Source organism: Vulpes vulpes, chromosome 13 (assembly GCF_048418805.1).
Source record: "Vulpes vulpes isolate BD-2025 chromosome 13, VulVul3, whole genome shotgun sequence".
NCBI classification, from domain to species: Eukaryota; Metazoa; Chordata; class Mammalia; order Carnivora; family Canidae; genus Vulpes; species Vulpes vulpes.
Genome location: NC_132792.1, coordinates 132654927 through 132727015, shown reverse-complemented (window position 1 = coordinate 132727015; position 72089 = coordinate 132654927). Strand labels below are relative to the sequence as shown.

Sequence of the window (72089 nt, the reverse complement as noted above, 5' to 3'; positions counted from 1 at the left end):
TATGTTTACTTTGCCAGTAGAATGATTGATATGCAATATGCTTGCTTTACTCATTTATTTATGAGTCTACTCCCTGAAGGCATCAAGGTTGGGATGCTTAAGGATTTCTGTAATACATTAAGGTAGGTTTGCAATATGAGTCAGCCCCTTAATAACTGCAAAACTCATCAGATGATTAGCAGTGTGGGTTAGTGAAGGCCCTGTGATAGATTAATGCTTCAAATGCCTTAAGATGACATTTTTTTTTTTTCCTGTAGGGAGGAGTGATTAACAAGCATAGACATTAAGGCTCTGGTTATAATTAATTTATATAAGGTGAGAAAAGGTAGTCAGTGCAGCTAAACTCTATTAAATTTAAGCAGAGGACAGTTGAATGAGCTTATAATATAATATGTAAACTTTAAATTGCACAGGAATTTCAGCTATCACTTCCTTGTGACTTTAAAAAACTTTCCCCCTAGTATTCATTTTGCCTTCAACTATTTTTTTTTACTAAACATCATATTAAGACACTGCATCTACATACATCTTTGAAGATTACTGAGTATTATATTACCAGGTTGTGGTCTTATCTCTTTAAAGAAATTAGTAGACATAGGCCCAGGGTGTTACATCCAAGGGGCTGCCTTTGGTCCAGGTCCCAGCCTGGAACTTGATCTCTTCATTCCAGATCTTCTACTCAAAGTCCACATACTAGCTAGGTCTTCAGAAAGAAGATCTCCCTTTCACTGCAGGGTCCTGCTTTTTCTCCAGACTCATCCCTTGTCTTTTCCACCATTTCTTCAAATGTGCCCTGCTTGTTTGTATCTCCAGAAATTTACAGACGGGGGTCTCTCAGTAGGGATGGTTCCTTTTATTTTCTCCTGCAACACTTTTTTGTTCACTTCCTTTACTATTTTTCTTCTGAGGACTGCATGTTTTCCTGGACTATTTCTTCTGATCCATTAATCTGTTCATTCTTACTAGTAATATACCTTCACAACATTTTATCTTTATACTAAGATGCTTGGTAAAGTAATTTTTCCTCTACTTTGTTTTCATCAAAATTTTCTAGACTCCTTTTCCTTATGAATTCTTACAGATCGATTTTGTAATTGTCCTGTTAATGAGCAATTTGTTGGGTTTACTAATTCATTGAAACTCCTTTCCTGTATATTAGCATATTACAGTCTCTAGGTTTTCTCTTCCATTGTTCCAGTTATTCTTTTTTAGTCTCCTTTTACTTTCCCAGCTAGGATTCTCTCCTTATTTTCTTTTGATTGTCCTACATTTTCTCCTTAGCTGATTTCGTCCATATCCATGGCTGACCTTGAAAGTAAAACAGACAGTTAGTTTACCAGCAAAATGGGTTTATTCAGGAACAGCAGAACTGCAGTTTGGAACATGCAAGCTATAGCAAAAGCCATAGGCAAGTCTGCAGAACAAAGCAGAGGAACATTCTTTCTTAGAGTAAGGGGTGGGGGGGATTGGGATGAGCTGTTGCAATCTAAAAGTCCATTGGAATAAACTGGGAGTTCCAAGTGTAGTGGATTTTCACTGGCTGAGTTGTGAGAATCTCTCATTGTCTGGGCTGTTGCTGAGGGAGGGGGAAAGTCTTTCCTCCTCCTATGGCTCTGTGAAGGGAAGCAATGAGTGGTAGGATATGGGAAGTCCCTATTCTGACCTCTTTGACTCCATTTTACTTTTTTTTTTTTTTTTTTAAAGTAGACTCCATGCCCAATGTGAGGCTTGAACTCATGACCCTGAGATCTAGAGTCCGTGCAATTTACGGACTGAACCAACCCCTTCCTGACTCCATTTTAAAGGAAGTTTCCAAAAATAAAATAAGATAAAATAAAATAAAATAAATAAAATAAAGGAGGTTTCCTTTATTATGTATCACCCCAACAACTATTTTTACTCATGCTAATCTGAGATCTTTCTCTTCTATCTTCCAAATCCATATTTCCAATTGCCTTTGGGTCATCTCCACAAAGATCTCAAATTTAGCTTGTCCTAACTTGTCCACACTATTCTCCTCCAGACCTGGTCCTTTGAGATTACTTTATTCAGGTTGAAGAGTTACCATTGACCCAGGTTCCCAGAGAATTTCTAATGTCATCTACCCTCCACATTCAGGTAGACACTAATTCCTATCAGTTCTACTTTTCATCTCCAATATCACTACCACTGCATCTGTTTTGGTTAGAGTATCACAATTTCTTGCTTGGACAATAAAACATTCTCTTACCCGTGAGCCTTCCTACTGACCCTTTCTTTTGCTAGTTCAGTTTCTACACATCTGCTAGAGTTGCTAGTGAGCAGGGGAAGGAGCACAGGGAGACAGACCAGCAGAGTCTGATGCTGGGATCAGCCTCACAACCCTGAGATCATGATCTGAGCTGAAATCAAGAGTCAGATACTTACCGACTGAGCCAACCAGGCACCCCTAGAATTTTTTTTATTGAAGTTAGATTTGCCAACATATAACACCCAGTGCTCATCCCATCAAGTGCCCTCTTCAGTGCCTGTCATCCAGTTACCCCATCCCCCTGCCCGCCTCCCCTTCTATTACCCTTTGTTACCTAGAATTGTTTTCCTAAAAGAATTCTGGTCATATCATCAATTGTTTCCTCTACTGAATCTCCATAGGAGGCATTTTTGGGGGTCAGAGGTTGAGTATATTTCCCTCTACCCTTTTGAATTCTTGGCTGAGACTTTGGTAGTAAAGGACATAGAAAATTATTAACCTATAAACTCCTGTATACATGGGAAATACTGAGAGAAAAATAACTCCTCAAGGTGGCTTAGAATTCCAGTTTTTTAAAAAAGATTTTATTTATTTATTCATGAGAGACACAGAAAGAGAGAGGCAGAGACATAGGCAGAGGGAGAAGCAAAGTCCATGAAGGGAGCCTGATGTGGGACCCGATCCTGGAACTCCAGGATCATGCCCTGAGTCGAAGGCAGATGCTCAACCGCTGAGCCACCCAGGTGTCCCAGAATTCCAGTTTATATAGCATCTTCAACAAAGAACAACAAATTTGTGCAGAAATGACAGGACAAAAGAAAGCAGTTTTAGGTTTCTGAGAGTAGAGATAAAAGCTAGTTAGTAAAACTAGTTATATAGATATTTCTGGTGACTTCTTTAGGCTGATAGGGTCTAAAGTAGTCTCTAGAAATTAACTTTTGTCCTTCCTTGTAGAGCGAAGAGGAGGGACATCTTTATAAATTTATGTCCTGATTTTAGGCAAATGAGGGAGACAGGGAAGAGAGCATTTCTTACATCTACTTCTTCTCAGTTGGCTTCAGCTCAAAATAATCCATATGCCAAAATGGTCTATTTTGGGACGGCATAATCTGCTACTCTTCAAGGTCATAAATTCCAAACTCCTTAGCATAACATGTAAAACTCTGTGTAATCTGGCCCAGGCTTCCTGTCCTCTTTATTTTCTACATCTTTCCTTTTTACTCCCATTACTGAGCTTGTTTTAGCTATACCTTTGCAGACCCTATTACTTCTGTTCAGAACACTCTTTCCCATTTTCTACTGCATATTCTTCATAGTCTTTGTCAAATGACACTTCCTCAGAGAAACCTTCCTAAAAATGCCCAGGAAAAATTTCTCTTCCCCATACTCTATTCCCTTCATACCTCCTTCCTTTATATTTTGATCATATCTTACTGTTTATTATATATGTAGACATATATGCACACCCCCTACTTGGGTGTAACATTCTTCGTATATGAAGTAGGTAGTACTCTTCACACTTTTGACTAAATGCACTGTGACTATTATACACACATATGTATATGCATATATGTGTATATTGTATATATGCATGTATACATATGTATTTATGTGTATTTACATGCATTACACACACATACAAAGTGAACAATGCATTTAATCATGTTTCTGAGGAGTATTCCTATATATGAAGACTATTACATGGCTGGTGATATAAATATATTCTTTTTGTTCTTGATGGCCTCATGTGCTATTTAGAAGAAATGAGAGGAACTGGTCAAATAGCTTGTGGAAAGAACTCTGGATCGGGGAGTAAGAGGCTTAGTTATGCCCTTAATCTCCATGTTACCTCAAAGTTTCTATTTCCTTATTGTAAAATAGGGCAAGGTGATGTTAATAATTAGAGGAAATGTCATAAATATTAATGAAGTTTGTAAAAGATTCAGATATAACACAATATATAAACATGAGAGAAGAGAATCAATGTTAATGAGTTCTTGTAATCACAGTGCTAAATATATTACTTCATTTAGTTTATTACTGTATGCTAGAATTTTAGAAACTAAGTAGAATGTTAAATACTATACTATACTATACTATAATATAATATAATATAATATAATATAATATATAGCTTCTTTTGTGTCTGATGACATGAAACAGAGCTGTCTCTTCCTACCAATCTGGTTTAAAAATCAGTGATTATCATTGATAATGAGTTGGCGAAAAAAAGGTTTTACTTATTCAATTTGTTAATAAGTTTGCCTTAGATTCAATCACAAACATACATATACACGCTAATGAACACACACAGATATTTTAAGGATGATCTGGCTAAGTCCCATTCAGAAAAATCAAGTGCCATTTAAGTCACCATGCTCTCTAGTCCTTTGCTACTCATTTTGAAAAAGAAGATTTATTTATTTATTTTTGAGAGAGAGAGAATCCTCAAGCAGACTCTCTGCTGAGCATGGAGCCTGACATAGGGCTTAATCTCAGGACCTGAAGATCATGACCTGAGCCAAAATCAAGAGTCAGATACTTAATGGACTGAGTCAACCAGGCATCCCGCCCATTTTATTTTGCATTATAAGTGAAGATGATGGGAGGGGACATACGTATGTCTATTTATTACATAAGACTATGTACACAGAAATTGTAAGTAACATTCTATCAAATTTAGTTAATGAAAATTAATATAGTCTATTTAATCTGTTAACAATCTAATTGGTTTTATTTAATGACTCACGAATTGGGCAGCATTCCATTTAGCAAATAGAAAAGAGCTCTGAGGAGCTGTACAAAATGATTTTATAGAAGGGGATGGGAAAAGGGTTTCTAGCAGACAGTCAATTGTTTCAGACGAGGTCAACTTCCTATGGGGGAGGGAAGGGGTCTATAAAGTGGATTACTAGTGTTGACTAGGTAATTCCAGATTGAATGATTAAAAGTTACACTCTATCATTCCTATTGTTTCCATTTACATCCTAGTATCATACTGAACAAAATACACAAACATGTTTGCATGCACATATGCACACGCACACAGAGGATATTACTTTGGAGTCATATGCAGTTTGAACCTCTTTTGGCTACTAGAATCAATTTTATATATCCTGAAAACAAATTGAGATAGATTGGTTATATTTTTCTCCTCAAACCACTGGTATTTCACTCATTCATGTCTAATCTTCTTTTTTTTTTATCATCACTCCAGTTTATTTTTTATTTTTTTTCATGTCTAATCTTCTTTACAGTGTTCTCTTTCTCCAATTATACAAATTGAGTTAGAATATTTATCTTCCTTTTATTAGATACAAACTTAGTATAAATATCATAGGTGTCAATATATTTACTATTTTCTTTCCTAAAGGAATATTGAAACTGTTGAGACTCTTCAGGATTTATTTTTAGCTCAATGATGAAATTCTGACATTTTATTGGTAGACAGTCAAGAAATATAAGCAGTATTGCATAATTCTCTGCTTATGTTTTCCAAAGTAAGTATCCATTATATTTTTAAAATAGCTTTTTTGAGGTACAATTGACATGTAGTAAGCTATATAAATTTAAGTGTACAATTAGGCAAGTTTTGGAATATGCAAACCTCTGTGAAATCATCACCACAATTCACATAACAAATGTATGCATCACCCCTCAGAATTTCCTCTACAATTGCTAATTCCTCCCACCTACATTTCCCTAGCTCCCAGCTTCTCACCATCCCTAGAAAAGCACTGATTTGATGTCTTGCACTCTAGATTGATTTGAATCTTCCAAAATCTTATATAATTAGAATCATACAGTATGTATTTTTGTATGGCCTTTTTCACTTAGTATGATTATTCTGACATTGATTTACATTGCTATGGGTAACAATAGGTCATTCATTTTTATTGCTGAGTAGTATCACATTGTGTGAATGTTCCATGCTTTATCCATTAACATTTTTTAAAAGGTTTATTTATTTGTTTTAAAGAGAGAGAGAGAAAGAGAGAGAGAGAGAGAGAGAGAATGCAAGCAAGGGGAGGGGCAGAGGGAGAGGGACACAAGCAGATTCCCCACTGAGAGGGGACCCCAATATAGAGGCTTGATCCCAGGATCCTGAGATCATGATCTGAGCCAAATTCAAGTAATTTGCTAAAAAAACTGAGCCACCCAGGTGCCCCTATTCTTTAACATTTTGATTGCATTAAGCTTGTGTATAGTTTTTGGGTATTACAAATAGATTGCTGTTAATATTTCTGTACTAGGTTTTGCATAGACATATATTTTTATTTTTTATCGGTTAATGAATATCTGAGAGTTGAATGATTAGGTCATATGGCAGGTATATGTTTAACTTCTAAAAGACTGCTACACTATTTTCTAAAGTAGTTATACACCATTTCACATTTCCATTAGCAGCATGTGAACTCTAATAACTTTCTTGGTAAAACTTGTTATGGTCAGGGTAGCTATGTATTAACATTTCATTTTGCATTTTCTTAATGACCTGATGTTTAATATCTTTTCATATTATTATTTACCATCTGTACATATTCTTTGGTTAAGCATCTGTTTAAGTCCTACCATTTTGAAGTTGGATTGTGTATCTTATTACTGAATTTTGGGCTTTCTTTATATATTCGGAATACACATCTTCTATGAAATGTATTACTTGCAGATGTTTTCTCCCTATCTGTAGTTTGTCTTTTCATTCTCTTAACATTGTCTTTTCAAGAGTGGAAGTTCTTAATTTCTATAAAGTCTAATTCATAAAAATTTTTTTTGGTTTGTGCATTTGATATTATATCTAAGACATCTTTGCCTAGCTGAAAGACTTTCATTTATGTTTTATTCTAGAAGTTTTATACTTTTTGGTTTCACATTTAGTTCTATAATCCATTTTGAGTTAACTCTTATATATGGTGCAAAGTATTAATTGAATTTTTAAAATATCATATAAGTATCCAATTGTTCTAGTATGGTTTGTCAAAAAGACTATTATATCTCCACTGAATTCCCTTAGGAAAGTGAATGAATTGCTTAAAAAATGCATACTGCCAAAAGTCTCTTAAGAAGTACATAACCTGAGTAGTCTACATCTATTAAAAAACTTGAATTTGTAGTTTAAAATCTTTTCCACAAAGAACTTCAGGCCAAGATGGTTTCACTGGTGAATTCCACCAAACATTTAAGAAAACAATAATGCTAATTATAGACAAACTCTTCCAGAAAATTTAAGAGGACAGAATACTCTCTGACTCATTCTACAGGACGATTGTTACACTGATACCAAAAACCAAGCCAAAATATAACAAAAAATAAAATACAGATCAATATCCATCATAAACATACATGTAAAAATCCTTAACAAATGTTAAATATAATCCTACCATGTATAAAATGGATAATATATCACGAACAAGTGGAGTTTATTTCAGCAATGCAAGTTTGGGTTAATAGTCAATGTAGTTCACCGTATTTTAAACAAAACCATATGATCATCTCAATAGATGCAAAAAACACATCTGACAAAAGCCAACCTACATTACTGATAAAAACTGTTAGTTAACTAGAAATGGAAGGAAACTTCCTCAATTGAATAAGGGTATTTATGAAATATCTATAGCTAACATCATACTTACTGGTAGAAGACTCAATGCTTTATTCCTAAGATCAGGAACAATGCAAGGATGTTTGATATCACCACTTCTTTTTTTTTTTTCTTTCCTTTCTTTTTTTCTATATATTTTTTGTTGAAGTTTGATTTGCCAACATATAGTATAACACCCAGTGCTCATCCCATCAAGTGCCCCCCTCAGTGCCCATCACCCAGTCACCCCTACCCCTGCCTGCCTCCCCTTCCACTACCCCTTGTTCATTTCCCAGAGTTAGGAGTGTCTCATGTTTTGTCACCCTCTCTAATTTTTCCCACTCATTTCCCATCCTTTCCCCTATAATCCCTTTCACTATTTCTTATATTCTCTGTATGAGTGAAACCATATAATGTTTGTCCTTCTCTGATTGACATACTTCTTACTCAGCATAATACCCTCCAGTTCCATCCATGTTGAAGCAAATGGAGGGTATTCATCCTCTCTAATGGCACATTTATATTCCGTTGTATATATATACTACATCTTCTTTATCCATGCATCTTTTGATGGACATTGGGGCTCCTTCCACAGTTTGGCTATTGTGGACATTGCTGCTATAAACATCGGGGTGCAGGTGTTCCGGCATTTCACTGCATTTGTATCTTTGGGGTAAATCCCCAGCGGTGCAATTGCTGGGTCATAGGGTAGCTCTATTTTTAATTCTTTGAGGAACCTCCACACAGTTTTTCAGAGTGGCTGTACCCACCAACAGTGCAAGAGGGTTCCCCTTTCTCCACATCCTCTCCAACATTTGTTGTTTCCTATCTTGTTAATTTTCAACATTCTCACTGGGGTGAGGTGGTATCTCATTGTGGTTTTGATTTGTATTTCCCTGGTGGCAAGTAATGCGGAGCATTTTCTCATGTGTTTGTTGGCCATGTGTATATTTTCTTTGGTGAAATATCTGCTCATGTCTTTGCCTATTTCATGATTGGATTGTTTGTTTCTTGAGTGTTGAGTTTAAGAAGTTCTTTATAGATCTTGGATACTAGCCCTTTATCTGATAGGTCATTTGCAAATATCTTCTCCCATTCTGTAGGTTGTCTTTTAGTTTTGTTGACTGTTTCTTTTGCTGTGCAGAGGCTTTTTATCTTGATTAAGTTCCAATAGTTCATTTTTGCTTTTGTTTCCCTTGCCTTCAAAGATGTATCTTGCAAGAAGTTGCTGTGGACAAGTTCAAAAAGGGTGTTGCTTATGTTCTCCTCTAGGATTTTGATGTATTCTTGTCTCACATTTAGATCTTTCATACATTTTGAGTTTATCTTTGTGTATAGTATAAGAGAATGGTCTAGTTTCATTCTTCTGCACGTGGCTGTCCAATTTTCCCAGCACCACTTATTGAAGAGACCGTCCTTTTTCCAGTGGATAGTCTTTCCTGCTTTGTCTAATATTAGTTGACCATAGAGTTGAGGGCCCATTTCCGGATTCTCTGTTCTGTTTCATTGATCTATGTGTCTGTTTTTGTGCCAGTACCACACTGTCTTGATGATCACAGCTTTGTAGTACAACTTGAAATCTGCCATTGTGATACCCCCGGCATTGGTTTTCTTTTTCAATATTCCCTTGGCTATTTGGGATCTGATGTCACCACTTCTATCCAACATTATACTGGAATTTAAATGCAATAAGATAAGAAAAAGAGATAAAAGAAATCCAGATAGAAATTGGAGAAGTAAAGCTATCTTTATTTTTAGACCACATGATTATTTATGTAGAAAGTATTGTGGAATCTACAAAAAAGTTACTAGGATAAATAATTGAACTTCCTTGTATAAGCAGTAAACAATAGGAAATTTAATAATGTTATATACCATTTATAATAACATCCAAAAATATGAAATAGGATAAATCTGACATAAGATGGATAAGAACTATACACACAAAAAAGCTATAAAACATTGCTGAGATCTAAATAAAAGAAGAGATAAACCACGTCATGGGTAGGAAGATTCATTGTTGTGACATCATTTCTCCCCATGATAAAATATCCTTAAGAAATTTATTAAATTTTGCTCATTCTGAAAATCTATACTCGCTCCCCTTCACCTGCCTTCTTCCTTATCTCAAGTATCTCCAAACTTGACAATTCAGCATATGATTAAATCTCTAGGCTAAACTTTGAGACCTGAAGGACATTCTCATTAATAAAATGTAAGCCAAATAACAAGCAAAAGCACTGGGAATGAAAGCATTTTGAGCAAAGTATAAAAGTGTTGGGGTCTCTGAGCTTCACTGACAGCTCTCGTCCTGGTTGGCTTTACTGTCCTGTCCCATTGGGTCAGGATGGCATTTCTGGCCCCATCCCACTTTCCTGGTCCCATCAGTCGAAACTGGTAAGGGCTGCAAGGACCAAAGAACACCTCCAGGGCCAGCTGGGGATCAGTCAGGAAGAGCCATGGTATGTTAGGCTTGGCTCCTATGAAGGAGCTCAGCTCATCCATGTATGTGATATAATCTGTCTGCAAAGTCTGGCTCTGGCCAAACCTGAGGGAAGAAAAGAACACATTGGAATGAGTATCACAGTCGTAAACCAAGCACTGATTGGTTACTTTCTACCTCAGAAAAGTCGTATGTTAGTCAGCAACTCCAAGATTATCCCACTTCTCTTTTTCCACAACATTGACTTTACCGTTTGTTCTTTGGCTATAGATGAGTTGTTGTTGTTTTTTTTTTCTCCTTCTTAATCTCCAAGTTTGATGTTATTTTGGCCTTTTGTCTCTGACCTGGAGTGAACTGCCCCTAGTGTGTCAAGGTGACTGATTAACTGAAATTAACTATTTAACATATGTTTATTCTTTATATGACATTGCTTAGGATCTGCCCCAGTGTTAGATTTTGGAGCATAGTCTCATTTAATTTTAGGAACCCTGAAGAGCAGGCTACCATTTAAGAAATGAGGTAGACTTTGGGGCTTCTCTTTCTTCTTCTCCTTATTCTTACTGGCCTGTAATATAAAGAGCAGTAAGTAGAGTGAGCTGTGTGAATTGCTGGAACATTGGAGTACCCACTGCACAGAGTTGTCCTGTGAACTGGATGAAACGCAGGGGAGGTTTTGTTGAATCTGAAGGTTCCAAGTCTTCTCTTCTCTAGACCCTTCACCAGCAATTACCTGGCAGCACTCAATGAATGATGTGTTAAGAGGAAGAAACTTCTTATACAGCCACCTATTCATCTGAGTGGGATTCGTTATCTAGTTATTCTTTCAATAGATTTTAATATATAACTTGAAAAGGATTTACTTATATAGAAGTAATTAAGATAAAAAGTTACATTTACATATCTGGTGTCTAGCCACTTAAATGACTTCCTAAAAATCTTATCTATGGTGTACTTGAGAACACATGTTTGAATGAGTCAGAAATGAACATGCTTTTAGGAGAAAATACTAGGGAAAGTGAAATCAGTTTAGTTCTTCATTTGGTTTTCTTGTAACAGTGTTGCCACTGCTCAATTCCTGGCTAGTTGACTTGCTGGCAGACATATGGCTGATGGAAAGGACTTCTTAGAGACATTTGAGCTGGATAATTCTTTGTTTAGGCCTGTCCTCTGCATTGTAGTATGTTTAGCAATATCTTTAGTTTCTACATATTAGATGTCAATAGTATCCCCTCTACACTTGGGACAATCAAAAATATCTCTGGGCTTTGCTAAATGTCCTCTAGGGGACAAAATCACTCCCATTTGGGAAACTGTACCCTAGAGTGTAATGTGCTCTGTACTACAAGTGATGTGTTATGACTGTTATTTTCAATATACTGCTTGATCATAGCAAGTGTTCCAAAACTGTGAACTTTGACTACTAAAAATATTTTAAAATATATAAATGTTTTCTTACATATAAGGGAAAACTTAGGTTTTGTTTCATTAGTAAGTACAATCTCTTACCATTTGAGTTTCTTTCCCATTTTCTCATCAATATCATCCATCATTTCACTTGTAGTTGGCAAGGTACATGAGTCTAGAAAAGGAATGAAGGCAAGAAATATTAAAAAAAATTAAAGTCAGAAATATAATGATAAATGATGAATTTTTCTTAGTATTTATGAACCATGTCCCTGAAAGATTTTTTTTTTTTTTGGTCAAGAAGAGCTGCCTTTTATATCTTTAGTATAACCATTTACAGAAATAAGGACTTGAGAAGTCAGTGAACTCTCCTCTATGAATGGCAAAGCTGGCTTGCAATGAGATAGTGACAGCAGAGAAGTTTGTAGCTTCAGATCCCCCAATCTCATATTTCTGTGACATCATGGAGAGCCTAATCCTCAACGTGTCTTAGATACACCTCATAAATATAGTAGCTTAACAGTTTATTCATATTTCTTATTTGCATCCCCTTATTAAGAATTCTTTCAAGAATTAATATGGTAAAATAGTTCATTTTAAGGTACATGGAAATTAAAATGGAACAATGGAAGAGAACATGGGTTTTCCAGCATCAGCCAGCAGCTAGAGGGGATATCAAAGGGAATCAGAAAATTTTTAGTGTTTTACAATACCTTATCAGTGGAGGGGGCACCTGATTGCTAATTGTAGCCCTTTTGCCTTTGTAGCAGTGGCAGAAAGCTATTATGACCTTCACAGTGCCAAACACTTCCTAGTTATTGGTAGCATCTTAACCTGCCCTTGTAGTACCCTGTGGTCAGTTGTTTGCTAGAATTTTTGTTTACTTTGTTTGATGTTGTGTCCCAAGTGTCAAGATAGAGTGTGGTACGTAGTAGTGCTCAGTAAGTATTTGCTGAGTGACTAAATGATACCTTTTGTTCCCTGTCAATTTCTTGGGTTTATGAACTGTAGCCAATTTTTTTTGTAAAACCTCAGGTGCTTGGCACTGTTGTGCCTTTAAGGGAAAAACACAATAGAAGTATTTTACAGAAAGCACCCTTATAAAAGTTTTCACAGCAGGATTTATTTAAATAATGATCTTTTGTGGTACATTTGAAATACCTTATTTATCCAAGACATTTTTAGAAAACATATAGTCTATGATTATAACATTTTCTTCATTACCTACAGTCTAAGTTTTTATGGGCAGTATGTTAGATGAGGTATACCTATGTTGGCCAAAGTTTTTGAACCCTTGAATACAAAGGCCCTGTAAGTAATAATGATGATCAATATGATTGATGTAAATTAAATCAATATATTTGAGACACTGCCTTTCTTCATGTAATCCTCATAGTCTAGATTTCCTCACAAAAGCACATTTGCAGTCCCTGGAGACCATGGGGTCTGGAGTGGAGGTAGGAGGAGAAGATTTTGAATAGAGTAGGAGCAGCCTGACATTGCTATTCTACAGTTTGACACCAGTAATGTCTCTAGCATTGCCCGCAACATCCACCACCGCCCTTCTAACCTTCACAATGTACTTGACAGTGCCTTTGCCTACTTCTGTCTTTTTCTTTGTTTAAAGCCTTGCAAAGTCCGTCCAATTTCCCTATGAGAAGTCTAAGCTCTTTCACATAGCTCTTAAGGCCCTCCATGCTGTAGTCCCTTTCTTTATTTCTTGCCACCCCCTGCCTCTGTCTTATATTCCCTTACAGAACACCCTAAGACTTCTTCTATTATAACAATTCCTCTGGCTCTATTTTAAACTGTGTAAAGTCAAGGAGTGTGTCCCTTTATATTCCTAGCACCTCGCACAGTACTTGGTATACAGTAGATGCTCAATAAATGTTCATTGACTAAATAGATGAAAGACAGAATGGCCCACCTACTTGCAAACACTTTAGCAGCCCAACGAGCCTGCAGATCAGCTGTGGGGATGGCAGCCCCAAGGGATTGGACAAGGCCAATCACAGCCAAGGTTGGCTTCTCTATTAGTGGGGGGAAGATGCCTTTAAACAAGGTGACTTCACTGTTTCTGCTTTTGATGATGGAGTCATCAAGGAAGGGGTAGGCGTAATCATAGCCCGTTGCAAAGATGATGGAGTCGATGGCCTCAAACATGGTACCATCCTCAAATACAGCTGAGGTCTCTGTAAACTCCTTCACACTGGGCTTGATGGACACAGTGCCACACAGGATGCGGGATGGGAGCTCATCATTGAACACAGGCTCTTTCCTCAGGGGACTGTTCAGAAACAAGAGACAAAGGCTCTTGTAACATACCTCAATTTCAAGAAATATCTGCAATTGTTCATAACACTGGAATCAAATTTGAGGAGTTAAACATTAGCATGAGGACCACTGAACTCTTCTTTTGTGGCAGTTTTTCTTTTTTTTTTCATATTGCTTGCCACCATCCTTTGGAATTTATATTTGGCCTTTGAAGCTTGAATATTCCCTTAGGGGTACTTAAACTATTTGGAAATTCACCAAATAGATGAAAATAAAACTAATTCCTAGACATAATCAGTAGTTCAGAGAGCAGAATCTGGAACCAGATGTCCCAAGTTGATAATCTACCTCTGTCTCTCACTAGTGGATGCTTCTCTGTATTTGGCTCTTTGTGTGTAAAATGGGAATAGCAATAGACTCTACCTCACACGGTTGTTGTGGGAATTAAATGAACATTATCTGTAAAGCACTTAAAACAGTGCTTGCCACATGCAAGCATCATCATTAAAAGTGAACTATTATTATAAACGAGGTCTTCTACGAGAAAAATCTAATTTGGTGAGTTGTTTTATTACCATATTTGGTTTCCTTTTTTTTGGTGGCCAAAATTCTAGGAATGATGTGTTTTGTGATGACATTCTTCATTTTGACTTGTTTCCTTTCAGGGATTTTGGAATGTGCTCCATGCATCTCAAATACTCAGGAAGTTTATGATTCTTAGAATCTGTCTATATCTTCCACATCATTCTCTATGTCTATAATTCTGCCACATCTTTCATTTTCTAAGGTGACAAAAAGTAAGTTACAGTAAAACTTATTTTTCTCTCCCTGACCCCCACTAAAGGGAGGAGTAAGAAGGTGTTATCAATATCTTGGGTAGTTGGAACCTTTTCTAAGAGGGAGCTTCATTCTTGGAATGAATGGATTTCCAAATCTATTCAATTGTCTAAAGGGTAAAACCAGAATATGATTTGCAGTTACTCTTATGAGGCAAAAAGTCTTAATCAGCTCAGGCTTTAGAGCTTCTGTTACATTAAACATAATTTTAAATGCATGAAATCAACATTTTTTTTTCTTTAGGGATGTAGTAGTCTGCCCAACTAGGTAAGATAAATGCTGTGGAATGAGGGTCTGGCTCCTAAATCTGGGATTTGATATTCTAATTTACAGCTTCTTCTTACTTTTCCTTACATGATTCTCTAAACACAATGAAACATTTTTTTTAAAGATTTTATTTTTAAGTAACCTCTAACCAACATGGGGCTTGAACTCAAACACTGAGATCAAGAGTCACATGCTGCTCCCACAATGAAACATTTTTGTTAGCATGGGCCAAGATGAAATTTCTTAGTGAATCCTTCCTTGTCTTACCCACTTTTTCTATTAATATACTGATTCTTCCTCCTAGAATGCCTTTCTTCCCCCTCCCCCTCCCTTTTTTAAGAGAGAGCGAGAGAGCACTTGAGTAGCATGGCATACAGAAGGAGAGAGAGAGAGAGAGAAAGAGAGAGAATCCATGCCTAGCATGGAGCCTGAGACAGGGCTTGATCTCACCACCCTAAGACCATGACCTAAGCTGAAATCAAGAGTCAGGTGCTTAACTGGCTAAACCACCCAGGCACCCCTAGAATGCCTTTCTACTTTGTAGGTATCGCTACTTAGTAGGTATTGGGTTCTGTCTCTATAGAGAAGTGTAGTAACAAATTTTAATTTTACAGGCTCCATCAGTTTTTTTTTTTTTTGAGATTTTATTTATTCTTGAGAGAGAGAGAGAGAGAGAGAGAGAGAGAGGCAGAGACACAGGCAGACGGAGAAGCAGGCTCCATGCACGGAGCCTGACTCGATCCCGGGGTCTCCAGGATTACGCCCTGGGCTAAAGGAGGCGCAAAACCGCTGAACCACCTGGGCTGCCCCAGGCTACATCAGTTTTGTGAATCTTCATTGTTTTATACATCCCATGTGTCCCCAGACTCTATGATTGAGGAGGTGTGCACTTTCATTTTGAGATTTTCTACTTTCTGAGGCATGTTAATTAATACTATTTTGTTAATTGCTCCTTAGAAGCCTATTAGAGGGATGCCTGGGTGGCTCAGCGTTAAACATCTGCCTTCGGCTCAGGGAGTGACCCTGAAGTCCCAGGTTTGAGTCCCAAATCGGGCTCCCTGCATGGAGCCTGCGCCTTCCTCTGCCTATGTCTCTGCCTCTCTCTCTCTTTCTCTGTCTCTGTGTCTCTCATGCATAAATAAATAAAATCTTTAAAAAAAAGAAGCCTATTAAAAAATTTGAGTAATCTCAAATTTTATATCTTATTAATAATTTAATAATTATCTTAATATAAGAACTGATATTTGTAAAGCTTTATAGTTTACAAAATGCCTTATATATTTTTTATATTACTGGATATCACAGTAGTCTTAAAGAATAGATATTATTATTGCTATCCCCATTCACCCATAGCATGGATGAGATATTCCTCAAAAAGACAATTCATGAATTGGCTCAGCTCTCAAAATTCTATGCTATAGCTTATAGCTACCATAAATGAGTCTTGCATAGCAGGGGGATCTAGCTGCTTGCTTCTTTACCACTTTGTATTTTCTCATACATCTTTGCCCACTAGAGTCATTTCAGTAAGATTTTCACACATACATGATCTCCAGGTATACTGTGTCGTTTTTTTTAAAAAGTAGATTCTGATTCTATACTGTATCATCTATGCAGTCCCCTGTTTATTCTCAATAACCTCAGGGAGATGACTAAAGTTAGACCTAGAGAGAAAAATTTCAACTTAAACTAGTGCCCCACTTTTCTGGATGACAGGAGTTACTTGTCGTACCCATTTAAAGGCATCAGGCCGTAGTTCTCATGCTTAAACCATGTGTTCATTTTCTTGACATATAACCAGTCAGAGACAAATGAAGGAAGGGTATTTTGGAGAAAGGATGCAAAGCGGGTCACATATACCATGTCCCAAGGATAACCATCATTCCAAACCCGGCTCATGACCCAGGAACCACTTCTGCTGCTGATAATGACCTGGTGGGGAAGGCAACATGGATTTCAATATCACTCTGTAAGAAAGAAGCAGATATAACAAAAATGGACATTTTCTGTGGACATCTCCATACATTTCCCTCAATATCCAGGAAGAAGCATTTTTAATGAGTTGGGTCAAGATGGAAAGTTCATGATTGGAACTAGGTAGAGGCAGAACTACTCTGTTTCTCTACCCCAGAGGGCTAGTGCATAGCTGTTGAAATAATGAGGACCTGACATCTTGGAACAAGAAGGCTGTGTATTCAATTGTGGTAGGTTCAGTCTTCACAGAGTCATAGACATAGATGGTAGGACTGGTAGGGACCAGCCAGTCCAGAGCCTCAGTGGTGGTGGGTGGTGGTAGTTGCTGGGTTAAGTGGGGATATTTAGCTAAATTTCTCCTGGAAATTAGATTGAGGAGATGCCAAAGAGTTAATTCTGTTCTCTGCCTGAAGTTTCCTCTTCCAGTCCTTCTTACACCACCACTCCATCACCTCTGCTAGGCATCCAAACCATGGCAGCTGTCTCAGTCCTGAGAGAAGCCCAGGTACTTATCTATTTTTTATTGCCACTTTTGTGATAACCTAGGGGAGTTTGACTTCAAAAAATTCATTAGGTTTTATTTACATCCATTTAAGAATTTGTTTATTGAGCACATATTTCCTTGGGAGTAAGTTGAGTTTTTCAAGGATTATTGGTCATGGATGATTAAGCTTGGAGTCCTTTGGGCAGTCTTCCTTGACTTTATTCAGGCTAAGTTAGGTTCTTTTCTCATGGTGCTGCCACTGCTACACCTAATGTCATTGAAGTTTTATTACCTCCTTTCATGAAGGTGTGTACCTGTCATCTCACCTCCACCCACTGACTGCTCCTGGAAGTCTAGAAGTAGTCTGAGTTATTTCTGTGTTTACTTTTAGTCTGACATCGTTCTGGCATATAACATGTGCCCAGTGGTTATTGAGCACTGGCTACTGAATAGATAAATGATAGCAAGAACCAAATCTTACATGTCTTCAGACCTTCAGAATGATAAGCACTATACCTTTTACAGGGTAGGTGATAAGAAATAGTGTTAAATAAATAAAGGTGGATCCCGACTAACAACAGTTTGTTTAGAGGTGATCAGAAAATAAAATTAAAACAAAAAAGGCACTCATATATACATATATACACATGTACACTTATCTCTGATTCTAGCAGAACATACTTCCTTACTAGCCTGAGCCACATTACCTTCACATGCAGAATGTCTCAAATCCTTCTTGATTCAAAGGGCATATGCGACAGGTGGAACCCTTGTAGTATGACATGGCAAACGTGAGCCTCAGTGCCTAAGCTGTTGATTTAATAACACAGCTCTATCCTAGGTTTGTTTCACAAGGTGTACCTGTGTAGCCAGACGACTGAGCTCAACAGCGATGTCAGATCCTGAATTCCCCAGGCCGATCACAAGGACCCTCTTCCCCCTGAAGGCTTCTGGGTCTTTATAGTCCCTGCTATGGAGGTACTGGCCTTGAAACTGGTGTAGGCCTATGGAACATGAGGAGCGGTTTGAGTTGATTTTCAGAAGAAATGATGAAGATTCACTGTTTTCATTTATTTGAAAATTCCTACTATCAGTCTTAATTTTTTAAAAAAAGTTTCCTAGTTGAAATGCATTTATCCTTTTAGTGTTTTTTGACTCTAAACACCCAAATAAGAACTTACAATGCCTTAGAAAATCTATAGTATGGGAACTTATATTTTGATAGTAATAATAGCTAATATTTATTGAGTACTTAATGTGGGCTAGGACCTCTGCTAAAGAATTTACATGTTTAACCATTTAATCTTGGTAACATCTCTGAACGGCAGATACTAGTATCTCTATTTTAAAAGACAAGGAAATTGAGACAAAGAAATTAAGTGACTTGTCTAAGGTTACATGATAAGGAATGAGTGGAATAAGAGGTTGAATCCAAGTGTTCTAAGGCTACATTCAGAATAAATATACTGCCTCTTAACCTTTATGCTTTCAATCATCTATTCTTCCTGAATCTTCTTACTCTTTTAATTATCATGGCCTATGAACAACATGCATGGAGATGAGAACTCTAATATTTTTGCATGGAGATGAGAACTCTAATATTTTACAGTGAACATGTGTTCTGGTTGCAAGGAAAGAAGGAAGGAAGGAAAAAGGAAGGTTGCTTATCGTATTTATTTGATATTTAGCGCTTTAGTATAGTAATGGAGTATGCCACTATACACACACAGACACACACACATATACACACACAGAAATTTCTAAAGTTAATTTGCAAAATGTGGCTATAGATGGCATTTAAAACCCTTCCTCTCTATCCTCTACCTGTCTTCATCTGATCTCTGACTTGCAGGTCTTCCATTCTTTTAGCATAAGGGTTCAGAAGGTCAGTTATTACTATATTTCATATATCAGACTCCAATATTTTGTTTTGAAATCTTTGGAATCTTAAGAATAACTATTATGCACAAACTATGGAAAGACCTAGTTCAACTGTTGATATTTGTGTATAAGGCCCCAGACTATTATATGTTTTCCAAACTTACCAGGAAAGGAATCAGTTGGTAGATTGGGGTATACGTGATGTCCTGAACAAATCATTACAGCATCAAAAATAGCAGATTCCTGTTTCCCATCCTTTTCTGAAACAACTTCCCATTGTCCAGTGACTAAGAAGCTGGGACATTTCTTTATACTAGAAACCAGGGTCTTAAAGAAAACCAGAAAGAAATTCTTTCTATTTACAATTCTATTGGTTTTAATTCTCTCTCAGTGTTTTCATAGAGAAAATAATTGTCATGAGATCACCTGATCATTGAGAAATATATGGGAAGACAGTGATTCTTCAAATCTCCCAAGGAAAATTACTCAGTGGGGCATATTTACTTTTTTGACATCTAGTTAGTAGATTTGGGATAAACTGAATATTCTTGTGAAAGATGCCATGTCATTTGCTTATTGCCACCCTCAACTGACATTCATAGCTTCTTTCTGACTTCATTTTCTATCATTTCCATAAATATGAAAATGTCTCAGGGTTCAATCCTTATTTCTCCTTTGTGATGTACAGATACTCTCCCTTGGAAATATTAGCCACTTTCATAGTATGATTATTATGTAAATATATATTAAATTAAATTAAATATAATAAATAAAAAATAAATGAAAATTTATTAAATATAATCACAATTCATAATTTTATTATCTTTCTTTATATATATGCTTTGCATTTAACAGTAATGAATTGAGGTTAAGAATTCTAAACAAATAGAAATTATTGTTATTTACAGAGCCAATGTATCTCTGTTATAACTGCTAAGTCTCCTAATCTAAGGAACTAAGTAGTTGAAAGATGAGATCAATGACTACTAATCATCCATTTAAATTTTTACTCTCCTCATAATGGCAGAACATCTAAAGAACTTCTTGGCATTGAATCCAAGAAGTCTAAATATGGACTAGAGAATTTAGTATTGTTTTGAAAACATGACAATATGAGGGTGGAATGTACACTATGATGGTATAGGCTTCTCTTGTATTTTCTATTGTATTCTAAAAGCTCTCAAAAATTAGTGGAGAACATATTTAGGGGAAAAAATAATTCACAAATACTTTATAATTCAAACCAACATTTGATTGGCAAGCTAACCAAACATTTGGCTCTTATTTCTATACCAGAATACTACACTCTTGCCTCCTCCTCAACCGATAAACATACTGATATCAACAGCACCAGTTATAGGGCCTTTACCTCAAACTGTATATATCTTAAAAGATTCTTCTTTTGAGCAAATATTCTTATGTATTCCTGGAGTTTGCTGTGGTGCATATAGTTGGGATAATCATCGGGATAAGGGAAGTCTGGAAAGCACATCATCTCTTTGGAAGAGTTGGTGAATACAGACCGGTAAATGCTGGCTCTGCCTTCTTCTGCACGGTCCTAGAAAGAATAATAAAGCTTAAAGAGGAAGCCAAGAATGATGTTCCTTTAAGTGAATATTCAATTTTAGGTTGACTGAAACCTTTTTAATGTGTAAAAAAAGAAGATATGAAAACAATTCATAGCTCTCTGTAAGATGTGGAAAAGAAAGTCCTTCGTATAGCACCTGGCACAGAGCTGGGGCCCTATCCGTTAGTTCTCTTACTCGAATTCCCCTTGTGCGTTAGCTCTGTGTTGGTAGTCCATAGAGTTTTCTTTCTTTTTCCAATCACAGCAACTGGTCCTGATGTCATGTTCATGTTAAAAAAACACGACTAGATGGTCTAAAGGAGGTGGCAGGTTTTACTCTACTTGGCTATATGGAATTCAGTGAACAGTTCACTAGCAACAGAACCTTCTCTTGAAGTGGCGGGTATATTTATTTGGCATAATCAGACTCAGCTGAGGGCCCTTTTAGATCACAGATTCCTTAGTCCCACAGCCAGAGTTTCTGATTCAGTGTGTCTTGGGTGGGGCCCGAGAATCTGCATTTCCCACGGTTCCAGGCAGTGCTGATGCTGCTGGTACAGGAACCAAGCCTTGAGAGCCACTGCTCTATTATAAATGAACTCTGTGCTTGAGGAGTTCTCTATTCACCAGTTAGGGTGCTCACCCCTCACCAGAGACACACGGGAAAGCAGAAACCTCAGAACTTGTATGAAATCTTGTCACTTGATTATGAAGCCACTGTGTCATTGAAAAGTGTCTTCTTTTTGAGAAGTAGTTGAAGGCTAAGTGAAAAACAAACATTTCCTCTCTGCTGTAAGGACAGGATAAAAGTTCACACGATGTGCTGCCTTGAAAATACATTAAAAAAAACTGGCTGCCCCTGCTTCCCTCAAACTCAAAGGAACTTCCATGAAATGTGGGAAAGGGATGGAATGACATGTTCCTGCTGGATTCAAGGCATCTCCCTCCCTCCAGCCCCATACCAACCTCTGGAAAGGAATGAAAGGCTTGTGTCTGGGGTCGGGGCATGGGCTGCCTGAGGCCTCAGTGTCTGGCGTCAGATTAAAACTAAAAAACTTCCTCTACTCATGGTTGCTGTATTTCTCATAAATAGCCAGGCTCAGAGATTTTTTAACTTTCTTAAGCCTCACTTTGAGATTTCTGCTAAGATCAGAAAAAAAAATTTCTGACAGCTCGTGGCTGGCAGATTTTCAGGCTTGAGTCTTTCCCATTCACCCACAGTTGTACCTTTTGTTGCTGGGTGAGAATAAGTGGGGAGGAGGTTTCTCGGTGGTTCACTGAAGGGAGGGAGGGCTGAGATTCAGGCAGGGGACTGGTTAAAAGAATGTAAGACTGCTCTGGGGAACAGAAAGGATAAGACCTTGGATTACTTCCATTATGACTGAATCTCTGCTCTTTCGCCTCTTGACCCCAGCCAATCATAACAGGAGGAGGAAGAGTATGTACCCTACGGCTCCTTGGAATTTTTCCTAAAGGACTGTTCTATAAACAAAGGAAAACAGATGTATTATATAACCACGGACAATTGTTCCCGAGAGCTCATATTTTCAATATCAGCATGTGGTGTGGTTTGAGTGGGAAGGAGGAAGTTAAGCCTCTGGCTGACGGAGCTTGCCCTAGACCCAGAGATCCAAGCAGCCATGGTCACATTATCATGGCCTGTCTTGGGTTATAACCATGTCCATGTCTCATCTTCCCCACTAGAACATAAGCAACCGGAGGGGGAGGTCAGAGGCTAATCCAAGAATGCTGTGCATGCATGCCAGCAGTCTGCCTTGATCTTCTTTCAGATTCTATCTCTGCTTTTCAATCCCATTTCTACTTGCCCAAATATACCCCCAAGGGCCAGCTCAAAAGTTGCCCTCTATGTCATGCCTTTCCTTGCCTCTTTCTTACCAACCGGAAGTCACCCCTAACTCTACCAAGCTCTGATCATCTCTGCTGCCCTAATCTCATATTCATTTATAGTTATTCCAAGACTTGTTTTATCTGATTTTAAAATGCTGGCTGCCTGCCGTACCTCTTGTCTTCAGTTATACCTAACATTGTACCCTATACATAGTGTACTCCGAATGTATTTGTTGAATGAATATATGAATGAGTGAGTGGAACAAAAGTCCAGATAGTTCTGGTTCCATTGTATCCCCTTTTGTATTGCAGCAGCATCAAAGTCTTTTGAGGACATGAGGACTTAATATTAGAGTATATAAAAGTTAAAACATGCTCACATTCAGCCTGCTGGTGTTTAAACCTCATTTGGTTTCTATTTTGCAGAAAAAGCACACGGTGAAAAGTTCAGAATTATCAGGTTTCTCTCTTTCAGAATACCTTCTGCCTAACAGGACTTGCAAGATTAAAACTTATGTAACACATTTTTCAAAAATCCATTTCTGAGAAGGGTTTGTATATACCAAGCAACTTTTCCTGGAAAAGAAGAAAGGGGTACAGTGTATGGAGGGGACTGAAATTTAGACTATTTTTATGTGTTTACATACTCATGGGGCCGTGAAGTATGGGGCTTTAACAGTGACCTTCTAGGAGTGAGATACCCTGTCTTGTGGATAACCCAGAGTCTGACTTTGCATTTTGCTGATCTGTCATCTGTTGCTTCCTTAAATAAAATTTGTGATCTGGCTGCATTGGTTACCTTACAGATCCCTGGATATACTATATTCACTGCCTCTTCTGTGTGTTTCATGCTGGTCACTCTTACCTAGAAACCTCTCCCTCCTGGTACTGGCACATTGTTAGTGACTGCCCGTCTATGGGATACCATTCAAGACTACAGTGGGAATGGCACTCTCTGGAGTTGTGTCGTGTAATGTCCTATACTTTCCTTGTCTGAGAACATCTTTCGAGTCTCAGCTAAGTGCTCTCCTTGCAGGAAATTTCCCTTGACCTGCTAATATTTCAGTAGTGACCCACCCCACTCCCGCTCTCCCTCTTTTAAATCTCAAGACACTTGTTCCTTAAGTTGACAATCACCAAGCACTATCTCATTGTTGCAGTTTTATAACCTCTTATTTGAAATTCTTAGGGCCAGAGATATTTTGGAATTTGTAGATTTTTGAATATTTCTCCATAACTTCCAGTGAGATATGGGACAGCACCTTATAATTAAATGCAAGAAAATTTCTGCAGTGAAACACAAAATGGGACAAATAAAGATTATAACTAGCCTAATGTCAAATTCAACTCATGTTTCCTGATCATATGACTTCAGGAAAGATTTTGCCATCAAACGAATTTTTGCCTATTTTCCATCAAAAGATCGTGGACCTATGTTATAGTTTACTTCACCAAATGGATTGGAAACTATTTACATAGAGTAATTATGTCACGTGTTTTTCATCTCAGTACCTGGCACAAAACTCTGCCAAAATAGATGTTTAAGAAGCATTTAATTGTTGCTGATGAGTCATAGAGAGCCAATTCATGATTTAGGCTAAGGTGGCTACATCTCCCTTAAAATTGAAACCTTAAAAAAAAAACAACCTCCCCCAAAACTCTTGATTATTTCCTAATGGAAATGATCTTATATCTCATATGATACATTCAGGATTATAGGACCTCTCACTTAAAAAAAAAGTCTTGAGATGAATACAAATATTCCTAAGTTAGCACTGATATATTCTATTAGAGCAATGTGTTGTTGTGGGTTGGGCAAGCACTGAGACCAAGACAGAATTTGGTTACAAGGCAAATGGTGTGGATATAATGTCTTCGTGTCAAATATGTATCATCTACATCCAATCACAATGGTTGGGAAAGTCAAGACAGAAAGAATAGAAGTTTCCCCAACCTGGCTTTCTAAATTTAAAAATTGTTTTTATGATGAATATTTCCTAATTATATAATTTATCCAACAATAAGGCTGAATGGCAAAGACAGTCATTTTTTCTCTCTGGTTTTGGAACTTGCAGAGTATTTGATAACCACACACACAACACACATGATCATTATTTATCATAACTTTGCAGTGTCTTTGCAATACACATCAGTTAATTATAACATCATATCCCATTACAACTGGAAGGTATATTAGAGGAAACCTAATCTCCAACCTTGACATTTGACAAATGAGTATTCAAGATCCAGAAGGAAAAAAGTGACTTGCTTAAAATTAATCTTTCCAGAAAACCAAAGGTTAGACTATACTCACACCTTCTGACCTTGGTCTAATCTTTTTCTTTCTTTCTTTCTTTCTTTCTTTCTTTCTTTCTTTCTTTCTTTCTTTCTTTCTTTCTTTCTTTCTTCTTTCTTTCTTTTTTTTTCTTTCTTCCCCCACCCCCCTTCTATGTTCCTAGGTTTTCTGCACAATGGAGAATAGGGATAGAATCTTTTTAGTTACATGGAAGAGGCAGTGGTATGTTTTTGTTTTTATTATAAATTACTGACATTGGGATACTTTACAGCCTCGAGATCTGGGCTCTGTTACACAAGTAACAATGTTTTATGAGCTAGCATGAAATAGTTTTGAGTGAATGGACATTAGCATGATGAGAGAAGTAAATTTTTACTTTCTAGATCTGGAGCTTTTGTGACCTACCTCTGAAGTCTGAATAGAACTGATCAGGTTTGATTTACAGAGGACCCATTTCCCTTCTATTGGTATCCCAGGGATATCCCACTCACCGAGAATTTCCACAGGCCTCCGACATCATTGCTTCTCTCAAAGCAGATGGGCTCCAGCCCCTCTTCCAGGCAGCACCGGATGGAAGCCAATCCACTGACGCCAGCCCCAACAATGGCCACTCTCTTCCCCATGGTTCCCAGGATGGAGGGTCTGGAGAGAGCTTCTTCAGAAAAATGTCCCTGAATACTTGGAATTTTTCAGTAGGAAGAACCAGCCAAGGTTTTTGTGTCAGGATCCTTACCTTAACACAAGAAGACATAGATGCACATTAACTAGTTATGCTCATTTTTTAGACCACTTTTGCTATATACTAAGATGCAAAATCTGGTTTCTTCTCCTGATTACTCAAGTGCCCCAAATAGCAGAGTCAGTGAGTGTTGGAGCAGGAAGGACCTTGAAGTTCACCAATCTAATGCTCTCAATCACAAATACAGCAATAGTCATGCCAAGAAGATTAGAAATTACTTCTTTGACATCTCACAGCTAACAAGTAAAGCTGGAACTAGAACTCAAGGCTTCTAAGCAAAATCCACTGTTCGAAATCACTCCTACTCACTTTGAATGCTTGGCTCTAAGGGGTCTTAGTCTTAATGAGCTGCCTTCTTTTCCCCACAGAACCCAGCAGTTCTTTAAATGTAGAAGAAGATGGTGTTTAACAATGTCTTTTGATGTAAAGATTGAGGAAGGGGGAGGAGTTATTAGTCTTAAAGTAAAAATTCCTTTTCCCTTGTATTTATCACGATGTAGAGCCGTGGTAAAACCTGGAAGAGAAGGACTGAATGTGGTAGGGATAGCAAAACAGGGGAGGGGATGGGGAAGCAGAGGAAGAAAGGGACAGGGGAAGGGCAAGAATGAGGTCCCTGGTCCTATTTTCAAAACATAAAAGTAATTGATACTGTTCACTGAAGCTGTAAGGTGAAACTTCTGGAAGATTAAAGGAACAATGGTTCTTTTATTTATTTTTGCTTTGGAAGTATAGAATATATAAACAAAGGCTGTGCACCTGGGCTGTTTGTTAGGCTAATAGTGAAAAAAAACCATCAATTTTCTGGAAATGTAGGAGGGCATGACATCAGGAGCTGAGCTAACACTTGGAGATGTTGAGTTTGTAAAGCTAGTGAACTCAAAGGACAGAATTGTGAAGCCACCGAATCTTGTCTCCAGCTCCCTCCTACTTCTTCCCACCTTTCCTGCTTCCATATATCTCCTTCTCCCCCTTCTTTTCTCATACCCTTCCTTCCATTTCTCTGAGTGCTTACCACATGACATTTGTTATAGTAGTCTCTTAGGAATTCAAGATTAAAAGACCCAGTGCTTTCCATCCAGAAGCAGACAGTCTAATGGAGATAGATGATTGATGTTGCAGTGAAAGTTTGATTCAGTGAGTGCAGCACTCAGGCAGGAACCTGAGTCCACCTAAGAGAAGAATAAGAGAGGCTTCAAGAGGAAGTGAGAAGAAAACTGAGTATTGAAGGAAGAATATATGCCTGCCAAGTAGTCAAGGAGCAAGGAACACATGACAGGCAGAGAGAAAAATATGTGCAAATGCACAGAAAAGTAAGAGAACTTGATAGAGCAAACTACAATTATTTCTATGTTGCTGAGAGGTAGGTAATGGGCATAGCATAAGGTAAATTCAACATGCAAGGCTCAGATTATGAAGGATATTGAAGTGCCACACTCAATAGATTGGATACCATCTTCTAGGTTAACATGATCTGTTCAAGAATTCTGAACAAGGAAGTGACAAGATCAGAAAAGGTCAGATTCATATGGAAGCTAGATAAAATAGATATCTGGCTGGCTGGACAGTTAGATTCACATGGTCAATGACTAGAATTGGGGTACCAGGAGGCAATTTTGATAGTCTAGAACAGGTGCCAAATGCCTAAAGTAGAGCAGTGTCAGGGGAATGGAGAATAGAGAGACATAAGAGATATTTAGGAAGTAGATGTTTGGGAACTTGTTGACTGATTACAGACTAGATGCTTCAAAGAAGGTCTTTTCATCTTTGGATTTTATGTTGTGATTTACATGCATATCACTATTGAGTTAGTGGAGAGAGCAGTAACCATTCTATTTCACAAAGAAAGGGACTTAGTAGAGGAATTAGGTGTGTGCAACAGACAGAAGGACTGGAGAAGCAGAAACCAGGAGTTTGTTGGCCACATAAGGCCAACAGGCCTTATAAGATTATACTGCTAGAGATACATCCAACGTGCAGGAACTGCTGCTGTCACCACTGACACCTCCAGAGGGTTGGTGGGATGTGGAGTTTGGCTGATGTAAACATACCTGTTGGAACATGTTTACAGATCAACACAGTCACAGAAATTCAGCCTCTGTTTCCCTTTGCCTTCTAAGCCCAGATATGTATCTCACTGGAGAACCTAATTGCATTCAAGCCCTAAGTGCAAAGAAGTCTTAGAAATTTAGTTTTTAGCCTTCTAGTCCTTATGATGCAGGAGGGAACCCAAGTGGGGTGGGGATGATGTGCTACGTGTCACAAAGCAGTGTCCATCACAGTGGGTTATGTGGAGTTAAATGGAAGCCGTTCTCACATTCTTAGAATACCTAAACCTATTCTATTCTTCTCTAATAGTAATACAGTAAATCCTCAGAGATTTATCCTTTTGGTTGTACATTTTGTGATAATTCTTACTGGACCTCAGATCTCTGTAAAATGAACAAATTGAACTAGATAATTACTAAAGTTCTTTCAATATTCCATGAATCTATTAACTTAGTAAGCTTCACTAAACTTTTTCAAAAATAGAAAATATAAGCTAAAGATGACACAAATGCATTTAAATTGCTTAAGAGGATCTTTCTTGGTCTATGTATCCAACTGTCGAAAATTTGATTTAATTTGCTGCTAAGAATTGCTTGTTAAATAGGAAGTTTCAGCTAATGGAACTGAGAATATAAGACAGTCAAGAACATGAATCATGAAAGAGAATCTTTGGAACTGATCTCTTTGGAAAGAGCTATTGGTGTGCTGCGTGTCATTTTCCCATCAAAGAAATGGAATCAAAAGGCCTGCTTCTTGAGACAAACATAAGGCAAGGGGCTTACTTTACTGTGCCTGGAGAGCAGTTTGGGGGCTCTATGGAATTTTTGTCTACCTGATCTTGCCTGGAAAATCTGGAGGATGGGATTTCTGCTGCTAACTGTGACAGGGAGTTGCATTTATGTTGTGTTTGGCCGGCACTCCTAGAGTTTTTTTTTTTTTTTTTTTTTTTTTGAGACAAACCATGTGTAAGGGTTTCCTGAAGGCCAGATATGAGCCACCAAGACAGAGATAATATGGGGTCATATTAGGTCCTGTGTAATAGGGCTACAGAAGTGTCTGCCAGGATAGGGTCCATTCTTCTGGGTCAAGAGTACTATTGGGGAGAGGTCACCATTGTTTGGAGGCCTCTGAAGTATAAGCCAAGACATCCATAGAAGTAAGAACTAGTTTCAAACATCTATCTGCCCAGAGACCTGAAGGCCACAATGTTATAATACCAATGAAACTAGATCTCTACCTCCCCTCCCCCTGTCCCCTGCCTGGCCTATTTTTTTAAACCTCTCTTTCCCTTCCTTCCTTCTACTCCTTTCCTGGCCTTTCTGAAAGCTTCAGGAATGTCCCTATTGGCATCATGGGGAAGAAGAGTGGAAGCATAGAGTGGTAAAGAAATGCTTCATGTCCCCTTGAGGTTCCCCTGGCAGCAGTCCCAGGTAAAGGTACTAGAGAAAAGATTAGGACTTTAAATGAAGTCCAAGTTTTTGGTTATTACATAGAGACTGAATCTTCCATTTTCTGAATTAAGAGTGTGGTTGTGACTTAACAAGACTGAGGAAATATCTATTATCCAAAAGTGATCAAGAAAATCAGGGATCCCTGGGTGGCGCAGCGGTTTGGCGCCTGCCTTTGGCCCAGGGCGCGATCCTGGAGACCCGGGATCGAATCCCACGTCGGGCTCCCGGTGCATGGAGCCTGCTTCTCTCCCTCTGCCTATGTCTCTGCCTCTCTCTCTCTCTGTGACTATCATAAATAAAAAAAAAAAAAAAAAGAAAGAAAATCATGAGCTTGTGGATCATTCCCTCTAAGTTCCCACAGATTGACTGGATCTTTAGAGATATAAGTGGGGGTACTCCGGGTACTTAATCAGATAAGTGATAATGTCATCAGAGTTACTTGATAGATTAAAGTGGGCGAGACTGAGAAATAAGGGGAGAACATTTTTCAAAGTGCTCTGGAGCTGCCCCTTCAGCTCTGACCCTAGGCATGATGGAGGACCAAGAGGCAGAAATGTATTAAGACCAGGAAGAAGGCATTACCAGGGCTCCTCCACCTCCCCATGAACTGGGAGTCTATCTCCTGATTGGTCCCAGCTCTCCATGTCTTTAAAGTGCCATGCTGTTTTTTTGTAGCTCAAACCACTGAGTCTGGCAGCACCCTGAGGTTCACACTAGATTTCTAAGAACTTGATAAAGATCAGATTGAGATTAAGGAACATTTGTAGAATATTAACAAATATTTAGAAAGTGTTTTCTTTCCATTTCCCCCAACACCCTTGTAAGATAATTATTACCATGATTCTTAATTTACTAATGAAGAGACTGAGCCATTTGACTTAATTAAACCACCAAAACTTTATGACTTTATGGTGTGTTTTTCCCAATATTTTATAAAATGAGTGTAAGGGGAATACTTACTTTAGAAAGCATGGAGAAGATAATATTTCAGAGGATGGTTTGACAAATATTAGTTGAGCACCTACAGTGTGCCAGGCACTGTTTGAGGCACTGGGATGAAACAACAACAAAAAGAGGACAGAGTACTGTCTCCTAGAAATACACTGTTCTAGTGCAGACTCCAGGATACTGTATGCAAAATGCTTGGCACTCAGGCAATGACAGGGTGGTATTAGGGTTCACCACTAATAATAACCACTATTGTTTGTGTTGACTGTTTACTCACTGTGTAGCAGGCAGTGACCTAAGGATTTTAGACACATTATTTCATTTATTTTTGTAAAGATCTGGGAAGTAAAATATATTACGTTTTCCATTTTATAGAGGAAAAGTTGATATTTAGAGAGGTTAAGCTGCATAAGGTCACAAAGCTGTGATGGGGCTGTGAGACATTGCTGGCTTCCTTTGAGGGAAACAGAGGTAGGGGTAAAGGAATGAATGCACACGGAGTATTTATTAGGTGTCAGGCACTGCAGTAAAACATAAAGATGGGAGTAAGCCACACATATTTCTGCTGCTGATACATTTTTGATTAGACCTGCACAGTAACAGAGGCTTATAAAAGAGTTATTCAAACTTAGAAGGGTGAGCAGTTTACCATGTGGGAAGGGACTGGAGAAAGATTTGCAGTTGCATCAATGTTTGAGTTAGGTGTTGAAGAATGAGGGGAAAAAAATGTGGTTAGAAAGAGAGTAAAAGCCCTGTCAGCCCTGGGGACCACAGGAACAATGCATACACCTGTGACAGTGCACAGGGAGGGTGGCCACGCACCTGGGAGAGTGCACAGGAATGCATGCCTCAGAGGGAGGTATGTCCCCTACCTGAAACTTTCAAAGCCTTTTCTCCAGGTAAGGATGTCCCTTTGCAAGGGATCTGAATAACAGTCACACTAAGCAGTGAATGGCAAAGAAAGGGTTGATATGGCAACTCATAAAAGGGGAGTTTGGCTTTTAAGAGACAGCAATATCTTAAACCAAAGGAATATATTTCTAATGGTAGAACTTCCAGCACTAGGGAAAGTCGGGTTTTCATAAGCAAGGTAGCCATGCATTCTTGTTTATTCCACATAATCTCGGAACTGCTGTCCTGGCATCTTTATTAATAGTGCCTTCTCTCACTCTCAAAAGTGGTCTGGTTTCACTGAAAAAAATGATATGGTCACCTTATTATAAGAGATGCTTTTACCCTAGTTCAGATTTCATCCCAGAGGCCCATTGAGCTTCTACAAACACTACTAGCTCTCTTTCTGATGGCTACTTTCTTAGAGTCCGTTTCCTGAAACTCTCTTACAGTAAATGCAAAATGGTCTTCTGTAAGGCTCAATTTTACTTATTGAGCTGTTCTACTTTGTAAGAAGACAAGTCTACCAAGGAGAACCATTTTCCTAAATGATTCAAACAATACTTTTCCTTCATTGTTTCCTCAAGGCTTTGACTCAGAGCAAATGTTTCAAAATGGGCTTGTTTCACAGTGTATTTAGGGTTTGTGTTCATGTTGGTGGTGATACATTCTAAGTAGCTTTTCCCAAAATTCCAGTTTCCACCAGACTTTCCCTTTTCTGAACTCCTAATCCTTTTTTAGTCGGTTTCACAGCATCCTAAACTATTGTTATTGTTGTTGTTGTTTTTACTGTAAGAAGTATACTTTTAAAAAAATTGATGCATCATTAAAATATAACATTATATTGGTTTCAGATTTATGACATGATTTAATATTTTTATATATTACAAAAAGATCACCACAATAAATCTAGTTAATGTCTGTTACCACACATAGTTACAAAAAATTTTTTCTTATAATGAGAACTTTTAAGATTTACTCTCAGCAACTTTCACATATATGATACAGTATTATTAACCAAGGTCACCATGCTGTGAATTACTTTTAGCTTATTTATTTTATGACTGGAAATTTGCACCTTTTGACTCCCTCACCCATTTTTCCTGCTCCTTATCTATCACCTCTGGCAACCACCAATCTGTTCTCTGTGTGTATATAAATGAGATAATAAGATTGGTCTTTTTCTATATGACTTATTTCACTTAGCATAATGCATTCATGTTTGATCCATGTTGTCACAAATGGCAAAATTTCATTTTTTGTGGCTGAATAATATTCCATTGCATATATACAACATTTTCTTCATTCATTCATTTATCAGTAAGCTTTAGGTTGTTTCCATATCTTGTCTATTGTAAAGAATGCTGCAATGAAGACAGAGGTACATTTATCTTTTCAAATTGCTGTTTTTAATTTCCTTGGATAAATACCCAGCAGTGCAATTGCTAGATCATATGGTAGTTCTATTTTTAATTTTTTGAGGAATCTCCATGCTGTTTTCCAGAGTGTCCACACCAATTTAAATCCCCACGAACAGTGTCCAGGGGCTCCTTTTTCTCTACATCCTTGCCAATACTTATTATTTGTCTTTTTGATAAACCATTCTGACAGGTGTGAGGTAATGACTTACTGTGGTTTTGATTTGTATTTCCTTGATAATTGATGATGTTGAGCATCCTTCCAGTAACTGATGGTCATTTGTATGTTTCCTTTCTAAATTATTCTTTAAACTGTACACTGTTTCTACTATTACGTGGTGAGCTTCTTTACCTCAAACCATGCCTTATTCATTTTTCTATCCCTTTACCTAGGGCACTGCTCAGCACATAGATGTTCAATAAGTATGTTTTTATTAAATGGCTGATTAACTACTCAGAGATTATAGTGTGCTTTGGAAATATAGAATTGAATTGAAGGGGCTGCAAGGAATATAAGAGGTTTGTAAAATATGTCCCTCCCTTTATTTTTATTTATTTATTTATTTATTTATTTATTTATTTATTATTTATTTATTTATTTATCCCTCTCTTTAAAGTGACTGTGTTACAAGAAGATGGGACAACAGAAGCTACCTGGTCAGGCTCTTGGATTTTTAAAAATAGACTCTAGTTCCTCATTTTTCAAATTCTATAAGTAGTTTATAGTTTGGATATGAAACTTAACAGAAGTGGTTTACACAGGGTGCCTGTCTGTTATTTGGCTTCCCTGGGCGACAGACTAGGATTTTGAAGGAGATGAGAGAATTTACTTTGGACTTTGTGGTAAAGTATGGGGAGTCTGTTATTTGCCAGATAAGTTGATTATTGCAGAATGCGTGAGGATCTGGGGAGATATTCCAGATCATGTTATATATTGTAATTCTCATTATTGTAATTTGCTAGATTTAACTGTATGCATAGTTTCTTATGATTTCTAGATCCCTGGCTTTATTCTATCATATCTTTGGCCCTGTTTTTACCACCGAGATACTCCTGCACACCTTTGCACAGCCATGCCTCACTGGTTCTGTCTTATCTGAGGAATAGAAGAAGGGAGACAGGGAAAAAGAGTTAGCCTTCCCTTTCCTGAAGTTTCCTTCAATAACAAGATATTATGGTGCATCACCTTGCAGTGACCCCTCATGTTTGCTAGGAGGATGCCCTGAGCCAAGGGAGCAAGGCTAAAGGGCCAGAAGAGCAGGATCCCTTTTCTTTTCTACAGTGACTACCTCCTCTTCTTGACACCACCCTGCCCATCCAGTGAACTTAAGCTCAACTCGATTCTTATCATGGAAATCTTTAGCTAATAACAGTAAGTTTCTTTCTCTTTCTCAAGGATAGTTCTTCTAAAGTTGGGACTTCAAATAGTGTCGGGGAAATTTATCTTCCCAATTCACTTGTTATGAATTGCCCCTCTTTAGGGTTTGACAATCGCACCCCACTGGCATTCACACTTGCTTTTTACTGTTCTCATCATTTCTCTGCACATACCCTACCTGCTAGGATGTCTAGCATCCGAATGCTTGTCACACACACCACATTCCTTCTTATCTTTCTGATGCTGGGGGTAGGGGCCCTTCCCCTTTCATTTTTTCCATACAAGTCCTATACTTGGGTCAAGAACAAACTTCACTGTCCCCAAGAAGGCTTCCTAACACCAGCACTCTTTGCTGCTGAGCGCCCAGAGATCAAACACCATATCCCACACTACTTAACATTGCAGACTTCCAGGGATTATTTGCTAATTGTCTCATGAGTTACCTCTGTAGAGGGATTTCATATTTTCTATCACATATACTTTTAATGTTACCTTCCTCAATACCTAGTGGAGAGCTGGGTATTCAACAGGAGCTCCATTAGTAAATATGGATTTAATCTGATAACCCTTTCTAAGTGTTTTCTTATTAGTGACACAAAACAGTGATTAATTTTATCTGCCGGGGTACTATCTGTACTGCAGGATTTGGAACAGACTTTATCTTTTTTCCACAGGAATGCTTTGGGCCATCATTCTTCCTTTGTTTTGAATATAATATGCTATGTTTATCTTTTCAGGCAAGTCTATGCCAAATAAATATTTTTTTTTCTGTGTTTAGAATTGGTTGCAAAACAGATTCTCTGCATTTGTTGTGTTATTCAAAACTAGTTTCAGGTTTTGGATTCACTTAAACTCATGAGATTTTTTTAAAAATAATTTTTATTGGTGTTCAATTTACCAGCATACAGAATAACACCCAGTGCTCATCCCGTCAAGTGTCCCCCTCAGTGCCCGTCACCCATTCACCCCCACTCCCCGCCCTCCTCCCCTTCCACCACCCCTAGTTCATTTCCCAGAGTTAGGAGTCTTTATGTTCTGTCTCCCTTCCTGATATTTCCCACACATTTCTTCTCCCTTCCTTTATATTCCCTTTCACTATTATTTATATTCCCCAAATGGATGAGAACATACACTGTTTGTCCTTCTCCGATTGACTTACTTCACTCAGCATAATACCCTCCAGTTCCATCCACGTTGAAGCAAATGATGAAACCCATGAGATTTTGACATACATTTCCTTCTGACGTGATTGAGGGAACAATGGGGAAGGCGGTGAATTAGATGCTGAGAGTTTTCCTGAGTTTGAGATTATGTCAGTCACTCCACAAAGATGACTTACTGCTTGACCAAGGCATTCCCATATTCAAAAACCCCTGGTTGTCACCCAAGGCTGGTTTCCCCAGACTGCTATTCAATTCAGTTAGATTTATTCACTAACTCGTTTAGTTATTCATCAAAATATATATGCCTACTATGTGCTATGTCCAGTTGTGGGCACTGGGGATTCAATTCAAATAATTTGGACAACAAGCTATTGAGGAGTCACAGGAAATGTGGAGATAAAGAAGGCACTGTTCCAGCATTTGTGGACCATCTCTCATGGATGAGTTTGTGCAGAGGAGAATGGCAGTGGAGGGGAGAGATTGAGACAAGTACATGCGTTACTTTGGCGGGGTTTTTGGGATTGATCACCATCAACGCTGCATATTTTCTGGGTCACTTTGGTCTGGACCAGGCCACTTGTTTGGCTCTTTATTCTTTATTTCCGTCTTTCTTTTGTTCTTTAAAATAATATTAAATATAATATGTAATGATAACTACTGTAAGTATAGCAATGTGAAATAAAATAAAATATTTTAATTATTATAGTCTTTATTTTTTATTATTATATGATATTAAAAAATTATTTTGTGTATTTGTTTATTGATTGTTTTCCCCCAATAGAATGTAACCTTTTTGAAGGTAGAGACCATTTCTACCTAATTCACTGGTAGATCGCCAGGGCCTGGGATAGACTCTATCATGTAATAAACACTTAATAACTGTTGACAAAAAGTATGAGTTCTATTTGTTCCTAAGTATTATCATTTTTACTGAAACTTTTGGACTGGAAAACGTAATAATGATTTTGGAGCTGGAAGCATTGGCATTGAAATGTTATTTACAGCAGAGCAGCAGTCTGAGAAAGAAGCAGATTATGTTGCCTACAGTATTATCTGTTTATTGTTCTGCAAGAAGACTGATTGAGAAGAGGTCCGGGAAATAACACAAAACACTGGACAGGAGTAATGTTATCTGAGGATGCGAGTGACACAATGACATTTAGATAAGAGTTTGCCATTATTTTGTTGGAGAATTTTCAGGAAGTTATAATTTTCTCATGTAGAAGCTCTGGGTCTTAAATTGATAGTTTAGAGCCTCTCCTTAATTTATATACTTTTGGGAAAGGAAGGTTAATCATAGCCAGTAATGGCTTCACACAGAGGCAACTGTTCACCTATACACAGAGAATTTTCAATCTCTTGATTTTGTTGCCAATCTTTGAGCCAATCCTTGAACCAATCCACACCTCCTCCAACCCCTGCTCCTGAGGTGGAAAGTGCACACTGGCCATCTGCAGGGTCTGGGATGAGTCTTGCTTTAATAATACAAGTATCTGATAGAAGCTCTTCACCTGTCTCCTCACCAAGCCTTTTGATAAATCCTACTGCACTGGCCCCTCTAGCATCCACAAGACTGCACAGACTTCCAACTCTCTGAAGCATATTAACCAGGATTATGCCTTTACCTAATCCTTGCTGCTCACTGCCTTTACACTGAGGCCACCTGTGCTCACTTGGGCTATTCCCAGCTGATGGCTGAGAGCAGCAGGGACACTAAGCAGGTCTAATACTTATAGACACAGGACTCTTCTGATGCCCAACTTTGGATCTGTAATTCTTCTAAGGCCTGGCCTTGACACACCTTTCTTAGATTACTCAGCAGTCTAGGACTCTTCACCAAGCCCTCCTCCCCTCTTTGCTTTGTTCAAACCTACCTCCCTGTCTAACAGCCATTCCTGTCTCCTTGCTCCCTCGCTGTTACCTCTCACAGCTTTCTCCTAATAAAATCCCAGCTCAGTTACTTCTCTTGGCATATCCTTCTTGAAGAACCCTGGACTAACACACCCATTCTCTATGACTGGGCTTTTACCTTCTTTGTCTTTTAAATCAGAACTGAACTTCTGGTTCCTAGGCCACTTGATTGGAACTCTGATATTATCTGGTTCTTATTAATATTCTCTTCTCTTCAGTTAGATGCTGAATCTTTCCTACATGCCATTTGCTTTTGGGGGTACTCTTATTTAAATGGGTGGGCCATCTAGAATTACAGTGTTCTTCCAGAACTAGCTGCATTTGAATATTGCTACCACCTAGAAACTCACCATCTTGTCGTCATTGTTGCAAGACCAAAAAATCAACTTATCCTCCTCTTGGATATCAATTACGCATTGATCTAATTGCACACTGGAATTTTTACCACTGGCCATCCTTCTGTGATGTTAGTCCTGGAGTGAGCAGATTGGTTACATAAGCTTGTGGCTTGCATGATTTGGGGTTTTGTTCCTTTAATATTAGCCCATAGCTGATGTTCCAGCTTCACATGTATCAAGAGTTGGAGTACCAATAATCTACAAGAGATATTGCAATATACTCCCCCTAGGAGAAGTTACATTTTAAGCTGTATTCAGCAATCCTTATTAAGACTGAATTACAAAAAAAAAAAAAAAAGACTGAATTACAAAAAAAAAGACTGATCATTTATTGAGATTAATTGAAAACAGAAGAAATATGAATGTAGTGGATATTTGAGTGACACAGAAAATATTCTAAGGAGCACAAAAGCCAAAGGGAAAGCTGGTAACTTCAAAGTGAAGCCTCACTACCAGCATAAATTTTTCTAATGTCAGGGAGTTTCTTGGGCTTTCTACATACCAGACCATACCACACCAATTCTGGACTCAACCAGAATTGAAATTTCTAGTTGTCAGACACCCGCCCAGTTATACAACATGAAGGAGGCTATGATTTCCACATAGGCTATAGTATTACAGCTTAATCCTTTTGGCAATCAGAAATGGGCAATTATCCTGATCAACTTAACGTTTCCAACTTAGCAACCTCTTTATTTTCAGGGCTTCAACCATACTTAAACTGATAACTGAGTCTGTGAGAAAGAGTTATGAATACAGTAGAAACAAAAGTCTGTAGGAAAAAGTTTGAATGTAGGTACCATCTAAGGATTAGAAAGTATAGTCAGAATTTCCTGTAGTAAATAGTGTTATCTTAACCTGAGGAAACTGTCAATGGATAGATGGTTTTCCAGATTATAGGTGCTTCTCTCCTATACTTTGTCATAAGGATTAGCTTGCACTGTGCCACAGAACTGGATGATCCCCAGATACACCACTGTTTCTTTGTGTATGTATTTCCTCATCTGTAATATGGGCAGAGGGCATGTCCTGTCCAGCTTCCATCCTGTTCTTGAAAAAGGGATGGTAAGGTCAACATGAAGGCACTTGGAGAACATTAAGGTTATCTGCTAGAGATGGTGAGTATAGTGAACAGGGTTAACCATGTACTTCTGGACGTCATGCAGCAAGTTGATTTGCCACATGACTTAGTAACATGGGCTTCTTTTTATTAGTTGGCTTTTAACCCTCAAATAGTTTCAAAATGAGTGATATTGTCAGTTGGAATAACTATAAAAAAGGTTTTTTTTTCCAAAACTATAGCTTCTTATGTCTTTTCAGTATTCCCAATAACTGTTATAAATGTAAATGTATCAAAGAGAGTGCAAATTTGACTTTAAATTGTTCTGTCACTTTACATGTTTTAAATATCTTTTTAAGAATAGTAGATTGGATACTAGAAGAAGGTGCTTTTAAAAACACATAAGATTTATTGATTTAATATTGATTATTGACATAATTTGTTGTGATATGTTAATTTTGATACTAATCTCCTTGATAAAAGGAAACCAAAATACTTAAGAGCAATAAAAGTAAATTTATATTGTATTACCCAATGGATGTATCATTTTATATAATGAAAATGTGACAATTTGAGGATAAGTAATGAACAATATTATTTATTTTACTGAATAAAATGACTTTAAAAGGAACATATTGAATAATTTTATTTAAACTAATATGTCTTAAGAATGCATATTAAAGGGGATCCCTGGGTGGCTCAGAGGTTTGGCCCAGGGCACAATCCTGGAGTCCTGGGATAGGGTCCCTGCATGGAGCCTGCTTCTCCCTCTGCCTGTGTCTCTGCCTCTCTCTCGCTCTGTGTCTCATGAATAAATAAATTTTAAAAATCTTTTTTAAAAAAAGAATGCATATTAAATATATGTAGTCAACCTACATGTAAATTTATTGATTACGTTAATAAATATTCACTAAGTGTCCACTATGTACAAGGCACATTGAAGGCACTGAGGATATAGTGAAGAATAAAACAGGTGTTATTTATGTTTAGATCCTAGTTGCAGGTGAGAAAGGGGATGATAATTATATTAAGCAAAATAAGTCAATCAGAGAAAGATTATTATCATATGATCTCACTAATTGTGAAATTTAAGAAACAAAACAAAGGATCAAGGGAAGGAAAAATAAAAGGAAGTCAGAGAAGGAGACCATAACAATACAAACTGAGGGTTTTTAGAGGGGAGGGATTGGGGGGATGGGGTTACTGGGTGATGGGTATTAAGGAGGGCATGGGATGTAATGAACACTGGGTGTTATGTAAGACTGATGAATCACTGACTTCTACCTCTGAAACTAATAATGCACTAAATGTTAATCGAATTTAAATTTTAAAAAAGAGAAAAAATAAACAGGTAAAAAATGGACAAGATTATTTCAGAAACAAAAGTGCCAAGAAGGACACAAAATAGGATGATTTGAAAGAGGGTTGTTGCTGATGTAAACTGTATGGCCAGGGAAGGCATCTCATTTTTGGGATCACTCTATGTGAATTAAAACCTGAATATAAGAAAGTGCTAGCTATGTAGACAGAGAGAACAAATGCTCTCAATTGGTAATGAATGTAGTGTGAAAGAAGACCAATCTCATGACAATACAGGAATGGAGGAGAAAGGTATCAAATGGGGTTGAAGGTAGAGTGGGATCTTCTAAGTCATGATGGGACTTGCATTTCATACTAATTGCAATGATTAACCATTGTAAGGGTTGAAGTATGTTGGTGACAAGATCCCATTCGTGTCTGAGAAAGATCACTCCTGCTTGCTGTATAGAGAGTGGAAGGTGCAGGAATGGAAGCAGTGGGACAATGTAGGAGACTCTTAGAACCATGGGGGAAAATTAATGGTGCCTGGACCAGGGTAGAGGCTGTGGAGTTCTAGGGAAGCAAAACATTTGCTGATGCTGTGGATAGGGAGGTGGTGAGGTGTCAGGGGCTGAACTGTGTCCTTCTCCAATTTCTTATGTTGAAGTTCTAACCCCCAGTACCACAGAATGTGACTGTATTTGTAAATCAGGTCTCTAAAGAGATGATTAAGTTAAAGTGAGGACTTAGGGTGGGCCTAACCCAATAGGACTGGTGTCCTTAAGGGAGAGGGAATTTGAACAGAGGAACACACAGAAGAAGGATTGTGGAAGACACAGGGAGGAAAAACTAATCCACAAGCCAAGGAGAAAAGCCTCAGAAGAAAACAACCCTGCTGACATCTGCATATTGGCCTGTGGCCTCCAGAATTGTGAGAAAATACATTTCTGTTGTTTAAGCTGCTAACACTATGGTATTTTGCTATGGCAGCTCTAGCAAACTCATACAGGAGGCAAAGAAAAAAATTAAGGATTATACCTGGGTGTTTGGCTTGAGAAACTGTATTTAGATGTCTCATTACCAGGATGAACAAGATTTCAAAAAAAAAAAAAAAAAAAAGGGAACTTAGAGTCTCTTATCCATTCCCAGTCCTTTCTGGATACCAACACAAAGGGCTGGCTTTATGGAGCTAGTATTATCTATCAATGCTGGTAAGTTGGACTTTCTATTATTTTGTATACACAGAAGAAAAACTTTTACAAGATACTTGCTATCAAAAGGGGGCATTGCACTGAATTGTGTTAAGGGCCACTGACCTCTTATATCTTTAGCAGGGAAGCCACATGGCCCAATATTCCTAGAGGGTCTTGCATTTATACTTTGAGTGTCATCTCCAAAGATAACACATGGAGTCACAGGTTCACATTAATAGAACCAAAAGAAGTTATTTATCTTAAAACCTTGAGCTTGTAGTTGTATCTTTAGGGTAACTCTAGAGTATTATGAATTCCTATTTTTGTAATAAAACTTATAGTAATTATCTTGTGATACACCCATGTCAAAGGATTATTCTGGGATTAATTAAGCTTTAATATTTTAATTAAACTCTAAAATGATAGGTACTAGCAATTTCTAAAAATCTTAGATAATTGAGAGTACAGAGGCTGGATTTATATGAAAGTGTTGCTGCTTACTGAAAGCAAATTTATATATTTTTCAGTTCTCTGTTACATTCCAGACTGTAACAGCTCGAAGACAAGAACCATTTCTAACTCAGCTTTTTCATCCTAGTGTCTAGCATGGAGGCTTGGCCATAATAGGCTAGCAATTAATGATTGGGGAACTAATCTAAGATGCTGGCAAAGAGACTTTATTAATGAAACAGTGTCAATCTTGTTGCTGCAATTGTTGCTGAGAATAACAGCTAGAAGACTTTTTTTTTTTAATAAAGTGTCACATCTGATTAAAGCTATCTCTAGATTATCGCATAATAATGCACAGGCCTATAGAATCAGATTTTTTGAAGACAAATAAAAGAATAGCTAAAAATAAATAACAACTCTTTATCACTCAAAAAGCGTAAGCCACCTGAAGAGGAGTAAATTTAAATATAAACATGTTAATGTCTATTCTTACCTCCTAGGTTATAAATTCTGTGAAGACAGGGAAAGTGTTTATCACCTAATACAAGGCCCAGCCCACAAAAAGCTTCATAATATATGTTGTATGCATGATTTAGGAAAAGCTACTATCATATTTCTTAAAGTACAAAACTTTTTAGTCACCAAGGTTTCTTTCTGGCCTTGGCAGGCAACTATAATAGTAAAATGGTCACTTGGAAGGCAGGGAGAATGCAGAATTCCAGGGGTGTTACTTGAGATATTACAAATATTTTGTTTTTAAGCATTATGGAATAGGCAAAATTAATTGAAAATGAATTACATATTTTAAAAATACTCAAGGAAAAGATCTGGACAAAAGGACTTTATGTTTTTTTATTCAAATAGATGAAAATTAATTTTTATAGACAAAAATACTCAAACATAGTTTTTCAAGACTTCCACTTGGAATAACAATAACCATGTATGAAAGGCCAGTGTTAGATGTTCACCTTTTAATTAATTGTCTTGAGAGCAGATGGTTTTCCACTAAATCTCCTGGCTTTAAGACTTGAAGACAGCAGGACATTCCCAAACTCTTGTCGTACAACTACTCCAGCCCTTTGGTGGCCTCTGTCACCACCATAGGCTCCAGTGAGTTGGCTTTGCTACCTCACTTCAATCCCTGTCATTCGACTTTAGTAATTCCTCTCTTCTCTAGAGTCTGATTCCTGCCTCCCCCTCCAGCTCCAACCCAGGGCAGATCTGACCATTGTATTAATCATGTCTTTTTATTTTCTATTTTTGATGTTTTGACATCTTGCAGCCTTGCTAGCTGTGGCAGGACTGCCTTTCCCAGGGCCAGCTAATCCATAGAAATAGCAAAAAACTCACCCGGCCCAAGGAGTGTGGCTTTCATAAGCACAGCAACCAGTCTAGAGCTCATGCTCCCTGGCTTTCACACTCCAGGTACCAGACAACTCAGGGCAACCCCTACACCCTGCTGAAATTACTCAAACCAACTAGTCCTAAACCCACTTATGCTACCTCTTCAGTTATTTCTCACAGAAAAAAACCCCTGCAAACCACACCAAAAAAACAATAAAGCCTCTTGCCCATGTTTTCCTTTTCTTGGCCTCCTGTCTGACCCTGCTCACACCCTGTCTGGCGTCCTGTGGTATGGCTTGTGAATAATTAGCAACTTATCTCTTCAGTGGCAATTATCTTCTGATATGTTGCCCTCACTCTACCCAAATAATAATAAAACCTACATTTTAAAGGAGCCACTTATAGCAAAACAGTTTCTTATCACCTTACACTTAACACTTTGCATCTGGAACATTTGTTTGAATCTAAATAATGCCTGTTTTCAACAAGAATAGCTAATATTTACTGGCTGCATACTAAATGCCAAGTACTCTTCTAAGCCCTGGGGGAGTAGTCGTGGACAAAATATTTCTGCTCTCATAGAGCTTATTTCTCGTGAGGGGACAGATCACTCACAAACACATGGCGACTATATTAGATACCATGAGGAAAAACAAAGGACAGGAGGTAGAAAGTGACAAAGGATTGTATTTTTACATAGAATTGACATTTGAGCAGTGATTGGACTGAATGGTGAGGTTGGATATTAAGTAACACTGCGTTTGGCTGGGTAGTTGCATCTGGGGAAATATGCTCCCTTCTTGAAAGACCCCTTAGGGTAGCATCTGGGACTCTATCCCAGAAGATCCAAGAGTCCTTCAAAGTGAATATGCCTACCTCTGATCATTCCTGCTGAAGGAGAAGGCAAAAGAAACAACAAAGGGGACAAAGGAATATAAAGAAGTCAGAGAAGGCAAAAGGGAGAAAGAAGTTAGAATAGTAACAAGAAAGAAGAGGAAGATAAAGAGGAAGGAAGGACAAAGGAAGGAACAGAGGAATGAGAAGACTGGTATATATATACACACTAGTTTGGCTAAGTATTTGGCGAAGAGCAACTACTTAGCACCAGAAGCTTGAAACATCTAGAAGGCTGAAGTATCAAAAGCCTGATTCAAGTTCCTGCCTCCCAACTGGGTGCAGTCAGCAACCCTGTGATCATGCGGGTTAGCTTTGGATCTAATCAGCATAGCTGTGGCCGCTGCACAAAACAATTTTTATTTGGTTGTAATTTTAATACCTGATTTATGCACTTTTTAAGTCCTGGTAAGAATTTTGTGTCCTTATTGAGAATATAGATATGACGAGATGAAATTGGGAGTGAAAAGATCTTTTGTGCTTCATATGTTCAAATTGTATATCTTTTAAGACATAAATATATATTTAATTTTATCAGTAAAACTTGAGAGCAAAAATGAGTGATCAAAAATCATCGCTGTTAATAAAGAAGTAATTAAGACATCAAAAATAGTTAAAATAATTCATGTCTTAAGTATGGAGAAAGATTGACATTAATAGGACATTAAGAGAATGTGTTGGCTACATAAGTTTGAGAAGAATATTATATCCTTTATCAGCCCATTAATGTTACTTCTTGTTAACTTTCATTATAGACCAGGTCTCCATACTATACTTTTTTTTTTTAAGATTTTATTTATTTATTCATGAGAGAGACAGAGAGAGAGAGAGAGAGAGAGAGAGAGAGAGGCAGAGACACAGGCAGAGGGAGAAGCAGGTCCCATGCAGGGAGCCCGATGTGGGGCTCGATCCCCGGTCTCCAGGATCACACCCCGGGCTGAAGGCAGGTGCCAAACTGCTGAGCCACCCAGGAATCCCCATCCATGCTATACTTTTTGGCCAGGAATCAGGACATATTGCCTGGAGGATTTGGTATAAAACAAAAATAGAATTAAAAGCCATATTCTCTACTTGATTCTCCTGCAAATGGTTTTCAGAAGTGGCTGGAGAATATCATAACTACTCTGCTGAGTTTGCTCTTTGTTTAAGTTTGAAGCATGTATTTCAAACTTTGATTAAAGGAGAAAAGGAATCACATCACAATGTTTCAGGAGATGCTTGAGGTTAGTGGTGAAAAGCATAGTTCTGATTATGAAATGTTAGTGGAACCTAAAGAAAAGTGATTAATGCTGTCTTTAGGTCGTGATTTGATTCTTAAAGGGGCTTACTTGAAAGCCTGGAAATAGTACTGTGTTACTGACGAATGCCTGCTGAATAGGAAAGTAGGAGGTGTGAAATTCTTATTTTTTAAATAGGAGAGTTCTATCCTGGGTATCATCAGTAACTTTCAGAATCCTGTGGGGAATGATAATTAGATCAATGCGAGGAAAACAGCAATGAACAGAACAGGAAGAACAAAGAGCTTGACCAAATGGCAAAGCATGCAAGGTTTCTGAGGGTTCCCAACAGCTCTTGTCTTCATGGGTTTCAGGGTCCGGTCCCACTGGGTCAGGATGGCATTTCTGGCTCCTGGCCACTTCCCTGGGCCCACTAGCCTAAATTGGTATGGGCTGCAAGGGCCAAAGAAAACCTCCACAGCCAATTTGGGATCTGTGAGGAACAACCACGGGATATTGGGCTTTGCCCCAATGAAGGAGGCAAGTTCATCCATATAACTAATATAATCCGTCTGTACTGTCTCGCTGGTGCCAAACCTAGAGGTGGGAGAAGAAACATCATTGTGAATACCAAAGCTCTGTGTACATGTCTTATAGGAACAAAAACAGGGAAAATGCTTTACAGCTTTTTATCAGAGGGAATCAACATCAATCCCTTGTGCTTGGAAAGGGGACTTCACTTACTCGTTCTGCACATTGTTAGCTTGTGCACTGATCTCATCTGGACATTCCCCAATACTGCACAGCAGCTGAGAAAAGTATTTCTATCCCCATTCACAAGTGGAAATTGTCTCTTACTCATGAAGTTCATTCATGGCCACTGAGCTAATTAGTGACAGAGGTAGGACTTGAGCTCTGTTTTCCTGACTATTCTCATTTGCTAAATTACATTCATTAGAGCCCTCAGTTTGGAGGCATCCTCTGTATCTTAGAGGATTTATGGTTTGGAAAATAGAAATCCACATTCATGCACTCTCAAACTCCTCCGATATTCAATTCTTTCTGAATCTTCTTTCTGTGATATATTGCAGGAGCCCTGGAGGGATGAAACAGGACTGAGTACTATGTCAGGTGCAAAGTAAATCCTCCATAAATACTTTTTGAATGGATGAATTTAGCTCATAGCTGTCACCCTAATGACCTCACTCTGAACCATTTAAGACTAAAATAGTTCCAAGTATTCACAGATTCTGATTTTTCTATGGAACCCTAGGCTCTCTTTATAAAAGGTGTTCGTTCTTACCATTTGAGCTTTCCCTCCCTTTTTTTATCAATATCGTTCATCATGTCTGTTACAGAAGGCAAAGTGCAAGTTCCTAAAAAAAAAAAAAAAAAAAAGGCCGGGGGAGGGGGGGGGGAAGACATGATAATAGTTAAATAAGTCTGGCAAAAGGTCAGGTTGCAATTTTTCCATCTTATTCATGAGTTATGTATCACATTAGTATTTCCATTTTTGGGGGGTCATTGTCTAGCAAAGCAAAATTTTGTTTGAAAGATTTTATTCATTTATTCATGAAAGAGATACAGAGAGGCAGAGACATAGGCAGAAGGAGAAGAAGGCTCCCTGTGAGGAGCCTGATGTGGGACTCAATGCCACAACCCCAGGATCACAAATGGAGCCAAAGGCAGACAGACACTCAATCACTGAGCCACCCAGCTGCCCACAAAGTAAAATCTTCAGCAGATCAACAGGTGGTCATTTTGAGACGAACATACAAGTAATTTCTAGTCTTCTCAGAATTGAGATGTGATAATTAAAAACCAGGAACCAAATGGCTTTTTATCTTTGTATCTTTGCTCTTAAACCAGTTAACAGATATTTAAAATCAGTTTTAAGGATTATATTCTAGTCTCCCAGCTGTATTTTTAAGAATGTTATCTTATAGTTTATAACCAGAGGTATATTGGCAACTTCTTTGTAGATTTAAGGAAAAAAACTTCATAGGGAATTATCCTGCTTTGTCAGAAAAAGGAGTTCCTGACACATAAGATATAGAATGTAGTCAAGCCCCAAGCTTATTCTGAAGAGCTAACACTTTCTGGATGAGACTGAGGATATGGACTGTGCACAAATCACTGAGGACATGGGGAAACCCAAGAGACCAGATCCAAGTTGGGACTGCTCCAGGATTTCAGGCTCATTCTGGAATAGGTTTACAGACTTCTCTGAGACCCATACCAAAACATGCTTTTGTGCCCAGAGATACTTGAAATTTAGAGTGGTTTCTTTGGCAATTTGGGGATCACATTGAATAAGACTAGAACACCCAGATCTGATTACTCAAGGCATACAATGATTGCTTAACTCTCTGTTCCTGCAATCCTTAAAGGCAGGGTCACTTGAACAGCCTTTGTAGGCATGGCCTTGTTCCAAACCTTGGAACCTATTCTGTCCCTGGGCAGAAGGAGAGATCAAGAAGGAAGAGGTTATGCTCAAAGCCCACCAACTACCGCCATTGGGTTGCCTGTAACTGGCCTTTCTGTCCTGGTATTGGGGTTCCCCCAAATTGGATTATTTGCCTTATCACCCATTTCCCCTAAGGCTGAGTCTTTGACTCATATATCAGTGCCCTATTGATTGGGTCTCTACATTGTCTCCTTTCTTCAGAGCCCAGGTTACAACTTACCCTAACGGAGTAAGTGTCCTACCCTTTAATGACAGTCTCCCTGGGCCTAAGCTTACTTCTTTCTGAGTGGAATTTTATGCCACCCCCTTCCTGGCTGTTGCCCTACTGGTGCAACATTTACTCTGTAACACATTCTTGCCTTGGAGGAAAGAGTAAAGGAAATTTAAAGGGATCCATTGATATGCACAACTGTAAGGATGTTCATGATAGCCTGGTAATGAATAATGTCTCAGTATACATAGTGGCAGGTATGACCTCCTACAGAAAAAGAACATTTAAATCCCAGCAAGTCAAGTAGGACGAGAAGCCTTATATATGGCTTCAGAGGAAGTAGGCCTGCTAAGATCCCTTTTCCAGAAGTTTTATACCTCTAGGACCAAACTTTGCACATTAAACTTTAACACCTTTTTGTTCTATAACCATGGACTTTTAGTCTTATGATCTGAATCTTTATACAACTGCATTCAAACCTTAATGTGAATCTGATCCTCGTACCTTCTGCTGGAGGAGGTTGCTTGCTTTCCTTGCCTGACCCCAATCAAGTTTATTGTTGTAGTTATTATTTTTTAATACAGGAACTTGTCTACCTTAGAGACTGATCATCTATTGCACTATACTTTCTGCTTTTTTTTTTTTAACTTTTTAAAAGATTTTACTTATTTATTCATGACAGACACACACACAGAGAGAGACAGACAGAGACACAGGCAGAGGGAGAAGCAGACTCCATGCAGGGAGCCCGACGTGGGACTCCCTCCCAGGTCTCCAGGATCACACCCTGGGCTGAAGGCGGCGCTAAACCACTGGGCCACCGGGGCTGCCCATGCTTTCTGCTTCTAATGCTCCACTGTTCATTCTTATTTGACATATGGCAGGGAAAAAGAGCAGAAATGACACTGACTTTCCAGAAATCATGATTTTTTTCTATGACTGTGAATATTTGAAGTTGGCTGGATGTTGGCTTGAAAACATGTTCTGTTATTAACCTTTCAAGCAATGTCATTCTATTTAACTATATATGTAATTATATAACATAATTTTATAAAATTATCATGCATTTAAGACCATCAGCTCTAGTGTTCTTAGGTTTAATAAGTCAATAGCTCTAAATCACAAAATACTCTTTGAATAATATTCTGTACTATTGCATATGATAATCCTATGTGATGTTTTTAATTGCTTATAAAAGTACCAAAAATACAGAATTATAGATTCAAAACTGGGTAAGACCTAGGATTTCCTCCCTGTTATTAGGATTCTTGGTTTTACAAAGACTCAAAGGCATTCTCATTGGCATCCATCTTCCCCATCAATTATCTTCTTTGTTTACTTACCTTTTATTACTTGTACTGCCCAGCGGGCTTGCAGATCAGTTGTGGGAATGGTAGCCCCAAGGGACTGGACAAAACCAATCACTGCCATGGTCGGTTTTTCCAATTTAGGAGGGAAAATGCCTTTAAACAAGGTGATCTCATTGTTTTTGCTCTTAATGATGGACTCATCAAGGAAGGGGTAGGCATAACTATAGCCTGTTGCAAAAATGACACAATCGATGGCCTCAAACACTGTGCCATCCTCAAAAATGGCTGAAGTCTCAGTGAATGCTTTCACATTAGGCTTAATGGACACCGTGCCACACAGAATGCAAGCCGGGAGCTCGTCATTAAACACAGGTTCTTTTCTCAGGGTTCTGTATGGAAAATAGAGAATGGTAATATTACCTTTTTGGTTTTTTGGTCCGTAATAATTAATAATCAACTAATAAGGGAGGAGAAAGCTACCAAAGCTTTTTTTCTTATTCCATGGAGTGTCTCCAGTATGGTTGAAGAACAAAACTGAAGTAAGGCAGTATTGTGAAGTAAGATGAGTTGCCTTTTGCCAACCATTTCTCTATTTCTTGTGATCTTTCTCTTCTCTCCCACAGAGCTCCATATCCCAGAGTCAGCACCCATGACATTAAAGTTATATCAGGAAAGATCCTAAATCAGAGTATCTGGGTATTTGGATTTTTTTCTTCAGTTCTTATTAACTGTGAACCTTGATCAAATTAAAGTTTCTCAATTTCTCTTGCCTCATCTTTCTCCCTCAGATTGACAATAACTGTTATGTCCACTTCTGGTCATTGGGAGACCAAAATAATACAAAGATCTTGGGTGAGCTCTCTGATAGAGGGTGAAGTGTGAGGCCCCTGTAAACAAAGGCACAAGTCAGGTGAGGGAGGGAGTGCCAGAGATTTATATAGGCCAGAAGAAGGAGGGGGCCAGTTTGAATCTTTGGTCAGTGAAAGTCTGGAAAGGAGAGCTTTGGATGATTTTTTGTTCAGCACTTATCTCTAGTGAGTACAGACAAATATGAACTTTGGGGTGAATGTGAATAACACTGCAGAAAAAAAGCTTTGCTCCTAGATTACTATGGCAACTATGAGAGAAAGCCACAGGGAGAGTCCGCCTCAGAGGAAACTGGGCCAGACAATGAGATGGGCTGTAATCCTGGTTGGAAAAAGGCTGGATTCAACTGTGAGAATTACCTGTTGCCATCAGACTTTTGGCCCCTCTGTCACCTTGAAACTGCTCTTGTCAAGGCCACCAGGATCCTCAAACTGCCAGATCCAATGATTCACCGTCACTTCTCATTGTATTCAACTGACCAGCAGTGTTTGACATGGTTGATAGCTCCTCCTTCTTGAAACACTATTTTATTTTGCTTCCAGGTTATCACTTCTCTCTCTATTCCTTTCCTACCCACCTACTATTCATTCTCAGTGTGTCCTGCTAAATTCTCCTCCTCTCCTGACCTTTGAACAAGGACATGCCCCAGACTCAGCACTCAGACCTTTTGTATTCTTCATCTACATTCACTATTCAAGGGATGTCATCTGGTTTCTTTTCTTAAAGTCCTGCCTATATTCTGGTGAATACACATTTTTAACCTAGGGTTTCAATCTGTCTTCTGCCTTGTGTGTCCCTAGGTTTCTCAGCATTCTTCTATTATGATGACTAGTTGGCATTCTAACTTTGATATATTTAAAACTAAAGTTCCCTCCTCCTGTGGTCTTCCACATCCCAGTAACTGTCAAGTCCATCTTTGCATCCTTGCTCAGATCAAAAGTCTGGAGGACCCTGACTCCTTTCTTATTCTCACATCTGTTATCCAATCTAACAAAATTCTATTTGTGTTTACCTTCAAAATATATCCCAAATCTGGGTATATATTTTATCACTTCTGAGCATTTGCTGCTAATAATCCTAGTCCAAGCCACCAACCTCTGTCATCTGGGTTTTTGACAATAGCCTTTTACCTATTCTTTTCACTTCCTTCCTTAACCTACCCCTATACACTGAATGATGACCACAGCTCCAGAGTGATTTCTTCAGATTAATTTAGGTCTTGTCCCTGGCTTGCTCCGATGCCCATTACATTCAAAGTAGAAACAAGAGTCCTTACAATGGCTTACAAGGCCTAACACCATCTGGCCATTTTGATATCTTTTTATTTCGTCTCCTGCTTCTCCCCCTGACCTCTTTTCCCCAGGGAGGGAAGGCCACTGAACATGCTAGTCTTGGCCCTGAAGAGGCAATGTCCTAATTGTTTCCTCTGGGTTACTTTCCCCTAGACATTCTCCTGGCTTATTTCCTCAGCTCCTTCAGGAATTTGCTTAAAAGTCTCCTCTTCAATGAGGCCTCCTCTGGCCTCATTGTTCTGCCTGCTTTGTTCTTTTCTCCCTAGTACATATCAACATATGATCTTCTGCTATTTGTCTCCTGTCTATTTCCCACTGTTAGAAGGTAAACTTAGAAGAAGAGGGATTTTGTGTGTTTTGTTCACAGCTATAGTCATAGGGCTTAATATAGGACCTGACACATAATAAAAGCTAAATAAATATTAGTTGAATAAGTCAACTTGGATGTAAACAGTGTATAATTTGGATTTTTCACCCCTTGTCAAGGTAATTTCTTATGTGTCTGAAGGATATGTCTCAGGAGATTTTATAGAAAAGAATGAGGAGGAGGCTGAAGATGTAGGCATTAAGGGCTCCCTTAAGGGTGGGTGATAAGAGTGTAGAACAGGGACAGTCCTGCTTTTCTTAATTGAACTTTGTCATGAAGTGAGAGGCAGTAGAGCAAGGTGGCTAAGAGTGAGCGGCTCTGGAGTCACCAGATCTGGGCTCATTTTGAAAATTGCTTTTACCTTCTAACTATGGGACTTTGGTAAAATTATTCACCACGTTGAACCTCAGTTTTCTCATCTTTAAAATGGGGATTATAATAGAAACCTCCTCATAAAAAAAAAAAAAAAGAAACCTCCTCATAGTCATTGTGAGGATAAAATGAGATAATGCATGTCAGAGCCTTGCTAAGTCACACTAAATGCTTAAAACATGTTAACTATTGTTATCTTTGCTCTAGGGCCTAATTATGATGTATTATATAACTTTCCAGCTGTACAAATCTGGTAAGGATGATTGTGAAACAGGAAATCACTCTCAATTTTTGCAGTTCTTCATCCTCTGAAATGTGAGACGTGATTATTTCACTAATATTATTTTGATTGGTTTGGGAGTTACAACACATTGTGAGTTGTTAACACTGAAATAAAAGTTAGTGTGAACATCATATTTAACTCTGTATTACCCATTTAAAGGCATCAAGCCATAGTTCTCATGCTTGAATCTTGCATTCATTTGCTTCATGTACCACCAGTCAGAGATGATTGTTGGCAAGCTGTTCTTGAGGAAGGTTTCAAATCGAGTGATGAACATCATGTCCCATGGATAACCATCATCCCAGACCCGGCTCATCACCCAGGAGCCACTTCTGGAACTGATGATGACCTTAAAAAAAACAGTAATTTAACAGTTAAAGTAGTGAACATTTGTAGTGCGTACGGTGGTTTGTCCCTCAGATCTGATTTTTGGAATGGAATTATTACACCAGCTCCTGGGAGTGTTGCCAGAAGGCATCCCTCAGCTGTTAGCCCTCTTTGAGAGTTGCTTCATTGAAAAGGGAGCATCTTACCTAAAGTCTTATTGTCTTTCTGGATTCCCTCCCTTCAGTGACTATTTGATGTGGGAATATAAAGGTCCAATGTATCACCCCAACTTGGAACAATTCAGAAGGACAATTCAGAAGGATAGCTTCAATGTAGGGTAGAGGGTAACTTTCTTCCCTTGCCTCAAAGGTATTCATACAGAGAGCTGTCCCAAATAAACTTCCTGCACTCCAGTCTACATCTTAGGACCAATGATCCTGTTATCTTCTCTGTTGGAGGTGACTAATAACTGAATTCTCATCACATTTCCTTTAGTGTTTATCTGATGACCATTGTTTACAATCAGGCAATTATGACCCAAAGTAGGCATTTGACTTAAAATGCCTTTCCCCATCCTGAAAGAAGGCAAGAACTTCAGCATCAGAAAATCATAAGCTCAAATCCTGGCTCTGTTACTTACTAATTATGTATTTTGGGGAAAATTCCTTTAACTTCTCTAAAATATTCAGTTCTCTTATTTGTAAAATGGAGATAATAAGTACTGGCCACATCAAATCTGTGTGAGGTGTAATGCAGTGTGCTAACCATGCAGTATGACCACCATTGCCTGACACGGAGAATGTGTTCCTTTCCTCCCCTTCTATCATGATAATCCGTAACAGTGGAGGTTTTTAGGCATTTTTTAAAAAGAATTTTTATATATAATGCCATTTCCAAGTTTTTTTTTTTTTTTAATAAGGGAAGCCAAGCAAAGGAGAGACTAGAGGATCAACTTGTTGAGAGCCTCTGAAATTGATTTTCTTTTCCCTAATTTATCATATATACAACCAATGGATGAATCTCTTAAAACTATGGTTTCATCATATTTTTCCTTAGCTCAAGAAGCTGAAATGATTTATGATTATTTATAAAGAAATTAGAATACTTTAGCCTGTCATTCAGTGCCTTAAAGGATATGATGCAACTTGACTCCATTCTTTCTTTCCTCTCTCAATTCCTTTTCTATTTTTATTTTTATTTTTAATTAATTATTTATTTGTTTAAAATATTTTATTTATTTATTCATCTCTCTCTCTCTCTCTCTCTCTCTCTCACACACACACACACACACACACACACACACACAGGCAGAGACATAGGCAGAAGGAGAAGCAGGCTCCCTGTAGGGAGCCCGATGCAAGACTCAATCCCAGGACCCCAGGATCACGACCTGAATCAAAGGCAGATACTCAACCACTTAGCCACCCAGATGACCCTCCTGGGAGGGTCATCTGGGTGGCTAAGTGGTTGAGCAGCTACTCTGCTCCTTGGAATCATATTTGGTGTTTAGTCATCTGGGTGGCTAAGTGGTTGAGCAGCTACTCTGCTCCTTGGAATCATATTTGGTGTTTAGTCTTCTACACACTTCATTAATTTCCTCTATGACTTTTAAGAAGACAATTGACATTTCTAGTCCTCAGTTATCCTTTCTGTAAAATGGACAAAATAAAACCTGGTCTACTTTCTTGCCACAATCAAAGGAGCACATTTATATGCCTGCACTGGAGTACCATAATGCATTATACAAACTGTTATTCTTGTTATATACCTCCATTCCAGCAAGATGAACCACAATAGTGAAATATGCTGTTCTCTTGTCTCCATACCTTTGCTTATGCCATTCTCCCTTCCAAGAATACCCTTTGTCACCTCTTCAACCATATAATTTATAAATATCCTTCAAGGAATGGTTCTGGTCTACTCCCATTGTGAGGTCTGCAGTTCCATAATCAGAGCATTTAGTTCTCGAATGACCTATGTATCCTTTTTCCAGTGGCAGCTTTTGTATTGTTATTAGACTTTCTACTTAACTTTTGAAATTACATTTAATTTATATCAGATAATATAATATGTTATTTTCCCAAGTAGATTTTAAATTCCTTGAGGAGAGGGGCCATGTAGTTGACTTCTTTGTGTCTCTATGCTGTCTAGTATAGTGCTTTGAACAGGTAAACAGGAATATTTCTTTATACTACTTGTCCTGTCATGATCTCCTTGCTTCACTGATTGTAATACCATCATTTAAAATGGACCTATGTTGGGGATGTCCAGTGTGGCATCAGTAGGCATAGCCTCTAGAGATAAGATTCCTGTCTGTGGGCTTCTAGGCAGTCAGAAGACAGAGAATCTAGAAATCTAGAGAATCTCCCAAAGCTATTAGGTGATGTTTGTTCAAACTCCTTCCCATCCCTTTATGGGCCCTGTTTCACCTCTTCTCCATATCTCCAATTTCTCCTCATACCATTCTTTTTCAGGCCCAATGAGTTGCAGCAAAGGGGTATTTTCACAGTTTCCTGAGACTCTAAGCTTCTTCTTGCTTCAAAACCTTCTTCCTGGAGTCCTCTTCGGACCTGAACCCCCTTTCTCAATTTTTAGTTCTTAGCCTAAATGTCATCAGCTGGAAAGGGCTTTCCCACTTCCTTGTCTGAAGCAGGTCACCCTTATTATCCACTCTTACAGCATACTTTTTCTTTTTTTACTAGCACTTTTCACAATTTTCATATTATTTGTTAACTTATTTAATACCCGTTTGCTACACCAGACTCTGAGTTCAGGGCGGGTATCATGTATGTTGTTCTCCACTTTCTCTCCAGCACCCAAGCCAGTGCTTGGCAACATAATAACTAGTCAACAAAGAACTATGGGATGACCATCTTCATGTATGAATGAATATAGAACTCTATGTTGCTGAAATAATGTTTAAATCCTTTAACTCCTTACCAAGCTCAAAAAGTAGGTTCTATTTTTATCTGTTTTATTTATCTTTTTGAGAAAACTGACACTCAGAGGGGTTGAAGGACTTAATTCAAGAGCGTCAGAGTCATAACCTTAAACCTACATCTGCACTAGTTTTGGAGGGATTGATCAGACACATTAGACACTGAATGTCCTGAAGAAGATTGTTGAATGGCATCACTCCTTGCTGATATCCTGCCTTTGTCATAGCAAACTATTCAAAACCTCACCTGTTGGGGCACCTGGGTGGCTCAGTCAGGTTGGACTCTTGATTTCAGCTCATGATCTCAGGGTCATGGGATCCAGCCCCACATGGGGCTCCCGCTCAGCAGGGAGTCTGCTTGAGATTCTTTCCCTCTCCCTCTGCCTCTCCCCCCACTTGCACATATACATTCTCTCTTAAATAAATAAATAAATAAATAAATAAATAAATAAATAAATCTAAAAAACCCCTAACTTCAGGTTATGGAAGGAAGTTGAGATATATGAAACACTACTTAGTCTTCCTATTAAGAACCCTGCGCATCATTCCCCTTCCCTTGTTTCTTATCACACCTTTTAAATGATTGTTTCTTTAAAGATAGTTTCTGAGTGCCTGAGAAGTGTACCTGTTCAGCTGTGTGGCTGAGTTCCGTAGCAATATCACAGCCTGAATTCCCCAGGCCTATCACCAGAACTCGCTTCCCCTTGAATATTCCTGGTTCCTTATATTCCCGGCTGTGGAAACATTTGCCTTTAAAAAGTTTTAGTCCTGAGTGAAAAGTAGGAAACATATGAGTCATTTGGTTTCCATTTAAAAAACTACTATATAAGTCTTGTGGGTGAACGCAGTCACAATAACATGGAACTTTAACACTCTACATCTATTACATACAATAGAAACATATATATGACATTATCAAGATATTAATTCATGCCACATGTGTAGATGGTGGCCTAAATTTCAGCCTTACCTGGAAAGGACTCTTCTGGTAGATTGGGGTACACATGGTGTCCAGAACAAATCAGTACAGCATCAAAGATAGCTGATTCTCTTTTACCATCCCTTTCAGTGGTAATATCCCATTGGCCGGAGACTGAGAAATCAGGACGTTTATTTACACTGCATACAAGTGTCTAAAAGAAATACAGAAAGACTTTTCTATGCTACAGGTACATTTGGCACCAACTTGATCAAATTGTATAGAAAAAATCCTTAACAGTGGCTTAGGAAAAATATCCATTATTAAGATACATATTATGAATTCAAAATTCAAAAAATCAAAACATTAAATGGTAAATGTATATATTTTTATGATTTTATTTGATTATTTAAAGAGAGAGAGAGAGCGAAGAGAGAGAGACAATGAGCACAAGCAGGGGGTAAGGGGGGAAGCAGACTCCCTGCTGAGCAGGGAGCTGGATGTGGTGGTCACCTGAGCTCAAGGAAGACACTTAACTGACTGAACCACCCAGGTGTCCACATAAAATATATATATTTTTTCCCCATATGCTTCTTGTGCATAACCAATGTGTTCTGTGCTGAGTGACTCCCCTCTTGGAGCTATGACAGTGAATTCAATCATAGCTTAGAAGTGGCATGTACCACCTGTACTAAGTAATCTGGTGGCAATGGCAAATGATTTTTATAGTAACAACTACTTCCTACCATATCTCTTTAGCCATTTTATTTTTAATATTATTGTTGCCTTAAAGTGAAAGATATTGTCTATATTCAGAGAATGAGTTCTCAAATTTTAGTGTGCATAAAGACTACCTGGAAAGCTTGTTAAAGTACAGATTCCCAGGCCACAGTCTTAAATGTTCTGAGTCACTAGGTCTGGCATAGGGCATGAATATTTGATTTCTAATGAGCTCCCAGGAAATGTTGATGTTATTTGGTCTATATACTGAGTAGCACTGGATTAGATTATCAATAAATATTTATTCACAGCTGATCAGCTGTCTGTTGGTTGGTGTGCTCCCTCATCAAAATTATTTTTTTCAATTCTTCTGATTATATTGGATAAAGAATCTCTATTTGGTACAAATTGTTTTTATAAACTTTATTATGTATACTATTTCATAAATATTATACAATAAATGTATACATATCCATATAATGCATATTATTTATGAACTATAATAAAACAGACACTTTTGAATCCATAAAATCTTGCATGTCACTTATTTAGAATAACTCTGGGATTATGCATTTATTTATGCTATGGTAAGTGGTTCCTTTTTGGATTATGGTTTCTGGTTTTTGCTGCTGGTTTACAGAACTGCAATTGATTTGTATATCTTGATCTAATATACTACCATCTTGCCTAACATTTTTATATTAATCATTATTAAACCTAGTAATTTGTCTCTAGAATCTTTTGGGTTTTCCATGCAGAAAGTCATATCATCTGTGATGAATGTTACTTTTTTTTCTAGTTGTCATTCCTTTTATTTTCTTTACTTATTGTACTGTCCCTTAAATTTCTTAAGACTATTGAAAAAAAGCTGTAATTATAGGCATCCTTGTCTGGATTTTAAAGGAAATTATTCTAACTCTGCACTCTTTAGCACAGCACTGTCCAGTAGCAATATAATATGAGCAACATATGTAATTTAAAATGTTCTAGTAATCACATTAAAAAAGAAGAAAATATATAATTTAATTCTATCTGATATATTATTGTTTTAACAAGTAACCAAAATAAACATCATTAATAGGTATATTATATTCTCTTTCACAATTAGACTTTGAGATCAAATGTGTACTTTATGCTTATGGCACATCTCATTTTTTGGCTGGTGGCTACCATATTTTAAGATAATATTTGTATGTTTCTATGGATCAAGAAAATTCCTTTGTAATCTTATACTGGTGAGAGTTTATTTTCTTTGCTTTTCTTTAATTGTTCTTTTAGGTAGAAATGAATGTTAAGTTTTGTTTAATGCCTTTTCAGAATTTGGTAAATGTTTTGTTTTCTTCCTATGACTGACCGAGTTTTGTACTGAATTACATCTTTATATTTGATGATATTAAAATATTCTGTATCCTTAGCCCAAAAGCAACTCAATGAAGACACCTAATTTTTAAAAAATATTTTGTTATATTCATTTTTGAAGTGTTTTCCACCAATTTTCTTTTTTCCTTTCTTTTTTTAAAAACATTTTATTTATTTATTCATGAGAGACATGGAGATTGAGGCAGAGACATAGGCAGAGGAAGAAGCAGGCTTCCTGTGGGGAGCCCAATGTGGGACTTGATCTCAGGACCCCTGGATCACGACCTGAGCCAAAGGCAGATGCTCTACCACTGAGCTACCCAGGTGCTCCTCCACTAATTTTCTTGAGGGAAATATGCCTGTAATTTTCCTATTATTTTTGTTTGCTTTTGATGTCAAGATTATAATATCATAGAATAAGTTTAGAGGTTATACTTTAATTTTTAGTCTGGAAGAGTTTATAAAATATTGAAATAATTTGCTGAAAATTTGGAATTACCTATGGAGTTTTTTTAGTGGGAAAAATTTTAGTTTGTTTCTGAGTCAAAAGAATTCTAAGTTATCAAAGGACTATTCAGACTTTATACTTCTTTTTGTGTGAGTTTTGGCAACTTAAAAAAACGACTTTAAATTTAACCAATTTAAAAACATTATTTGGAAAACACTTTTATAGTATTCTTACTACATATTTTATTTCATTTATATCAGTTTTATCCATTTTTTCATTTTTAATATAATTTGTGTCTTTGTTCTTTTTTCCTCAAATTATCAGCTATTTGCCTATTTTTTTGGCTTTTCAAAGGATGAACTTTCTATCTTCTTAATACGCTTTTTCAATTTTAGTAATTTCTCTTTACTATCTTGTTCATTCTATATTCTTTTGAGTTTATTATACTTTTCTTTTCCTAATTTCTTCATCTTATTAGTTTTTAAGCCTTTATTATTTTCTAACATAAGCATTTAAGCTTATAATTTTCATGAAAGTTTTGGTCTTTATTCATCTCACAAGATTGATGTGTATAATTTATCATTCAGATCTAAATATCAAAATTTCCAATGCAATTTCTTCTTTGAGCCATAAATTTTTCAGAAAAATGTTTTGAGATTATAAATCCATAGCTAGGGATCCCTGGGTGGCGCAACGGTTTAGCTCCTGCCTTTGGCCCAGGGTGCGATCCTGGAGACCCGGGATCAAATCCCACGTCGGGCTCCCGGTGCATGGAGCCTGCTTCTCCCTCTGCCTGTGTCTCTGCCTCTCTCTCTCTCTCTCTCTCTCTCTCTCTCTGTGACTATCATAAATAAATAAAAAAAAATTAAAAAAAATAAATCCATGGCTATTTTACATTTATTTTTTTTATTGATTTCTAAGTTAATGGCATTTTGCTCTAATAATTGTACGTGGTATTTTGTAAATTTCCGATGTATTTTCTAAATCTAGGGTCAGAGAGGCCACACTGTTAAAAATATTGACAAACAAGGAAGAAATGCTGAAAGGAACAAACATGAATCTGCTAATAAATATAGAATTCCTCACAATTATGCCTTTAACTAATCTTTTGATAGCATCTTACCTTAAATTGTATGTATTTCAGGAGGTTCTTTTCTTTGGAAAATACAGTGATATATTCCTGGAGCTTGCTATTATGCATAAAGTTGGGGAAGTCATCAGGATATGGGAAGTCTGGGAAACACATCATCTCTTTGGAAGAGTTGGTAAAGACAGACTGGTAAATGCTAGCTCTGCCATCCTCTGCATGCTCCTGTAAATGTATAGTTTCAAACAGGAGAGAGTCTGTAAATGGGTATAGTTACCATGGTCAGTGATGGTTCCAAATAATCAACACTCACTTTTACCCAAAAGTAAATTCAGTAAGATGAGGAATATTAATTTTACTTAAACCATTTGATGCTAATCAAAGGATCTTAGAATATGGGAGCATATATCTTTCTTAACATCTTTTCTAAGGGAAACAAATTTTGAATTTCATTATGTCTTTTTAGGAATGTATAACTAGAATTGAAGAAAGAAAATTCAAATATTTGTTATGATATGGATTAACTTTGAGGACATTTTGCTAAGTGAAATGAGCCAGTCACAAAAGAATAAATACTGTATGATTCCACTTATATGAGATACCCAGAGTTATCAAATTCATAGAGAAATAAAGAAGGGTGGTTGCCTAGAGCTGGAAAAAGGAGGAATAGGGAGGTATTGTTTAATTGATATAGAGTTTTAATTTGGGAAGAATAAAAATGTTCTGAATGTGGATGGTGGGTGGTATTATTATACAACAATGTGCATAAACTTAATGCCACAGAACTGTATACCTTAAAATGGTTAAATGGTAAATATTTATTGTAGTATATTCACCACAATAAAAAAAATCTCCTTTAACATACCATGAAGTAGTTCTGGTTAATTAGATAATAATATTTTCTTATGTACCTAGGGCAGAGAGAATTTAGGTTATATTTATAATAGTGTTTTTCAAATGATTTTGACCATAACCTATAGTTAGTAATGTATTTTATATTGCAACACAATGCACACACACACCCCAAAAGTTTTATGAATAAATCATATCTAATTACTTGAGTTACATTCTGATATTTTCTGTCCATTCCATTAAAAAATGCAGATTGATTCATTAATTTATTTCATAGCAAACTAATGAGTCATCAATTCTAGTTTGAAAAACAGTGGTTTAAAGGAACTGGAAAGGTGAAGTTTAGAAAATTGGGTAGGAGAAAGGAGAATAGAAGCAGAAAAGAGGATGATGGTAAATCATTGAGTTCTTCAAGTTTATTCTTTGGGCTGATATCTCAAGATTAACATAGTTCATATAAAATTGAGGGGAACACTGAGGGCAGAGGGGCTTTTGTTTTCACATTCGAAATTTTGGTAAGATATTACTTATCTTAAAGGTTCCACTTCCACCAACCCAGGTAGAGGGTTGTTGACACAGGATGATCAAGTAGCAGTGATTAGGAAAATGTAGGTCTTAGTTTAGCTCTCTTGAATCCATTCAGTTTGAATAGGACATGAGAGTTTCCACTTGCTCCCAATAGGTATGCAGAAATTATCTGAGAATTCTCTTAGCAGGTAGTCTACAGGAGAGTTGCCGTGGCAGGGGCTAAGTGGCATTTTAGGAGAGAGATATAGAGTGGGCTACTTGGTTCAGGAACTCAATGGGAAAACTGGATCTCTGGGAAGGTCATCTGATGTGCTCATAGGAAGCAAGTGGGGTCTAAACGGCAAGAAGAGAAGACAGTCTGTAAGTTCATCAACTGCTGTCTTCAATTTAAGATTCCTAGGGATCCCTGGGTGGCTCAGTGGTTTAGTGCCTGCCTTCAGCCCAGGGCGTGATCCTGGAGTCCTGGGATTGAATCCCATATTGGGCTCCCTGCATGGAGCCTGCTTCTCCCTCTGCCCGTGTCTCTGCCTCTCTCCCTCCTCTCTCTCTCTCTCTCTCTCTCTCATGAATAAATAAATAAATAAAATCTTAAAAAAAAGATTCCTAAAGGATGAGCATGAACAATAACCAAACAAAAGAGAAACACCAAGAGACTATCAGGGCCAGAGAACAGCCTCAGGATCTGAGTTTGAATTCAAGAAATTTTGGCTTTCCTCCATCCCAAGATCATATAAGTCCTTTTTTTCCATAAGTCCTGATACAGTGGTGGAAAATTCAAAGGTTGGGGGGTTCTGAAAGACTGGGCATTAATCCAAAAGAGATTTGGAGATTAAGTTGTGCTGAACTGGAGGTATTTCTCTTGTCCTGAAATGCTTTTATGTTTCTCCTTACATAATTATGGATATTTGTCTGTTGTCCTATTTATGCTAGACATAAAAGAGGACCTAAGCATTAGTAGTCTAGTATGTACTTATGGATAAAATATTATAAAATATCAATAACTCACAGGGAGAAGATGAGAGAAGATGAGAGGAATCCCCAGTTTGTAGCCAGCAAAGAAACAAAGATATTAGCCTAACATGAGCAAGAAACTGAATTCAGCCATTAAGCTATATGAACTTGGAAGCAGATTCTTCTCCAGTACTTCTATATAAGAGCCCAGCCCAGTGAACACCTTAGTTTTGGCCTTGTGAGACCTTAAGCAAAGAACCCAGCTGAACTATATGCTCTGCTTCTGACCTACATAACTGAGAGTAATAATAGATGGGTGTTGTTTTGAGTTGGTAAGTTTGTAGTAATTTGTTATGCAGCAATAGAAAACTAATACAAGGACAAAGGTGAGGTACTGAAGCAAGCCAAGGTAGAAGAAAATTATGTAATATTACATCAAGGAAGGAGTTTCATAAAATAAAAATGAGGCAAAACTTTGAGACAGGTTTGAGGTACTTTTGCAACTTTGGCTGCTCTGAGATAATCAACATGCCTAGAAATGCTGACATGATTGGTCTTCAGTTTTTCTTAGACTCCCAAAAGTTCCTGATTACTAGGAAAGGAGTTGTGGTGTCAGGCAAATATATTATTTGTAACTTGTTCCTTTTTTTTTTTTTTTTTTTAACTTAATCATGGACATTTAACTGTTCCTACTCAGGATTATATAGCGCATCTCAGAGCCCATGCTTACAGACTGATTCTTCTAAGTTGACCAGGTAGAAAGTTCATAAGAGAATGGCTATATAGTTAATAATTACATTTTTAAAAGTAATTTTTTTGGAGGGAGTGGTCAACAAAGAGCCAAACCCTTCTTATTTATGGAAGTAGATTTGTTCTTTTCTGATTACAAAAGTTATCCAAGTTTCTGATTAAACACAACAGATTATGCAGATGCATTTGACACTTCTTTCACCCAAAATTTACTAAAATGACTGTAAAAGTATTGGAGGTATGAACTTGCAAGGGAAAAAAAAGGGGAAAAGTAAGAAAAGGAAAAACAAACAAGAACATCTTGGAAGATAGAGCATACATAGATGAGTAACAGATCTCAGAGAGTCGAAAGCTAAGTCTAGGTCTAACCAAATGGAAATCCAGATCCAATAATGATATCATAAGACATTCAAGGTCTACAGTTTTTTACTTTACATGTATAACTTCTCAGAGGACTTCTGGAGGTTGTACTCTGATGTACTCTACTGAAAGGAGAGAATAAATAGTAGGACAATAAGGGCTTCAGCGTTACAGCTTTGATGAGAGAAGGAAGACAAGCATTACGAACTATCTTTAAGAGTCAGTTAAAAGAAGAATTAAGTTGATGGGCCAGTTGATGTGTTTAAACATATTGAGCGGAGAATCATAATTCTGGGAGAGAATTTGAGGGATTAATTAGAGTTAGTACCTGTAAAATTAAACAGAGGATACAGGGCAATTATTAACTCCAGTGAAAACAAAATGTAATCAAAATCATCTAAATGGTTCAGTAATGAACAGTATTTACACAGTTATAATGATATAAACGTCAAGGTTTCATTCAAACAAAAAAAATCATAAAACTATATGAGGAAGGAGATGAAAAATCTTGTAAATAGGTATGACCTTTGTTCCATATAATTTAAGGGGTTGTTGTTTGTACATAGCATCAGTTAAAAAAATTCTATAGTGCAGAGGAAGTTACAAGAAATGAGTGTAATGGGCCAAAAATAAATATGGTGAAACAGAGAATTTAAATTTAATTTACAAGAGGACCGTTATTAGTATGAGTAAGGGGAGATCCGTGTTGCCTCATTTTCTGATTTTTCAAAAGAAGAAAGATCTCTAGATTTTTTTTGATCTCTAGATTTTTATGTAAACTATCATGATTTTAAAATATTACATTAAAATCTTAAAACGGTATAGATAAAAGAGATCAGTTGCAGTATAAGAAGAGCCAGTTTGGTAACTTTAAAATACATAAAAAGGATTGATTTTTGTCTAGTAATTTTGTGATTTGTAGCTTTTGGTGAGATTAGAAAGCTTGGTAGAGATGTAATCAACACAGGAGAGACTAAACATTAGAAAACAATTGATCCAGAGAGTAGAATACAATCAGGGGAAGTGAACAAAGGATTGTGAGCCCAGAAAAAAGAGCTTTTACTCATGAAACTTCAGGCCAAAATCCAGGCAATTTACTGATGTATTGTTTGGAGATCTCCTGAGAAAGACATTTCCCTTAGACCTGTGGCCTAGTCTGAAAATACTTTATTTTCTCAGTGATCAAAGCAGGCGAGGGAAATATGTCACTCTGGCTTTAGATCAGCAACACAAATGAGAACTAGAAGGGCACAGGGAGGTGCTCCAAGAAACAGCCACAAAAAGTTTGAATGATCTGCACCTTTGTTTTTTCACACTTAACAAATGTTTGGATACTTCTCAAAGGGAAAAAAAGTGCTGAAAGAATGTAAAATGCTGATTTTAGAAAGGAAGGGTAAAGAAAGTACAGAATTAACAGACTTTTATAACATAATCCCATAATATGAATTCTAGTTATACAGCTCTAGACTCTTAGTGGTATTTGAGAAACATAGCAAAGTGATGCTGTCACCTGCAGTGTGGGCCCTCTCAAAAGGTATAGTAATTAGGAAACTGAATAACCAGTGTATTTGTTTCCTGTGTACTGTAAGTTACCACAGACTTGATGGCTTAAAACAGCATGACTCTATTCTCTCACAATTCCAGAGGCCAGTAGTCAGAAATCATTATCCCTGGCTAAAATGAAGGTGTTTGTAGGGCTATGTTCATTCCAGAAGCTCTAGTGGAGAATTCATTCCTTGTCCCTTCCAGCTTCTGGAATGCCAGCATTCCTTGGCCTTTTCAGTGCCTAGAGGCACATCTTGAAGATGGAAGTCAGAGCACAATACCTTCAAATCTCTCTTTCTGGTGAGGTGATCACATTTTTCCCCCCTTCCATCTCCAAATCTCCCTCTGCTTCTCTTATAAGCATATATGCTATGGCATTTTTAGCACACCCAGATAATCCAGAATAATTTCACCATCTCAAGATTCTAACTTAATCATACCCCAGTTTTCCTAATTAGGAACATTTGCGAGTTCCAGGAATTAGGACCTGGCATCTTTGGGGAGACCATTGTTCAATTGTCCAGCCTACCACCGTCCACTGGCCCATAAAGATTCACATCTATCTTACATGCAAAATACATTTATCTCGTCTCATCACCCTAAAGTTTCAATCCATTGCAGCATCAGATCAAGTCCTGAGTCTCATCTATACCTCATCAGCTCAAAAGTCCCAAATGGCATAATCTAAATTATCTAAATCATATATAAATGAGACTCTGGGTATGATCTACCTGGGCCAAAATGTCTCTCCATATGTGGACCTGTGAACTAGAAAACAGATTCTCTTCTACTAAAGTACAGCAATGAGATAGGCTTTGGGTACCAGTTACAGATGTTCCCATTCTAAAAGAGAGAGAATGGGAGGAAGAAAGGAGTTACCAGTCCCAATTTTGAAATCCAGTGGGTAAATGTTATTGGTTTCAAGGCCTAGAAATAACCTTCTGTGTCTCAAGGCTCCAGCTTCTGGGCCCGCAGTTCCACCCTCTGGAGTATTTCATCTTTTTCTTGAAGAGAAGCATATGTTTGCAGCTGATTATCTTATCAATCTATGATGACAGATTCAAACGTTAGTCTTCCTTGAGCAGCAAGAGATGTAGCTACTCTCAAAATCTGTATCAGCAGTGCCTATCTTCAGCAGTGCTTTGCAAAGTAGTTTGAATATGAGGATTGGATAAGATTCCTATAGAAATCCTGCCAGCTCAAAAGGCCACTTATTGCAGTGGCACCCAGCAGTTTACCAAGGGGTTAAAAAGGCTAGAGAGTCAGGCCAGCTTGAATCATGATCTTGTCTTTTCCATTTACTGATCATTTACCATTTTTTCTTTTCTTTTGAAGCTTCAGATTCATTTATAAAAGGGAAAAACTGATACCTACCTTATGGGATTATTGTGAAGATTTAATCAATGGGTAACAGTGTTAGGCATACAGAAAGTGCTCACTATAATAGCCCTAAGAGTCAATAGCGTGCTAATCTGAAGCTCTGTCAGCACATTTCAGCAACATATTCTAGGCTCTACAATGTTGTACAAGATGTTGAACAGTTTCAACAATTCTTTACAGTCCAGAAAATAGCTATATTAATAAGAATAATTTTCATATCTTTATAACATTTAGAGTTGTCACAGACATTGTCTCCTTAAATGTAACCTTTTTTTGAGATATGAAACATAATACTAATTTTGTACTTGAGGAGGAAATAGTAGCTTGAAAAGAGTTATTGCTCTTCCTAAATTTGCATATATAAATGGTTTATCAGAAGAAGAAGACAGACGAGGTAGGCTTAGCCAGGCAGCGTTCCTAAGGTTGGAGGCAATATGGGAGCTGGAGCATAGGCAAGCCCTTGCACCTGCTGATGTGGTTGTTAGGCAACACAGGAAGTGACTTAATGGTTGCCTAGAAGCATGACTGCTGACAGAGTCCTTATTGCACAGAGACAAAAGGGCATTGAAGAACTTCAAATAAGTGTGTCCTGTTCTTGGTTCATCCTGTAGCAGTCTTATTAATTATATGATTTTTGAAAGGCCAAAGAGCACCTGAAACTTAAAAACTGGTCTGAATCATTCAGTGGACCTTTCGTAAACTCAGTGGAAGAATGGGGACAGCCCTGTTTTTTAAATGAGTAACTCATGTAATTATATAAACCTAACCAATATTTGCCTTCGGATTTTACTCCCAAGTGGCTCAATTATTAATGGTTTATCAAGGGTGAATTCTGTAAACAGAGACCTTTAAAGCTATCCCACTATCTCATTCACTTCTGAAGTGAGCAAGGAATTTACTTTCCAACCTGCTCCTGATTCTGTGTTTTGTAGATTCAAACCTAAGAGGGATTCTAATTGCATGGAAGCTGGTTTGGCAGCCTGTGCTCCAGCAATGATTTCTCACACACTTCCCACCTCACTTCCTGGTCTGCTGCAGTGATGTCCCACTCACCGAGAATTTCCACAGGCCCCCAATGTCTTCACTCCTCTCAAAGCAGGTGGGCTCTAGCCCCTCTTCCAAACAGCTTCTGATGGAGGCCAAGCCACTGACTCCAGCTCCGATGATGGCCACTCTTTTCCCCATAGTTACCTGTATAAAGGCCCAGAGAACATTTCTAGAAACAGTATTACTGAAAACTTTTTTTGTATCACTCTTTGGTTTAATTAGAATTTAGGGGAGCCTAAGTGGCTCAATTGGTTGTGTCCAACTTGTGATTTTGGTTTAGGTCATGATCTCATGGGTTGTGGGATGGAGCCACAAGTTAGGGTCTGTGCTCAGCAGGCGATCTGCTTGAGATTCTCTCCATCTGCCTCTTCTCCCCACTCAAGCTCTCATTCTCTCTTTTTTTTCTAAAATAAATAAATAAATCTTTAAAAGAAAAAAGAAAAAAAACACCTTTATTTTTGCACCAAGAAAGCAATGTTGAAAAATGGATCAGAACTCTTTACTAACCTAACTGCATTTTGCATTTCTCTCTGATTTCTAAGAAGAATATTTCGTTCTAAAAAAAGAAGCACTTTGTTTTTACTCAACTTCCCAAACTTAAGAGACTTATGATCTAGCATATGTATTTGTCATTTTTGCTTTTGGCCTTTTGTCATTGATTTCCTATCTAAGAGTGAACATGAGAAAGAAAAGGGGATTCACAACTAAAATACATATGCAAGGACACCTGGGTGGCTCAGTGGTTGAGCATCTGCCTTGGCTCAGGGCATGATCCTGGGGTCCTGGGAGGGAGCCCTGCATGGGGATTTCTGCAGGGCACTTGCTTCTCCCTTTGCCTATGTCTCTGTCTCTCTATCTCTGTGTCTTTCATGAATAAATAAAATCTTAAATAAAAAAATAAAATGAAATAAAACATACATGCAAACACCAATACCTACAAACATGTATATATATATATGAATGAAGAAACAAATATGCATGTGTATGTGCACACACATGCATATTTATTTCTTCTTTCTATTTTGGCATAAGACTCAATGCTGAACAAGGTCAGGTTCTGTCTACATTTCAGTATGCCAGGCAGTCACTCCATTCCTCCCTTACAATGTTCTTCGCTTTCTTAATTAAAAAAAACAAAACAAACAACAACTCAGGTGTCTTGTCTGAAAACAACTTCTTTCTACTAGCTGCCACCCCCACCTCCATTCTCTTTTTTAAAAATTAAATTTCCTAATCTTTTCCTGTTTCTGACAATATCTTTAGGCCTTACTATTACTTCTATTTTTTTTTTCTGTTTAGACAAAATCACATAGATATGCAGTGAAATAGACTTGAATGGCAAGAATCATGACCCTTACTTCTCAGAATAAAAAGATTTACCTGAATTATATGTCATTCTCATTCTGACCACATTTGGTATGAACTATAGATTCCCTTCTCCATTTACCTATCCCTCCCTCCTCCCTCTCAACCCATTATAATATCGTTATTTTCCCCTTTTCTACCTTTTTTCTTTATCTTCCCTTCTGTATGTTTAAGTCCTGTCCAAGTTGTTTGGGCAGTTTGGAAGAAAAATGTTTTCCATAAACCACCACTGCATGGAAACTATTGGAAAATGGGAGGAACTGCTTTTACTTATTTATTTATATATATATACTTTAATTTGGGAGGAGGAACTGCTTTTAAAGGGGAACACATTTCCTGGTCCTCTCACAAGTGAGCCTGAACCACGAATTCTCCAGATAGGCTGGGCTCTGCCCAGTTTCTGACCACTTGGGTGCTTGCTTTCTCTTTAGACAAAATAAACATAACTGTTTACACTTCTGAATGCTCTGCCTGTGCATCAGGCAGTTTTTCCCAGATGACTCCAGTTTTCTGCTCTATTATATTGCGTGTTATTTCTAAGTTTACCTTATTTTATTCAGTCCTGATTTTTTAGAGAGGATATCTCATAGAAGCCGCCTTAATACTGTAGAAAACTAGCTGCTTAAATGAGACATCCCAGCAGTTAAAATGAGTTTCCTATGTTCCTTCCTCCTGTTCTCTCTTTTGACCTTTGTGGTCAAAGGCCTGGATTTTGCAAATTTGTATTTCTTTGATTGTAGGGCCAGTGTGCCATCACAGAAAAGATCAAATTTAATAAGTTGATTCATTAGTACCAGGTAAAATTATGTTGATGATAAGACTAAATAAACTACATCTAACTGCCACTCATGAAATACAATGAAATTTCTAAAAATCATTTTCTGATCAAGCATATTCTTATATCACTTAAAATTATGACACCTCAATTATTTTACTTAGTTTATTCCTTAATTTACCAGATGATACTTAGCATAAGCTGGCATATATTTAATTTGAGGAACTGCCTTTTTAAAATGTCTTTTGAAGATGGTAGTAGTCATCTGTAAAGTAAATGTGGTTATGTGAATAGTCAGAAAGACTTCAGATCTTCATTTTGTCACTTACAGCTATTTGGCCTTGAGTAAGTCATATAATCTCTCCAGTTCTTGGTTCCTTCATTAATGAAATAGGGATTCTACGCTATTACCATTTGTCTTGTTCAGTTGTTGCAAGGATTATAGGATATTTATATGTATATATATATTTATATTTATACATATATATACATATACATTATGCATGGCTTGTAGGTAGCAATTAAACGGTAAATTTGGGGTGTAGGTAAGATTTTTTTTAACTTTTAATTTTTATTTATTTTTATTTTTTAAAAAAGATTTTATTTATTTATTCATGAGAGACAGAGAAAGAGAGAGAGAGAGGCAGAGGCACAGGCAGAAGAAGTAGGCTGATGCAGGGAGCCTGATGTGGGACTCTATCTCAGGACTCCATGATTATGCCCTGAGCTGAAGGCAGACACCCAACAGCTGAGCCACCCAGGTGTCCCTGATTTTTTTTTTTTAATCATAGGATTCACTAAATTTTCTAGGGCTGCAATCAGACCAATAATTTTATCTTCTCTCATTTTTCATAGAGCTCTTTTTAGTTTTTAAAGAGCTACACAAACTACAGTGCAAAGAAGATTGGATCTCTTTCTTAGGAACATTCCTGTAGCCTTGTTCATCTAAGGAGGGGCAGGACACACCTGATTCCACCTTGTCCTCTGATGTTGTTTTCTCTCTCCAGCATGTGAAAAAGGCCACTCTTCCCCTCTATGCCCTTTGCAGGAGTATATTCTGTTTGTGGCAGACACATTTACTGATCCTGGTCTATCTCCTGGGCATCTCAGCCTACCTTTTGCTTGCTGTAGCTTTCTACAAAGCTCTCTCATCTTCAGATACTCAACTGCCCAGGCTTGGTTGGGGTAGTAGCCACTCCCTGCTTCATTGCCTCCTCTTTTCCAAACCTCTCTTTCAGTTTCCTTTCTGTTCTCTGGATGGAGGGCCAGTTAGAACACTTGGAAGGGCAATTTAGCTCAGAGAGTATGGCACTCCTTGGAGGCATAACAGGCATGTTCCAAGCTTACTCATAATTCCTGGCCATATTCCCAATGCACTATCTTGACTGCTGTTCTAGACTCTGTAGCTTCAGGTTTCTAGGCAGCAGTTTGAATGCGAGCGCTTCAGGGAAGAGGGCTGACACCTAAGACTAAGAAGGAAGGTTTGAGTTAAGCACCGATACTGTACCAGTTCATTCTCTTTTCTCTGTTCCTTGACTTTGTTCAGTCCCTGTAACTGCATAGAAGAGGTACCTATACAAGCTTGTAAAGAGATCATCACTTTGTATGTGCCTCCTTTCCTCATTAAGCCTAGAGTTGGAGTTAACATTTTCTGCAAAGGTCCAGATAGCAATGTTTCAGCTTTGTGGACCATACTGTCTCTGTTGCAACTGCTTGACTCTGCTCCTGTAGCTGAAAACAGTCATAGACAATATGTAAGTTCATGGGCGAGGATGTGTTTTAATGAAACTTGAAATTTAAATTTCATATAATTTTCACATGTTATGACATATTAATATTCTTTTGCTTTTTTCCCAAACTGTTTTAAACTATAAAAGCCATTCTTGGCTTGCAAGTTATACAAAAACAAACAGGACCAGATTTGGCCACAGGCTTACCCTTGCCTTGGAGAAATTACATTACCCTAGTGAACCATTATTCAGAGTATTGCAGGTCTTCTGTGAGGTGGTCTATGTAAAAAAGCTTCAAAGTATGAGCACAGAGCTCTATTTTAAAGGAATTTTCTAGGGAAGAGAATTTCCAGATAAACATGCCGCTTGCAAATTCAATTTGCCCATCCTGATGGATCCCCCCTCTAGTGAGTGTTCACCACACTCCTGTTTACCTCAGAACTGAGGAGAGCCAGAATTAACTAAACTTCAGTTAGTGGAGGCCTGGCTGAGAACTGTACGCATTCTCTAAGACTGTCATTATCAGTTCCGTGTACTTACTCATGCACTCACTTATAGAGATGATAAGCCCCAAAGAGGTGCAATAATGATAAAGAATGATGTAAAATGAAAGCTTAAAAGTCCAACAGAATAAGGACAAATCCAACTCAAACGAGTCCTTAACTAACAAGTCCCACCATTACGTAAATTTCCTTCAAGATAGTTTGATACCAGAAAACTGAATTAGGGGTGCCTGGGTGTCTTGGTCTGTTAAGCATCTGCCTTTGGCTCAGGTCATGATCTTGGGGTCCTGAGATGGACCGCTGTGTCAGGCTTCCCACTCAGCAGGGAATCTGCTTCTCTTTCTCCCTCTGCCCTTACCCCTACTCGTGCTCTCTCTCAAATAAATAAATAAAATCTTTAAAAGGAACATGTGTGAATTAATAGAAGAGCAAAGAAAACTTTAGGTTTCTAGA

General features: G+C 37.8%; 2 protein-coding genes across 4 annotated transcripts; both read right to left on the bottom strand.

Annotated features, from left to right (window-relative positions):
* Nucleotides 1–9536: 9536 nt before the first annotated feature.
* On the bottom strand, nucleotides 9537–26247 carry LOC112923472 (putative dimethylaniline monooxygenase [N-oxide-forming] 6). 2 transcript variants are annotated; one of them, XM_026003311.2, is made up of 9 exons: nucleotides 26132–26247; nucleotides 25575–25816; nucleotides 20742–20930; nucleotides 19537–19699; nucleotides 18353–18495; nucleotides 16766–16965; nucleotides 13587–13942; nucleotides 11758–11830; nucleotides 9537–10356 (listed from the first exon to the last, which is right to left on the bottom strand). In XM_026003311.2, the coding sequence occupies exons 2-9, from the start codon at nucleotides 25704–25706 to the stop codon at nucleotides 10014–10016; spliced, it is 1599 nt and encodes a 532-aa protein (XP_025859096.1). In that variant the 5' UTR covers nucleotides 25707–25816; nucleotides 26132–26247; the 3' UTR covers nucleotides 9537–10013. The 2 variants fall into 2 exon arrangements, with proteins under 2 accessions (XP_025859096.1, XP_072589082.1); XM_072732981.1 differs by lacking the exon at nucleotides 26132–26247 and having other exon boundaries at nucleotides 25575–25938.
* Nucleotides 26248–44441: 18194 nt separating this feature from the next.
* Nucleotides 44442–68919, bottom strand: FMO3 (flavin containing dimethylaniline monoxygenase 3). Of its 2 annotated transcripts, none has more exons than XM_026003312.2 (9): nucleotides 68769–68919; nucleotides 67270–67407; nucleotides 59887–60075; nucleotides 56288–56450; nucleotides 55943–56085; nucleotides 52202–52401; nucleotides 48905–49260; nucleotides 46187–46259; nucleotides 44442–45480 (listed from the first exon to the last, which is right to left on the bottom strand). In XM_026003312.2, exons 2-9 carry the CDS (start codon nucleotides 67399–67401, stop codon nucleotides 45138–45140), a joined length of 1599 nt encoding a protein of 532 aa, XP_025859097.1. In that variant the 5' UTR covers nucleotides 67402–67407; nucleotides 68769–68919; the 3' UTR covers nucleotides 44442–45137. The 2 variants fall into 2 exon arrangements, with proteins under 2 accessions (XP_025859097.1, XP_072589081.1); XM_072732980.1 differs by lacking the exon at nucleotides 68769–68919 and adding an exon at nucleotides 60716–60761 and having other exon boundaries at nucleotides 67270–67345.
* Between the last annotated feature and the right edge of the window lie 3170 nt (nucleotides 68920–72089).

Coding starts and splice junctions, on each gene's coding strand:
- LOC112923472 (XM_026003311.2), bottom strand. CDS start 25,706: ATGGGGAAGAGAGTGGCCATTGTTGGGGCTGGCGTCAGTGGATTGGCT. Junction 19,700..20,741: donor TAAGATATATACAGTTTGAG/GTAAAGGCCCTA, acceptor GTTTTCTTTAAG/ACCCTGGTTTCTAGTATAAA. Junction 10,357..11,757: donor ATGGGAAAGAAACTCAAATG/GTAAGAGATTGT, acceptor TTCTTCCCTCAG/GTTTGGCCAGAGCCAGACTT.
- FMO3 (XM_026003312.2), bottom strand. CDS start 67,401: ATGGGGAAAAGAGTGGCCATCATCGGAGCTGGAGTCAGTGGCTTGGCC. Junction 60,076..67,269: donor GGGGCCTGTGGAAATTCTCG/GTGAGTGGGACA, acceptor ATACATTTACAG/GAGCATGCAGAGGATGGCAG. Junction 49,261..52,201: donor GGCTTGATGCCTTTAAATGG/GTAATACAGAGT, acceptor TTTTCCATACAG/AACCCTGAGAAAAGAACCTG.